The 65,138-nt window shown below is 35.1% G+C and overlaps 1 protein-coding gene across 1 annotated transcript; it reads left to right on the forward strand.

The window, feature by feature from the left end:
* The first annotated feature begins 13,673 nt into the window (after positions 1-13,673).
* Tdrd15 (tudor domain containing 15) lies at positions 13,674-54,412 on the forward strand. Its single transcript, XM_013522573.1, has 6 exons — positions 13,674-13,759; positions 24,817-24,993; positions 38,346-38,526; positions 39,421-39,538; positions 41,079-41,145; positions 53,963-54,412. Exons 2-6 carry the CDS (start codon positions 24,928-24,930, stop codon positions 54,029-54,031), a joined length of 501 nt encoding a protein of 166 aa, XP_013378027.1. The 5' UTR covers positions 13,674-13,759; positions 24,817-24,927; the 3' UTR covers positions 54,032-54,412.
* Positions 54,413-65,138: the final 10,726 nt, after the last annotated feature.

Below are 65,138 nucleotides of genomic sequence, written 5' to 3' on the forward strand. Positions count from 1 at the left end.
CGCTGCCCTCAGGGAGTAGCTGGGAAATACCTGGCTCTCTCCACGGGTTTCAGCTGGGAACCGTGGCAGTGTGGGCAAGCACAGACTCGAGCCCAGGTGTCTAGCCACTCCTGGAACCCTATTTTTCATTTATGGTCCAAAAACTAACATTCTGTCTTTATTTTTCTAGTGGTTACATCAAATCTTTGTCTTTGAAGGCTGAGTTTATGTTTGTCTCCTTTTCACTAGATTTAGAATGCTTTTAGTTCCATAAATCATCAGCAATCCTCCCTCCTCAGCCTACCAAATGCTGGGATTATAGGTGTGTGCCACCATGCCCAGCTCTTGCAGGGTTCCTTTGCTACCTTATTCATTTGTTTGAGGGAAGGATCAGGAAACACTTTCCAATCATAACCCATGAAAAGCCATGTCCTTATGTGATGGGTTGGGATGTCCAACATGCAAGGTTATTAGACTATGAGGGGAAAATAGAAATTGCATGGGATTTGGGGTCATCTCCCTGGGGAGGAATTGCATGTGCAAAGGTTTCATGTCAGTCATGGCAAGGAGAGAAGCTGATAGGGCAGAGGGCCAGAATGACCGTCCTCTTCTCCCCTTGTGCACACAGCAAGGGTCCACCTTTTGGTTCTCTCATAGCCCTGTGCAATTCCTTTTCAGTGTGGACAGCACAAGAAGGCCCTGGTGGTAAGCACATGCCAAGCCTGCACTTGTGTGCCTCCCTCCTTTTGGAGCTCAATGCAGCTGATAAAGTTCCAGGGAATGGTTCCTGACATGTAAAGGATGGTAGTTACTTGAAAGACTGTGCAGAGCAGCTTCCTGCTAACCGGAAACAATCACCCTGAGCTAGCATCTAAGCAAGAAATAATCTTCTTTGGTATTTGCCCTAAGTGAGACAGGAGCAAAGTCTAAGTTTGCTTTAGGTTTGAAGTTGTTATACTAACGGAGTTAAGGAAGTTTACTTCCATTCCTAACTTGGCAAGAAGCTTTGTTGTTAATTGTTTTAATAAGAAATGAGTGTTACATTGATTTAAAAATCTGACATCTTTCAAGTATATCACATAGACCTTCCCTTTTGATCACTCAGTGTAATAAATTACAATTATTACAGAAATCAAGTCCTTAGAGTAGAATTATATTTCATAAATAAGACCATGACATTGTATTGAAAGTAATGCTGCATTTTACTCAGTTTATAGGTTTTGTAAATATACTCAAATATTTTATTGGCTTATAGTTTTTCTTTTATCCTGTCTTTGTCCATTTTTGACACTGAGCTTATGCCAAATATAAACAGAAGTTTCTCAGCCTTCTCTTTGGTCTTATATAATTTAATTTATATATCATAAATCATGGGAGCTTAGTGTTTTCTGAGGGATATAGTTTCTACTTTCCTTCTAATTTCTTCAACTGTTCTTGACATAATCATGTTCTCCATACCTTGTTCAATCTTAGTAATTTCTACTTTCTCATTAATTTATCCTTTTTATTTAGATTGTAAGATTTGTACTATGTCCTTCCTTTCTAAGAATATTTTCCATATAAACAGTTACTTCTCCTTTTACTTTTTATTTATGTATTTTTTTACTTCCCCTTTTAAATACCTGCTGTGAACTCTGCTTTTTAATTGAATATTCTAAGGGTTTATTTATGAACATAGAATGTGAGTTTTGACTTAACAAATTTTTGCTTGTCTAATTTATTTTTGCTTTTATTTTTATTAATTCTTCTACATTTCTTGATTTTATTTTTCTAATACTATATTTTGAGTGCTATTCACTTTGTTTGTTTAACTAGAAGACATCTGAAGCTAGGGAATTTCCTATATTCCACAAGCATTCCTTCATAGTATTCTTATTCTAATATTTTAAAGTTATTCTGCTGATTCATAAAATTCATCATGAAAAATCTGCCAGAACTGACATGTTGTGCACCATTTCTTAATCACTACCCAACAGAAGATCTTTGCATTTCTCCATGGATTTTGGAGGTGTGTCTGGCTGTACCTCTTACTTCTCATAAATCATTTTATATAAATGAGGAAGGAACCCGACCAACACCACATTCCTCTCCATTGAGCTTGGAATTCTTGAGGTACAGCTGTATTCACACACATCACTTTTACTATGACAGTTCTAGTATAAAAAATGAGTCTAAATTTTTTTAGGTAATCTATTTCTTTTGCATTGTTAATTGGAAAAATATGCATATCAAACTATCTACATTCAAACATTTGAATTCTAAAATTATCAAAATATAAGACCTTTAAGCTATAAAGATTGGTATACTTCATTTTAAATGTGTAATTTGCTATATGTGTAAAATGAAATGTTTTATTAATTTGGCATGGCGATATATGTTTATTATCTTTATCTATAGAATTAGTTCTGGCTGGAAATTTAATATGACTATTACAAACCTTTAATAACTTGGTTTAGGTATTTTATTTTATTTTGGTGCTGGGATTGAAATTAAGTCCTCATTTGTGTGAAGTAGACACCCTACTCTTAAACCATATCTCCAGTGCAGTTACAAGGATTTAAAAATACAGTTTTTTTCTCCTTTAATGTTTTCATTTATTAGAACTAAAGTTGCTACATTTCTTCTCTACATTATCACAGTTTACAATATAAATTCCAGCAACAATAGCTATACGCTTTGTGATATTTGGCAAATATCTTAACTTTTCTGTGCTTCAGTTTCTTCGAATATAGAGTGGGTATAATCATAATAACCAGGATTTTCCCAAGAGTTAAGAGTTCATAGTGCAAAGAATTTAGATTACTCCTGGGCATAATGTTAGTGCTGGGTAGGTTAGCTATTTTTATTACAATATAACAGCAATTGTAGAGGGCTCCATTGAAAACTTTATTGCTAATTTTATTCTCATTATTATAGTGTCCTTTCTGCAGGAGGGACATTATATATAAATTGTCATCATCTTATCCCAAATTTACCGATATAGAAATTACTACTGTCCATGTAAAAAGCTAAGAAAAGGAAAATCATTGTTCAATTCACAAGGTGGTGATAAAATGGGGATTTGAATGCTCATCTGTCTGTCACTAATGTGGTTTTTCCATTGTACCATTCAGCCACAACTCCTCATAAAATCTACCTCCATGATCTCTTTCTACCATGGCTAAACGGTAACGTCCATATTTTTTTTGTTTTACATCTGAATTCCCCATGTCCTCTCCTGAGTGGGAACATGTAATGGACATTATCTTTTTGCTACTGAGAGAAGTTGGATCCTGTTTTAACTCTCAGAGTGTAATAAAATATACTTTTTTTTTTTTTACCATTTTAATTATTTGTAAGTGTAGCGTTCAGTGACATTAAGTGCATTGACATCATTGTCTTACCATTGCTGCTGTTCACATCTAGGTTTTTCAGCAACCTAAACTGAAGCTCTGTCCACTAAATCCCCACTCCCCATCTCCTAGACCCTGGGAACCACCATTGTGCTGTCTCTATGAATTTGACTACTCTAGGTACCTCAAATAAATGGGATCATACGGTTTTTATCTTTTTGTGTCTGATTTACTTCACTCAGCATAATATCTTCAAGTTTCCCCACATCATAGCATGTCAGAATTTTACTCCTTTTCAAGGTTGTATTATACATATCATACACATGCATACAACCGTATTTATTTTTCTATCAGTGGACACTGGGTTTTTAAAACCTGTTTGTGCTATAAATAATGGTGTCACAAACACTGGTGTAGACATTTCTGCTTGAGTTCTTGCTCTCCATTCTTTGGGTATACATGCAGAAGTGGAATTACTCAATGTTATGGAAATTATTTGTTTAATTTTTTGAGAAACTTTTATAGAGTTCTCCACAACTATTGCACCATTTTATGGTCCCACTAACATAAGAATCTCAATTTCTCTGTAACATCCAATACTTTATAATAATTGTCTTAAGTGTTATGTCTGTATTACAAAAAGATAAATTGAAGTTTATGAATGTTAGATCATTTGTCCAAGGTCACAGAGCTAATATGTGGAAAAGTCAAAACTATAACTTGATCCCTGATTCTTTTACATTTTTAAAAGAATGAAACCATCTGTTGCTTTTGAAAGTTTTCCCCACGTACTCTGTTCACTCTGAGTCACAGAAAAAGGCAACACATATCACGAAAGGGTTTCAGAAAAGGAGACCTTTCTCTTCTACCATATTTCTCAAGGTGTCAGAGAAAATAAATGGCTAAATAAGTAGTAGAAAAAAATTTAGGTTAGATATTAACTGTGTGGCTGTTATGAGGGAGATATTGGAAAGTGTTATTGCAGGATACTTTGAAATAATTCAAGTCCTAAAAATGCTGTGGGTTGTATTTCATCCTTGTAAATGTCTGAAGGCACAGGAAATCACTCAGTGAATCCTTGTTAGTTATTAAAAGCAAGGAGTAAACTGGGTGTTGTCATATAGGTTTTTTCAAATTCTCCAGTTCTACATAGATTCTACCAAATGGATTTGTACCACTGAGGAAAGGATAGGGGGCAGGGTAGGTCTTGTTTTCCTAACCCCTTCATTTTTGATGTGTAATGAATACATGGTCCCACATTTAATTTTATTTCATATTTTCAGAGTTCACCAAGGCCTCCAGCAAGAGGTCCAAAATGATTTCTCTGTTCTGGGTTCCTGGACCTCTCCTTGAGAAACTGACTTTCTGTAACACTGTTCGGTTGGTTTCACTATATTTCCTTGGGGCAGAGAAATGTAAATGAATTACAATTCTGGCTGGAGATTAAAGTGGACAGCTCCAGTGCCCCATCTTTATGGGTGTCATTGAAGAAGCATAAAGTGGGGACAAGGTGACTGTTTAATATAGCAAATCTAGAAGAAAGACAAGTAGTGCAGAGTTATCTCATACTTATCTAGATTCTGTCACTAATTAAATATCTGCTTAGAGCAATCTAAAAGGAGCTTAGGTGTCTATGTACCTGACTCATGTTGGGCAGTCCTCCTCTCTTTTGCAGAACTATAATGGTGCACTATTTAGTGACCTTGTAAGACCAATTCTACTTCCTTTATATGTTTAATATTTGTGTCTTTTACTTTCTTCATTTTTTAAAGGAAGATTCTATACTTCCTATCTCACAATATTTAAGCAGAAAAATAATAAACCATTTTGTAAAGTTAATACTCATTCCAAGTACTTTACAGATATATCCAAGATGATGGTGAAATTAAGGATTTTTATTCTAGATATCATTCAAGGAATTGTCTTAGTTACTTTTCTCATTGCTGAGACAAAGTACTTGACACCCAAAGTTAAAGGAGGAAAGGTTTATTTAGCTCATAGTACAGCTTTCAGTCCATAATTGGCTGGCTTGAAGGCAGGATGGCATGGCAGATAGGCATCATATCACAGAAGAAAGAAAGTTCATGGCAGGGAGAAAGTGGCAAAGCAAGTGAGGGGCAACTACAGCTCTTTCTAGCCCTTATATTTTGTTCAGGCTACTTAGGGTGGGTAGCACTCACACCTTTAATCCTAATGGCCTTGAGTCGAGTATTGCACAATGAATCAATCCAAGCATCAAGCATGCTAGATCCAGCCACCTCTGAAAAGCCTGCTCCCACCTATGACTGTATGAGGCATTGGTGGGGGGGCATCTAGACAGAAGACATAGCATTCTGCCCCTGGTCCTCCAAAGACTCATGAACATCCTTTTATGCAAAAGGCATTTAATACATCTCCAAGAGTTGTCAAAGTTGTAACAGTTTCAGCATTACAACTGAAAAGTCCAAGTCCAAAGTTTCCTGTGAGATTTAAGGCAAACTCTTAGCTGTGAGCCACTATACAAATGAAAAGGAAGTTAAACATTGCCAGTATTCAATGGAACAAGATAGATATTTCCATTCAAAATTTACAAACAGGGAGATAGTAAAGAATAGGAACAAAGCAAGTCCAAACTCCATCAGGGGAAACATTCAATCCTATGGTCCCACGTCCAGCATCCTGTACCATCTGTGGCAAGTTGTGAACTCCAAAGGCATTGAGTGGTTCTTCCCCTATGGCATTGCTGGTGGTTGTAGTTCTCATGGGCTCTCTTTTGGGATGGTTGTGCTCCATCCTTGCATTTTTCCTCAAATGATCTATGTTCCTGGATTCTCCAAACTTCTTTGGTGTTCACTTCACTTTTGGCTTAAGATTCACAGCCTCACACATTGCCTTCTGAAGGGTACACTGCCTGGCCTCCCAGGCCTTCTTTTGCAATCTGGGTGAAGCCTTCCTGACCACACAACTCTTGCATTTTGCATGCACCTAAAACCAGCACCATGTGGATAATGCCAAGGTCTGTTGCCAGCTGGAGCAGTAGCCAGGCTTCCTTTTCTCTGGGCTTTGGGGTTGAATGCCTATGAACCAAATCCAGAAACACCTTCCTTAGGCTTCTGGCATTCTGGAACATGGTGCTCTGGGACTCCCTTCTCAAAGCCGTCTTTTACTATTGAAACTGTGAGGCTTCAGAGGCTGAAGTCCTGTTGGTTCTTGTGATTTCCTTTGTCTCATTTTCTGTTGTCTTCTGAAACATTTAGCTTTTTCTTGCTAATCTTTTCAGTGACCAATTTCTCCTCTGTCCACCTTTGCAGAACTCTATAACTTTAGTGGAACTTCCTTTCTGGCCAAACTTACAACAGTTTAAATCATTCTGCTGGGATCTTTGCTCCATGAATCAATCCAAGTGTCGTATACTCCAGATCCAGCTACCTCTGAAAAAAACCTCACCTATGACTGCATGAGGCCTTGGGGGGCCATATACACACAAGCCATAACAGAAAGGCCTTCTGAGAAATTAAAAATACAATATGCTGTGTAAATAAGAGTGGTAATCAGTTAGCAATGTGTGTCTGAAACTAAAAAAATTAAACCAGTTATTGAAAAAACTACTGAAAGTATTATTTCCCACCCACATCCTTTTTTTTCCCCCCTTTTATTCTTTTAAGCTACTTGTCAGGGCCCTAATATCTGACACAGAAAATAACTAGTGAAGAACTGGGCTTAGAGAGCAATCACTAAAGCAACAGTTAGTAAATATTCCAGCCTTTAGGATAGGTAAGCACTGTGGACCTGGAATACAGATCATGCTTTTTCTTCCTGCTAGAATTTGAATGTGTAATGTCCCCCTATGTGTTAATGGCAGGGTGGGAAGTGGTGGAATATTAAGAGGAATAGCCTACCAGGCAGTCCTTAGGACTGTGGGGTTGTGTGCCCAAAGGTGATTGTGGGAACTCGGCCTTTTGGTTGCTCTCTTTTGCTTCCTGGCAACAAGAAGAGTGTTTTTGCTATGTCATGTGCTCTTTCTATGATGTGCTGCCTTATTTCAGGTCCTAAGCAATGGAGCCAACTGGCGGGAACTTCCAAAATGGAGACAAAATAGCTCTTTCGATCTCAAGTGTTTGTAGTGGTGATGGAAAGCTGACGACCATACTGCCTAATACAGGATACTTGGTTTTTAGATCCATACAGCATAGAGGGCAGAGTTGGGGAGAGAACTTAGTGGTGATTCCATCTAGCCCATCATTATGCAGATGACAAAAATGAAGCTAGGGGAGGCATTCATTTTTTTTTCTCATTTAAAGCTCAGAGTTGGAAATTGAAGAATGCAATATAAAGCTACATAAAAAGGCAGAGGTGTGCACATTAATCTCAGACTCAAGGAGCCAATAGCCAATATTTGTAAGAACACATGCCTTCAGATGGCCATTTGGGTCTTGCAGAACTTATAGAACAACTTAAGATCACTCCAAACCAGTATCATTTCAATGCATACAAGCAGTTAAGGGCAACAGAACCTGGCTTAGCATTTAACTCACCATCTTTCTTACCCAAATTTCCTTTTAACTCCAGATAATGTCACATATTATTAGAAAATACTGCTATAGATACACCTCTTTCCTTCTGCAAGGGAGCTGGAGTCTGTTGGCAGACCAAGATGGTATATGATCAACAAAATCCACAGACTTCTGTTATTCTTACTTTCACTCAATTTTAATTGCCTGAATTTTAGTGTCTGTGATAAGATCTCTGGAGTAATGCTATATACCTCTGGTATCTCTCCACTGACTGTAGGCTGTATACTCCCAGCGATGATAGCTGCTTGGAAAATGAGGAGGACAGGCTCTTCCTGGCTCAGCCACAACCTCACAAGACTGCTGTGCTGTGTAAACTTCCAAGCGGCTGGCTTGACTTCAGAATTTTCATATCCATTTCATTTACCATGCTGGCCTTCTCCAAAAAAGTCTCTGCTCAGTATACTTTGATGTTCTATGTGATCAGTTGTAAAACAGGATTTAAAAATCTGAAGTTAAAAAGTGCAATTTTCTTTTTCGTATTCTAGTACTTAAGTGTTATAGGACTTCATTTTACCTTTAATCACAAAAGAACATGGTAAACAAAAGGTATTGTGGTAGAATTATGAAAAAATTTAAATTCTTTTATATACATTAAAATGTTCTACAATGAAAATGCATTATATTTGTGAATTAGAAACAAGGTTTTAAAGCATCTCACGAGGTGCAATGGGGATTGATGGGCATTGTGACCTTGAATCTTTATCAATCCGTCACCTCTACAATGAAGTCAGCACTGACTTAGAAGTTGTTGACTACTTCGAAGTTTTATTACTCCATGAAAAATCTGCACTCCTCACTGTTAGAAGTGGATTTAAAAAGGATTTGAAAGGAGAACAATGACAAAGATAGAGCTTTTGCAAATGGGAAGGGGACCAAGATTTGGAGGAAGCAGAGAGAGAGGAGTTGGAGTAGGGATAAAAAACTAGAAGAATTAAGATGTGTTTTGTACAGGTATCAACTCCCCACAATAAATGTTACTGCAAATATGAACTAATGAAAAGGAGAAGGAGATTTCTATACTAATTTTATCATCTGGAGATGATTTCCAGACTAATTTTATCATTTACAAGCCCAGATTTGGAGCTAGAGCTTTCTATGGAACCTTGATCTGAGGAGTGAAGGAGGCCTTCGGGACAGGAGTGGATAGCATCAACAGTTCGTCTTTCTTTTTCTCTGGTATTTTGTTCAGTGTGACTAAGTGAAATGCTCTTTGTTCTGTGTTCCAGAGTCAGAGACATCTGTGCCACGCGGCACATAGATTTATAACTCTGGACAAAGGTTTCAACAGATACAGATTTTTTCAATCCAAAGTCCATGTGTGTGTGTGCTTTCAGAAATTAAAACAGTACATTTCTGTCTGTTTCTCTCTTACCCCAGGAATCTGGGGAACAGCAGCAGTCCTGAAGGACTTCTTACAGCTCTGGTGATAATGACTGGCTCCAACAGGCTGGTGCTGCCTTGGGGACATACGTGGGCTTTACTTACCATTGTCGTTTTTCAAACTGAGGATGTGTCTGCACTGAGATAGGCAGTCTAAGAAACAAAGAAACTATGTCTGTTATGATATTTCCTAAGTTGGTGTAAGTGGAAATATAATCTAAAGATTTCTTGTCCAGAAAATCCATTATAATGTTGCAATTCAAAGATCTACTTCAAAAAAGTTTGAGTTAAAAAAAAGCACAAGTGCTAGGATTAGGTCTAGAGATCTGGAATATGCAAAGAACATCATACAGTTTCTCATTTAATACCCAGCATCTAGGTACATGACCTGAGATATAAATCACAATCTTCAATGGCTCAGTTACCCTGCCCCCGACTCCTCCCATGCAGAGAGACAACAGCTAAGGTACATGAGTTCTTCCACACCCTGTGTGTGTCACCCAACAATTGGTTTCTTTTTTAGCATCTCACATAAACACGACTGGAATAACACAGAAGTCTTCCTGGAGTACCCAAAAAGGGGAACACGGTTCAGATGTCTGAAGTCTACTAAACAACACTACTTTGAACAAATTTCACTTAAAGCCATAATCTAAAGTTTAGATTAGTATCTAATCTAAATCTAATACTAAATTTTATTATTATTTATCATTATTTATTATTTAGTATTTAGAATCTAATTTTAGATTTAGTATCTAATGATACTAAAACCACTGTAGTGAGCAAGTATGTGTAAGAAATCCATTTTGAGTCCAGCCCCCAAACTAGTGAAACTCAGTACTACAACACAGCATGATTTTCCACAAGGTTTTGAGGCAGACTCCAGGCCTGCAGTTAACCTTTGAATTCCCTAATCTGGGAAGGTGCCAGTTGACCTAAGAAACACCTGAAAATGAAACGCTACCCACCAGAGATGGAAAAGTATGCCTTCTCACATTTTGATAAGAAATCCTTGAAAATGAAAGTGACACAAATGACAATTAGTCTCAGTTTTTTTTTTCTTGAGAAGTTTACTGTCTAGTAGGAAAGCAAACAAAAAGTAGCAATCTTTAAAATATAATTTTAGTGCTATCTAAGTGTATGTCAGGGAGCTCTTAGAACTCAATCCAGACAGAAGGTGAGAGTCAGAGAAGGCTACCACCCTATCTAGTTATAAGAAATTCAGAGCACAGTTGATACACTTTGTTTTTAATATGACATTTGCTTTCTACACACATCATACTCTTCCCAGAACCACTCTAAAAGACATTTCTCTTTTCATAAACACTGCATGTGGCTATTCACATCCATCATGAATGGAAGAAGGAGTAAGAAAGACTTAATGCTTGATGTCATTATTTTATTGTTTTCTAAAGTTGTACATACTTGTGGGGTACAGTGTGATAACCCAGTACCTGTGGACAATATATAATGATCAAATCATGGTAACATTTCAATTTTCTTAAACACTTATCATTTCTTTGTGTTGGGAAATGTCAAAGCTTTCCAAATTATAGTTTTTTAAATAAAATATATAAGAAATTGTTGTAATCTATAGTGTTGCTGTTTCTAAGTGATCTCAATACCTTTCTGCTGAATTAATACTCCTCCCTACATGTTTTTTTTAACAGTCCATTTCTTTCCTGTCTTCCAAACCATGCCTCTGTTCATCTTCATATAATTCTGTCATGAATCTCTTTCTAACCACCCAAACTATTTAAATTCTTGAGACATTATTTCCTCTGGAAGATAAAGGCATAATGGCTTTTAATACACATTTTTTTCTTTTTGGTTGACTTTACTTCACTGGACATCTACTGTTTTCCCCTCCCTGCCTCCTATACATTTCAGGGTCTCTTGAATAGTCAGTGCTCATGCAGTTTGAGCCTGACCATTATTTTCAGTGTGTGATCCCACTTTATAACTAAAACCTAGAAATGTATTGATTTCCTATAAAGTTATCTGGGTTGAGTGAGATTAAAGTGGGAGAATGGGCTCTATCTGGGACTTCATGGAGTAAGTGAATGTCATTTTCTAATGCTCTGACAAAGCTGTTTCTCTTTCATGGCTTAGGATGGTTTTATCCTAAGGGTCTGACCAGGGCCTGACCAGTCTGACTCATGACAAAATGCAGCTGGATATTGGAAAACTCTTTTCCTTCTATCATTTTTCATCGGCAGTGTTGATGTGTCTGTTATTTCTCTAGACAGCAGATGCTGAAAGGATTCAGGAATTACAAAGATAGACATCTTGATTTTCAGGCTGGGGTTATCCCAGGAGTGTCTTCCACGATCTACAACATCCTATACCCCCTAGAGAGGGTGATTTTGTTGAATAAGGGCCATTCTTAAAGATTTTAGTCCAAGTTTGGATAAAATATAGCATTATTTCATTTATCTTGGTAATGAGGGTGGTGGTAGGTAGTACAGAGACTATTTTGGAAGAATACTTACAAAAGCTACTTCCAGTTTAAGAATAAGTACTTTGCACCAACTGATATGATTGGGCAGATTTTCTTGTTGGATCTGTTAATGTGATGGATTATACTAACAGATTTTTCAAACACCTTTATTGAGATATAATTTACTTACTATAAAACTTATCTAATTAGGTATACAATTAAATGGTGTTTAGTATAATCACAGAATTGTGCAACTATTACCAGAATTTAATTTTACAATGCCTTTACCACTTCCAAATGGAACACTATATCAAGAAGCTCTGTATCACACTAAATCTGTTCATTCAGTCCAGCCATAGCGAGTCATAAATCTACTTTCTCTCTCTATAGAATTTCTTGCTTTGGACATGTCACGTAAATGGAATCATGTAATACGTGATGTTTTGTGACTGACTTTTTTGCTTAGTATGCCATTTTTAAGGTTGCCCTGTGTTCTAGCATTGTATCAGTAGTTTATTCTCGTTTATTGCCAAATAATTGCCCATTATATAGAGATATCCAAGCTTTGATGTATATTTGGATTATTCCCACTTTCTGCTTATTATTAATAATGCTACTCTTAACGTTGTGTACAAATGCTTGTGTGGACCTAAATTTTTGTTTCTCTTGGGTGGATGGCTAGCAGTGAAATTTCTGGGTCATATGGTAATTATTTATTTAACCAATTAAGAAATGAGAGTAAATAGACAAAAGTGAGAACTTTTTCAAGAAAATATTAAGGATTAGCTGTAAAAGGAGATCATGATTGGGAGTGAATGGGCAGTCTCCAGTTAGGCTGATTTAACTCTGATGCTCTGGATATCAAGGATGATAACAAAATATTTTCTAGACAACCCTTAGAAAACAAAAACTTTAGTCATAACATCATAGAATTTTTTTTGTGATTCAGACAGGAAAGTAGGTATGTATTCTTGTTGGTTAGTTCTATATGATGGGTCTCAAAAACACTTAGGAGGAATTCCACTGCCTACAGTCAGATCTGGATCTTTTAAAGCCATGCTGCCCAATATAATGATCACTAGTCACATGTAGTTTGTGAAATTAAATTAATTAAAATAAAATTTAAAATTTCATTCCTAGTCACATCAGGCATATTTAGATGGCTCAGTAGCCATATGCTGCTTGTGGCACCATCCCTTATTGCAGCAAGTTCAATTAGACAGCATTTTTTTGAACCCCAGAGCAGTAATTCTCAACTGGTGATGATTTCATCCCCAAGAGGCATCTGGAAACGTCTAGAGATATTTTGCTTTACAACACAAAGAAAGTAGGTGCGGCTGGTCCGGGATAGAGAGTTACCTCTGGTCGGGGATACAGAGGTTTACCAACGGTGTTGCTAAACATCCTACAGTGTATGGGACACTCTCTACAACTGGACATCTCAAAGTGCCAATATCGCCAAGCTCAAGAAACCCTGTTCTACAACAATAATGCTTAAACTTGATCAGCTTTTATCAAAAGACCAAAAAAAATCAGAGGGCAAGCTTTTAAAAATCCTTAACCCTCTGTCCCACCTTGAAGAGTCTCATTATGGAATATGATGTTTATAGGATCTGCATTGTTCCAAGAGGTTCCTATGATTGATTAGATTCAAGAATGTCTGTGTTAAAGCAGATTGATTCTCCACTCTCAATCCAGAAGAGAATCACCTGGTAAACATTAGCAGTACTCCCAGAGTAAGTTAATGACTCCAAGGCCATTACTTCTTCTGTTTAATTTCTCCAATTACCTATCTCTCAATTAATGGGGTCATTAAGCACTTACGATTGTGTTAATTTTTCCGTTTTTCAGTTCTTTCATTCTGCATAAATCTAGTTTGCAAATGATTATATCTTGTTAAATATTGTACACTTTTGTTTACAAACAGAACAAACAACCTAGAAAATGTTTGGCATGTGTCTTTGTTCCTTGTTCTTTAATAGGAAATAGCTGAGCAAACAGGAATGCTAACCCTGAAGGTAGCACCGCAAGGCATATTATAGTCCAATCACTTGCTACCAAATAACTTAAGACAGGTAAGTGGAATTCATTTTAAATGGTTGAAGCTGCATACTTCTTTAATATCAATGTAATTCTGCTGAACTTAAAAATGTTTCAATGAGTTAATTTTAGCTTTAATTTTTTCTTTTCACTTTAAGGAATAAACCTTGCTCTCGAGATTTAAAAGGTACTATGTGGTAGTAACAGAAATGAGGCATAAATACAAATAACTGAAAGAAAAGATTTTTAATGTTCTTACAGGAAATAACTATTTGAGAGGAAGAAATATTTTCTCATAGAGGCCTGGGAAATTTCCATTAGAAGTCAAAGCCTCTTTAGCTTTCTCTTCATTTATCTAATAAATACTAGCTGGCCCCTACTTTAGGCCAGGTTTTATTGTCAGCTTTCCCATTGCTGGGTCAAATACCTGACATCTGTAACTTATAGCATATGTTTACTTGGTTTGTAGTGTCACAGGGTTTAGTCCATGGCTGCTGGCTGGCTCCACGAAAGAAATATCATGGTGGAAGGATAGAGTGGAGGAAAGCTGTTAAGTTCATAGTGGCCAGGAAACAAAGCAGGGGAACAGTGCCAGAGAGGAAGGGGCCAAGGGCCAATTATAGACCCTAAACTCAAGCTTCCACGGTCCATCCAGACGCATGGAGAAGTGTGCTTTCCTAATGCTTGAGGTGACTCTCAAGTCAAGCAAGTTGACAAATTTAATCATTACTCAGGTCTACCATACTGGGGGCTGAGGCTAAGTAGATACATTCCCTGTATTCCCAGAATATAGCTTCCTGGAGGCTGGCCAGTCAGTTAACAACTATTTATTGTGTATCTTCTAAGTGTTAAGATATGGGAAGGACATTGTGCAATTAATTCCTGGCTGTGTTCTTAATCACATTGACTCTTCTAAACACAGACATTTCATTTGCAAAGACACGATCATAGGGCACTCAGTCAATCTTACCAATAATTTATCATGCTACAGAATTTAAGAGAAGGTATTCAATGACATGCTGCAATTGTCTAGTGGGCAATAGTCTTACCTCTAATCTCCTCCAGAAATCAGCAAAGAATTGTAATTGAGAATTTACTGACATAATTCTTAGTTTATTAATACGTGTGAGAAAACTTTCTGCTAAAACTCACATGGGTTGATTCTTATCTATAAAACTAGTAGCTATCTGAATTGTGGGATTATTCAGGAATATGATTACTATAGAGTATATTTTGTTGTGTGAAGTTTATATTAATTGGTGGCTTTAATTAACACATATTATTTTAAATTATGAAAAATTTAAACATATAAAAGTTCAGAAAATAGATGCCTACAGATAATTGTATATAACATTTGTTCAACATGCCTAAAATTGTTTGCTTTTCTGTCTTCAGTTCTCTTTGTCATTTTCAAATGAAATAGGATATTAAAGATATAGTTAAAGTCACCCTTTATAGCACCAAGTTCTGTTTCTCAGAGGAAATTAGCATCTTGAACCTGGTAAACTGACACTCCAATTCTCCCCCACAACTCCAGTTTCCCACAGAACTTCTGTGATCTGATTTCAACAGCCCTTAAACTTCTACAGTTCTATCATTAGTTCTGGGATAAAGAGCAAACTCCAGAAGAGTTCATGTTTGACACTCAGTAATCTGGTGTTCGGTACTTTTCAGCCATATCACTGAGTTGTTCAATTAATCTTTATGCACAACTGACCTGATTTTAGTTCTTTATTTATTTCATGTTATTTCTTTCTTCCCTGCTTTGGGACATTTCTCTATGTCCTCTATCTCAGTGTGGCCAATTATTCTTCATCCTTAACTTAATGTCATTGCCTCTAGAAAGCCATCTCCATGCCTTGCCTCTAATAGAATTTTTTTTTTTTTTTTTTTTTTTAAAAAAATTTTTTTTTTTTTTTTTTTTTTTTTTTTTTTTTTTTTTTTTTTTTTTTTTTTTTTCTCCGGTACCAGGAACCAAACTCACGACCTTGCGCTTGCCAGGCAGGCGCTTTTGCCGCTGAGCTAAATCCCCAGCCCCAAGTCTGTTTGAATATCTGTATTTTTCACTAGGCAGAACTTCTCCAACTGCTGTTCATTTTATATTCCCCTAGAACCCTGTATGTTTTTGGGCACCCATATAATTTGCTAAAGGTATAAATGAACCAAGTTGGAAGGCAGATTTTGAGAATTCTGAAGGGTCTGAGATTTCACCATTCTACAAGCTTACCAAGTTATCTTGCCATTATGTTAGGGATCCTGCCAGAAACCATGAGGCTTCTGGAATCAATGTTGAAAACTCCTGTTCTCACCAAACCCGGTAACTGGACTGTCAGCAGGGCTGCACTGGTCCCTGGAACTCTAGTCCTGTGGGTGGCACAGGTGGTGAGCACACGCATGCTGTACACATATGAATTTCCTAGAGGGAGATGGACACTGCTCCTGGGTAGCATGCTTCCTTACAGCAATCTCAGTCTGGGAGGAAAGGTTATTTTAAGTACACATAAGGTGTACTTAGTGTCTTGCATTCTTGGCATGGCCAGCAAAACATCTAGGAGCTTGAGAGCCCCATGCAGTGGTGTTTCACAGCAGTAGAGAAAGCAGGGAGTTGCAGACATGATATTTTTCACTGCTGGAACAAGCGAACAATAACAAGCTGAGAAGAACTTTAACATTTTAATTAGCTCAGGTCATTTTACAGGTGCTAAGAGTCCCTTCCTTGGGCTCTGCTCTACCATGGTAGAAATTCATAATGAAGGCAAGTATCTAGTAAAGGGTGTAATATTTAAGAAGGCAGGAAATGGCAAGAAGCAAAACGTTCTACAGAAATTCTAACTAAAAAATCTGACTAAAGATTTGCTTCTTAAATGACTTAGAAAATTAGAAAGTTAAGTAAAATGCAAATATTCAATACTTGTCAATGGTAGATAAAAATGTTTAGAATCATTTGACATTTACAATAAGGTTCTTTTTCCAAAGATGATAAGCATTTATATTACTAAAAACTTTATTTTCATACACTTGTCAGATACTTAGGTCTATCTCTTTGGCTATTTATTGTTATACTTCAGAGAAGTTTTACATTTTATCCAATTTACTTTGACATATTTAGAAGGTGTTGGAAATACCATTTAAGGTACCTGCTGTTCTGTTTCATTATCAGTAATGGGACCCATAGGCCTTGTGTACTACATCTTTCTTGTCTTCTTAAGTGTTTTAACTTTTACAGGATATTTCAAGGTCTTCCTTGTAAGTTTCTGGATCCCTTTATTGCATAGATCACATATTAATGACTGTTTTGTACTTAAAAGTAATCTTTAACAAGACAACATGTATTATCACAACATTGTACCAACAACATGTATTATCACAGTTGAATTTCCAACTATTAAAAAATTTTTTCACAAAGACCACAAGGGCTTTCAAGTGAGATTTTAGGTCCTGATTTAAAATAATTTTTAAATATCTTTAATTTCATTTTGTTTTATTTCTTCTCTGTTTCCTCACAGCTCTCTAAATCATATAACTCATGGGATATTAACTACTTTTTAATTGCTACACACAAATTCACCAGTTTTATAAGTCCTGATCTATGAATTAAGTTAACTTACTTTGTTACCAATTTTTGATCCCAAACTAGGTTCTTTCTCCCTCTCAGAATTGTGGAATCAACAACATGACCAAGTGCTGACTGAGGAGTAAAGAAAGTTCTATTCTCGGCTAAGCATAGAAGTGGGATAGAAACTAGTGAATCCACTTCTCAAGCCAACCTATTAGAGACTGGAAGTTTATAGATGAAAGCAGCAAGGAGAGGAGTAGGCTGATGAAGAGAATGGTAGAAAGTGAGCTTTGTCATCTCTGCAGTATAAGGTGAAGATGCGATAACAACCCTCTATACATTTTCAGCAGGAAATTTCCTGTCCATGTTTGGGACTACTGTTCTATGGAGATGAACACTTTTGTTGGGGAGGAATGTGCCTGGATGATATTTATAAATGCTTCTTAAAAATCAAACAAGATATGTGAAGAAGTCTCCCTTTGCAAGACAAACTACATGAGAAGGACCCTTCAGTCAGAAGTGAGGAGGACAAAAAGAGCAGAAAGAGATGGGCTTAACATAAAGGCCAGCAAAAAAGAATGTTCCAGGAAGAGGATTTGGGTATCTGTGGGTTTGAATGCAGAAGCTAAGCAACTGCAAGTGATGGCTGGGGGAAGGTAATCGAGACATCCAGAGACAAAGAAACCAGGGGCCCTGGTGAGGCCCACATAGGGTAGACTTTTCCGGGGGAATGTGCTAGAAAATGACAGGTGGGGAAGGCAGAGCGGCAGAGTTGGAGTTGCAGGGAATGAGGGTGGGTCTGGCTGCAGACTGGTGTGTGTGTGTGTGTGTGTGTGTGTGTGTGTGTGTGTGTGTGTGTGTGTGTGCATGCTGGTGAATGGGCAGCACCTGTGTGGGAAGGAACAGGGGCTGGAGCTGTGAGAAAAAGGAAGAAGCCTGGGCCCTGGGGAGAGGACAAGTCTGGGCTCCAGGAGGAGCACAGGGAGAAGAAGAATCTGAGTGTTTATGGGTAGCCTGAGCCTCTGGCTGTCTCGGAGGGAGGACAAACTGAGGGAAGATGGTGATTGGAGGGGGCAGGAAAGAGGTTAGAAAAATGGAAACAAATGCCTCCCTTCCATGCAGCACAGAAAATTGTCCTGTGTGTCACATCTGGTGATATGAATACTATGTTTTGGAAAAACACTTCAATAATTTAATTTTAAACAGCCACACAAAAGTTCTTTATGTGATCCTTTTTGTGGGACCTTTACAGGTTTCTACTTTATGTTACTGTAAACGTGGTAACTGAAGCTGAATCTGGCTATAAACAATGTGAATACTTCAGAGAGACACTCTCCAAGTTGCCCCAGTTAACACTGGATCACAGTGTATGATGGTAACTGCTTCCCCGCATCTGCATTAACACTAGGTATTGTTTGAAAGAAAAATGGTGAAGCTTAACTGTGTCACTGATGGAAAAGACGTCTAAAGGACGGGTTGACCCGGGCAAGAGTAAGAATAATGATTACTAATCAAGTTAGTGCTGCCCCCTGGTGGCACTGAAATAATTGACAAGACAGAAAATCAAGTCCTGAGGACGCTCTGAACATGTCAATGTTAATTTATTTAGGGTGGAAATTCTAGAGTTGGGTGGAAAAAACACAAGAAAAGTTGACTGGCCCTAAGGATAACGGAGACTATGAGAACAAAAGGAAAAACATTCTTACCTATGACTAGAGAATGGGGCACAATGTGCATGGCACTCTTAGAGAAGATTTCTTAAGCTAACAAAACTAGCGTTGTGACAGCCAGCTCTGAGGAGAGGTGCCTAGCTATGAGACTGACCGCACCTTAGGCACCTGACATCTGCTGCTCCAGCAAGACAAGGAAGACAACAAGGCCTAGAGATTCAGCAACCTGCCGGCCCCACAGTACTGTCTCTTAAGGTGACTGTTTTACCAAAGAGAGCACATGAACAGTAGAAGCATGCTTTGTGTCTTGGACATGGTTTGGCAAAGCATGGTCTGCTTATCTTGACTTTTGTAAAATATTATGCTCCCTGGGGACTGAGAGGAAAGGGAAGAGCTGAAAAGGCAAATAGTAATTTTTCTCTTTAAAAGTATGTTGGTTTTTTGCTGTTTTCCAGAGTTCCATTCCTGCTCTATTGCTCTGTTCTGGGGTAAACAGGAATGCTCAGGACTGCAGACACCAGGACCTGCACAGGAATCCATTCCTCATCTGAGTCCTCACCCAGATTCACCTAGGATAAACTATATGCTTAGCATTGTTTCTCTGAGACTTGATGCTGGAGAAACAGATATAAAATAATCATATTAATCAATATATATTGATTAATTATATATATATTTCCAAATTATGATAAGACAAACAGTTCAGGTTACTATGAAAAAGTACTATACAATTTAATTTAACTTTTTTGTTCTCATACCTTTTCTCATATAACTCTAATAATTGATTGATAAATTGAAGACTTGCCTAGATTCTTAAATCTTTGTTTAAGTACTAAATGATTTCCTCTCCTGCCATTAGAATCATCTACCTTTTTAATTTCTGGAAAGCTTAACAAAAACAAAAAAGGCTTCAGAAAAAAGTCAAGTTATATACATTATTCTTTCAATAAATGTCCCTCAGTTAACAGACATACTCAGAAAATATACCATTAACTTCAATATACTTCCTGAAAACTTTTTTTCAATGAGCTATACCATGTATATGTTATAGTGCATTCATATTTAGCATACAGGTCAATGAACTTTACTGTAGACACTGGTAGCAGTGAGATCTTGGTTTTACAATGTGTTTATAACATTTTTATTTAAAAATGTGTTCATTTCTACAATTGGAGTTAGGTTCATATTGTAGATAAAGTACTTCAGTTTTAAAACTTCCTGCTTGCATTTTTAGGTGTGCTAACAAGATTCTCTCTCAGAGACAAAGTATTATTTGGTAATGTCAAAGAGATAGAAGAAAAAATCCTTAATTTTTGTTGGGTTGCCAGATAAAAAAGAAAATGCCCAGGTAAATGTGAAACTCAGAAACCTATGACATTTCAGTTTTTAATAAGTTTGGAGTACAACTACACTAGAAATTATTTATCTGAAATTCAAATTTAATCGTTTCTGTATTTTTTGTTGTTAGACCTGGCATCTTTATTTTTGACTCCATGGCATGTCAAGTATTGTTCCAGCACTATTCTGTTTATAATATGATGTTTGCCTTTTATAGGATATGGATAATATAGGGAAAGAAAAAGGATTCACAAGAGCCCTCATTGATACTAATGTTTTGAACAATTGACTATTTGGTATTTAAGAGAAAATTTCCCTCTGGGAAATAAATAACAAATACAGGAAACATTATATATTAATTTTATAAATCAGTTCTTAGATCACTTTTACGAAAGTGTACACACAAAAGCTGAGAATCTTGGAAATGATTCCTTTAAAACTGTTATGCCTGGAGTCCCTTGGGAAGTCTTTGGCCTTGCAAGTATACAGTTTGAGGACTATGCATCTAGACTCAGAAGTCTTCTCAGGAGAAGTGGCATTTACACCAACAACTGAAGCATAGATCTGAGTAAGTCAAATGGAGATGAACACTTTTGTTGGGGAGGAATGTGCCTGGATGATATCTATAAATGCTTCTTAAAAATCAAACAAGATACATGAAGAAGTCTCCCTTGCAAGACAAACTACTTGAGAAGGACCCTTCAGTCAGAAGTGAGGAGGACAAAAAGAGCAGAAAGAGATGGGCTTAACATAAAGGCCAGCAGAAAAGAATGTTCCAGGAAGAGGATATATAGTTGATCACATGTTAATAGAGACTTTTGGCAGCAGATCTCAATTGAAAAATGCATATTAAAGTGGAGAGGAGTGTCTTTGTGGAGGTAACTGAATGTCCCAATACCCTTGCATTGTTTTAGAAGGGGCTAAGATACTGATTAACTTCAGAATTTGTTCAGCTAAATAAATTAAAAATTGTAGGGTAAGCACCAAATGTAGTACCACAGTGAAAAACTTCCCAAGTGATAAAGAAAAAAAAATTTTATGTGGGTTAGGGAGTTAGGTAGGGAAACGTAGATAAAGAAAAAATTCTGTAATTCCAAGAGAAAGTTTTAATGGAGAAGCCTAGAAAAGCTAGCAACAATATATAAAATGGTAAAAATGATTTACATGACAGGAATGATAGTAAATTGTCAATGGACTATAAGAAAATACAAGCTCCCAAGACTGAATAAACGAGTAAATAAGCTACACTGAGTTATACGCTATTTATAAGAGACACACTGAAGCACAAGGACACAGAAGATTAGCAGATAAGGGAGAGAAATGGATATACCAAGGCAAGTACCACTAAATGAAAATCGGCGTGGCTATGTCATCAAGAAAACAAGTGTCATGGCTTATATCTAGATGTCTCCCCAAATCCTCATGCACTTTTTGGGTTGACAGCATCATGGATGTGTGATACTGGATTAGTCCACTGATAGTTTTATAGCTGGGGGTGCGGAGGGGAGGTGAAGCCTGGTGGCTTCACTCTAGGCATAACCTGGAAAGGTGTATAAATATATCCCTTCTTCTCCCCTGATGGCTCTGCTTCTTTCCTGCCATGCAATGAACTGCTGCCTCTCCTCCTCCATGCCCCTCTGCCATGCCACCTTGCCTTTGAGCCAGTATGGATTGAAACCTTTACAAATTGTGAGCCAAAATAAATCTTCCCTCCTTTAACCTGTGGGTATTTTATCTCAACAATGAGAAAGTAGCTAAGACAATAAGTAAAAATTTTTTGGACATGAAGTTTATTACAAAGCAATACAATGTAAATTTATTGGGATGAAATTTTAAATCTTTATGTACTTTTTAAAATGATTCAAACTATAGAAAAGAGAAATTGGAAGAGTTATACAAGTTGATAAAAATCACTTTCTGTAACTCATAAACTGATGAGAACATTAGCAAGGTTACAGAATAGACACAAACTTGATCTAACATATTAGAAATATTAGATTTTAAATACAAATGACTAGGTACTAGTTAATGAGGCAAATATAGAAATTTAGGTAACTGCAGCTTTATAGACCATACTGTCATGCTACATACAGTTCTATTAGTGCAAGTAAGTTGGCAGTGAATATAAAAAAACTAATAATATGTGCTTACATATTTGGAAGGTAAGAAAAATGATCTTTGACCCATAGAAAAGAAAATAAATCTTAATAGGAATTAGAAACATTTAAAACTAAATGATGCTATAAAAACTATAAAAGAAATTATGCTATAAAAACTTAAAGAATACAAATAAAGTAGTACCTAAAGGGAAATTTACAAGCACATTTTTTTCAGGAAAGAAGAAAGATTAAAAGTAAAGACAGTAAAAGGAAGAAGCTGTAATAAGTCACAGAACAAACTCAAATAAATAAAAAGAAGGGAAAATACAGTTATGGAAAGAAACAGGACATGGGGACTGATGTAGCTCAGTGGTGGAGTGCACGTGTGTGCTGGGTTCAATTTCCATTACTGATAAAAAAAAAAACAACAAAACAAACCCAAACAAATAAAGAAGAAAACAAAACAGAAGGGAACATGAAATGGGAAACAAGAATTACAACAGAAACACCAACAGAGCTGATTAACAAGGCTTTTCAGGAAAAAATAGAAGATACAAATAAAATACAGAATAAAGTAGGGAAGAGTCACATATGTTGATTTAAAAATACATTATTGAAATTATGTCAATAAATTTAAAAATTTAGGAGAAATTGAAACGGTGATAGAAAATATCAAGAGACAAAACTCATGCAAGAATTACTATGAAGGCAAGAAGGCAAAGATTTTGCTTGCCTCAAAACACCAGGAACAATTAATTTTTATGCGAAATAAATTGGTGCAGGATTCTGTACAGAAAAAAATAGAGTCATATGGCTAATTTTATGAAACGAGGGTAATTTTAAAAATGACTTTCTTTTTAAAATAACTTCAACTTTATGGGAAAATTACAGAAAAGTAGAATATGTTCACCTGTAGCCCCATGATGAAATAATTTCAACTTTATGGAAAAGTTCCAGAAGAATAGGAAGAATATGTTTTACTTGGCCCCATAATTTGAGAGTAAACTGCTAACATCATGCCCAATCACCTCCAATAGTTTGTCTATTTTCTACAAACAAGGACTTTCCTCAACATAGCCGTGATACACCACTGGGATCAGAAAATTAATACACATGCTAATATGATCTAATGTATAGACACAATAAAGATGTTTCAAACTGGAGACACAAAATTACTTGTAATAACATCTACAAATATCTGATTAAGGGTGCTGGGTAATTAGCCCTTCCTCAAACTGATCTGCAAATTCATTGGGAAAGCCTGGATTTCTACGCTGGGTAGTCACAGGTAGGTCCGTCTTCTTGATCACCAACCTTTCCACAGCTGGAGAGGTGGGTTGACCATCCTCGTGGACTACCGGGCTGTGCCACACTCCTAATACAAGCTATATCCTCCTTGTGTCCCCAAGCTCAGTTGAGCCTCCACAGGTCTATAACCCATTAGTCTCTGAAAGACAAGGATGTAGGGCAGCCCACCTGGCGTTCGGAGAGATCACAGTTGGCACTGTGCTTCCGGGTCCAGGGGCAGTAAGACTAGGTCTCGTTGATGCGAATTTCTACCTTGCAGGCTGCCCCTGGGCTCAGCGCATGCGCCCAGAGGCCTGGCCAGGGTGCGAAGGTGCGCATGCGCCAGAGCGATGCCCCCATTTTGGGTCTGAGATGTTCTAGGACCCTTTACGGGTGGCTCTTGGTAGAGCCCAGAGATGTCCTAGGGCCCTTTACGGGTGGCTCTTGGTAGAGCCTAGAGATGTCCTAGGACCCTTTACGGGTGGCTCTTGGTTGTGCTTATTAAGGCAGTACTGATGTCCATGGTGCCTCCTTGCTTCTCCACTTTTCCCTTTTGATTTTAGTAGCTTGCCCCACCCCGGTAGTCAGTGAGGAGGAGCCCCCAGCTCCTCCTATTGGGCCTGTCTTCCCCTGTAACTGCGACCTCCGGGTCGGCCTGTCGGTGCTGGCCCTCAGGGCGAGCACTCTTTTGACATAGTGGGGAAATCAGGACATAAAGAGTAGGAGGTGTTGCTCAGAAGAAATTTATTTTTTATGAGCAAATTGTACCTACACATAAATATTTTTCCCTTTTAGAATAAGGGGGAAAGGCCTTTTGCAGCATGGTCGCTAAATGGGAAGGTAAAATGAAAACATGTTTTTCCAGTTCCATCTCTTAAATTGTCTGATAGGTTCCTTTCACACCCTCCTCCATTTGCACACAAACGTTTCATACGTAGGAACAGAGTTTGTTATTTGATATGTTACTCTGACAGACCTGTGCCCCCTTCACTTATTTTCTAAGGCTTATTCATCGATTAAAATAGATTAAACTTAAATGATTTTTAAATTAATAATTACAAGTAATAAAATAGATGCACCTTAATTCTGTCCCACCGTTAATAACTCAAGTTATATTGTGTGTACATCTCTGTATTTTATAGCTTTACTGAGACATGATTGCGGCACAACAAATTGCATGTATTTGAAGTGTGGAATTTCATGACACCTGAAACATACATGTATCCATGAAACTACCATAAAATCAAGATAATATGTCCATCACGCCCAAAAGTTTCTTTTGGTCCTACCAATCCCATTCCACTCTCTGCACCTGTCAGGTAACCACTAATCTGATTTCCTTCACTCTAAATTGTTTTTCATTTTCTAGAAAATGGTTCTATAGGTAGATTATATAGATTACACTGCATTTTCAGTATGCTGCTGCTTTCATTCAGCATAATTATTTTGAGATTCATATATGTTACAGTGTGTATAAATATTTCCTTTTTATTTTTGAATAGTTGTCATTTTATGTTGTACAATTATTGTATGGTTCAGCAATTCATTGTGTTGAAGGAAGTTGAGTTGTTTCCAGGTTTTGACTATTACAAATCTGCTATAGTCCTGCTCATCTTCTGCCAGATTTTTCATGGATGTTTACTTTTATTTCTCTTGAGTAAGTACCTAGTAATGGATTCATTTGGTCCTGTAGAAGGTATATATTTAACTTTTTATGAAACTACTACTCTGTTTTTTTCCCAGTGGTTATACTATTTTACATCTCTATCTACAGTATGTGACATTTCCAGTGCTATCACATACTTACCAGTGGCTGGTGTAGTTACCTTTTAATTTTAACCATTTTAGTGAGTAGGTTGTATTATTTTGGTGTGGCTCAATTTGCATTCCTGTAAGCAAAGTGATGTTGAGCATCTTTTTCATATGTTTATTTCCTACCTTCTCTGATGAAGGGACTGCTAAACCTCTTACCCATTCTAAATTGTCTTATTATATATTGAGTTGTAAAAGTTCTTTATTATAGACCCAGGTTTTAGGTTAGTTGTGTTTTGCAAATATTTTTTTCACTCTCAGCTTGTCTTAATTCTTAAAAGAGTGTTATGTTTTATATCTATATGTCCCCACAAAGCCTCATGTGCTGATAAAGTGGGGTTTTGGGGAGGTGATTGGATCCTGGGGGAATGATACTCATCAGCGGTTTAGTTCCCTGTTGAGTTTATAGCGAAATGTGGTGTTGGGAGGTAAAGCCTGGTGGGAGGAGGTTGGTTACTGGGGGAGTGGTCTGCAAGGGAATATCTTGCTCCGAATTTCCTTAATCTCTTTTTCCTGCTTGTCATGGCATGAGCTGTTTCTCCTCTACCATGTGACCTTGCCTTGGAGCCAGCTGACTGAAACCTCTACAAACTATGAGTCAAAATAAAGCCTTCCTGTTTTAAGTTGTGTGTATTAGTTATTGTTTCTCAATATGGAGAAAGTGAGACAAAAAGTATCTTTTGAAGAGTATTGATTTTTTTGTGAATAGTTTGATTTTTTTGTCCTAGTTTAAGAAATCTTTGCCAAATCAAAGACTTTTCTCCTTTTTTTCTAGAAGTTTAACATATTTAGTTTCTATTTGTAAGTTTATGATTCCCCTTTAGAACTGTTTGTAAATGATAGCAGGTAAAGGATTTTTTTTTTTTTTTTTGTATATGGCTATTCCCATACAAATAGAGTAGCCAGGATATGACTACCATGTTATAGCATCATTTAAAATTCCTTGGCACCTTGTTGGAAAATCACTTCATTATTTGACTGTGATAGCTTTCTATTACTACAGGTTGAATATCTGAAAAAAATCAACTTAAAGGAGGAAAATTTATTTTGACTGATGATAAGACTTCAGTTCATGATCAGCTCTCTCCATTGCTATGGTTTATAGTCAGATTGATCGTCATCCTAGTGGAAGCATGTGTCAGAGCAGGCTGTTTGCCTTCTAGCAGCCAGGAATCACAGAGAGACCAAACCAGAGAACTCTGCTGGGACTAAAGTAGTGTCCCCAAGGGCATGCCCTGGTGACCCACTTTTAAGTAGGCAGCTCCTCCTACCAGTCCATTTAGCTATGGATGCATCAGTGGAGTAACTCATTGATGAGGTTAGTGACCTCATAAGCTTAACTGTTTCAAGAATCTTCATATTTAAACTGTAACATTGGCCTTGATATATGTGGATCTTATTTCTGGGTTCTCTGTTCCAGTGAATTATGTATTTTGTGCTCAAACCACAGTGTCTTGAGTATTGTACCTTTATAAAATTAGTCTTAAAGTCTGGTAGTGCGATTCCACTGTTTTTGTTTTTGAAAAGCTTCATTTACTTGTATATCTGTTCAGGCTCTTCAAAAGATACTTTTAAAAAAATTAAAAGCCAAGCCATATTCTTGTGTATTAACTTACAAGATTTGGAATCATTTCAATTTTTGCCAAAAATCACCCCAGTGTTTTGATTGGGATTGTATCACTTCTGTAGATGAAGTTTTGCATTGATTATTAGCTGCTTATTGTATCTATGCATAAATTACTCATCCATTCAGGAATACTTATTGGTTGCCTACCATATAAAAGGGATCATTCTAGAAACTATATAGTAAGAAAATATATCAGACAAAAATTGTCATTGTCATAGAGAATTCATTTAAGTAAGTGGGAAGAAAAATAGACCATAGATAGGTTAAATAGTAAATTTTGTAGTTTATTATAGAGGCTGTCAATTATGGTTCATAAGCTTTTAGGGTTGTTTGATCTCTTTTAAGGGGCTCTGTAAAGTCAAACTCTTTCCATAATAATCCCAAAAGATTATTTACCTTTAAAAAAACTTTATTGATATATAATGCACATACAATAGACATCAACCTTTTAAATTGAAAAATCCAGTGGTTTTTAATGTATTCACAAAGTTGTGCTGTGTTGCCAATGTCTAATTTAGAGTATTTGTATCATTCCCAGGAGAAACAATGTACCCATTAGCAGCCACTCTCATTCCACTCACCTTTTGGTAATAGTAACGTACTTTTTACCTTTAAAATTTTACCAATTCTGGACATTTCATATAAATTAAGTTATAAATCATACATGGAGCTGTTTTATATCTGTTTTATTTCACGTAGCACTGTGTTTTCAAGGTTTGTTCATATTGTAGCATTTATGGGTACAGCATTTTTTAAGGCTAAATAATATTCCATTTTATGGATATCCCACATTGTGTTTGTCTGTTCAATAATTTGTGGACTTTAGGATAGTTTTCACTTTGCAGTATTATAAATAGCACTTCTATGAACATTCTAAAGCAAGTTTTTGGTGGATGTATGTTTTCAGTTTTCATGGGTACGTTTCTAGGATGAGAGTTGCTATTTAACTTTTTGAGGAGTTGCCAAATTGTTTTCTACAGTGGAAGTATCTTTCTGTAATCCCTCCAACTATGTAGCAGTGTTCTGGTTTCTTCACATTCTTACTAATATTATCCATTTTTAAAAATAGGGACATCTTAGTGGATATGGAATGCTACCTCATTATAGTTGTAATTTGCCTTTACCTAGGACTAACGATATTGAACAATATGTTTAGATGCTTACTGGCTATTCATATATCTTTTTAAAAGAAATACCTAATCAATTTATTTGCTCATTTTACTTATATTTTATTAGTATGCATTTGCAGTACATAATATTTACATTTGTCTTGAGGTACTGGTATCTATCCATTTATCTGTCTTTTTATTTTTTATTTTTTTGGTTTTTTTTCCGGTACTGGGAATCTAACTCACGACTTCACACTTGCCAGGCAGGCGCTGTGCCGCTGAGCTAAATCCCTAGTCTCTATTTATCTGTCTATTGATCACTTTTAATCTGTTTCCCCTTTCCTTTCCCTCATTCCCTGATCCCCTTTCCCACCTCCAAAAGTCTGTCTTTATTTTACCACTGCTTTTTCCCATTTAAAAATTGTATTATGAGACTTAGTTTTTAGTTTAAGAAGTATTTATACATATGGTAGATCAAGTCCCTTACCCAGTATATGATTTTGAAATATTTTCCCCAATTTGTCTTTTCACTTACGGCTTTCTCTGAAACATAAAAGCTTTTAATTCTTAACTCTTAAATTACCTCTTTTTTTGTTTTTGTGCTTTTGGAATCCCGACTATAAAGCCAAGCTGTGGTTAATTACATCAGAGAGGTTTGTTCCTAAAAGATTTATAGTTCTAGTTCTTACAGGTAGGTGATGGATCAAGTTGAAGTTAATTTATATGTGTTATTTGAGGTGTTGGGGTCCAATTTTGTTCTTTTTGCATGTGAATATTCAGTTGTTCTAGGACCATTTACTGAAAATAGTACTCTTTCCCCATGAATTATCTTGCCATCTGGTCAGTGTTTATCCTTTTTCATTGTGTTAGTAATGGCACTGATACAGAAACTACGGTTGTTTGAACTACTGGTGTGAATCAAAGCAGGGGCAGCAAACTACTGCTAATCATTGTACTCTTTCACCACCAAGTACTTGTAGTGAGAAAAGGTACTAGCTACACTTTAGTGTCCCTTATAAAGCAATAAAAATGTTACTCTATGTTGCTACTTGAGGATATGTCTTTTTAATATTTAACATAACGAAATGGGAAGTATTCATAAAAACAATGCTATTGATAACTGAACTATGCTGATTGATTTGAGGAAAAGGACTTGATGTACTTTTTTCATATGGTACTGTGAAGCAGAATATTAACAGATAAACTGTCCTTACTCAGATTTGAATATTTTTTAAACTGAAGCAAACTTGTCACTTCAACAACTAATAGTATTTGTCAGTGATAAATTGAAGTTTTAAAGTAAGATTTAGGTGGCAAACTTATACCTGCCACTTTGAGCCTGATAGCCTCCTAATATTTGATGACTTTTCTGATGAGATTGCTGGTAATGTTAATTAGATTTAGGACTGTTTGGTAATATAATATATCAGTATATGTAAGATCTGCATAGCTCAGTGAATGTTTTTCTGTGAATCAATTTTGTTTAGACTCATGCATGTTTAAAAATTATGTTCAACATACATCATAGACCAATGAATTTTATGGTAGCAGCATAGAAAAAGTTCACTTACGTGGTTTTGTATTCCACATTGTTACTAACTTATAAGAAACTACCACTCATTGATTTTTTTATGAGTGTGTACCTATCAAAGAATATCCTTGCTTGTATGAAAATGCTATTAAATTCTCCTTTCTGTGACTGCTATTTATGTATAGCCACATTTTCTTCACATACTTCTCCCAAGCTACCTGTTACAATGTATTAAATGTAAAGCAGATATGAGAATCCAGCTATTTTTGAATTAAGCATTAAACATTAATTTTATAAAAATTATAAAACTATATCACTTCTCACTTAAAACTTTGATTTTTAAAACAATCTTTCTTGAAAATACTTATGTTAATATTTAGTAGGTTTATTGTTATTTTTAAAGGAATTGCTAAAATAATTTTAAAAGTTCGATCTTTAGTTTTACTCTGGTAAATGTTGATTGATATAAACCACGTAAATGGAAGCAATTTGAGATTTTTCAGAGTCTAGAAAGGTCCTGAGATCAAAAGTTTAGTAGCAGCAAGTTTCATAAACTTGTTTTATGTTTTTGAGGAGGAGGTTAGGGAGGAGAGAAGCCCAGGTATTACACAATTATGCGGAGGTGGTTCTTGTGAGTTGTCAGGGAATGTTTCACCAAGAAGGAAACGTTCTGACAAAAGTTTAGAGGAGGTAAAGGAGTAAGATATGTTTTGAGAGGCAACAGGAGTCACAGAAAGCTAAGGAGATCATTGTAGCTTTGGTTGTGTAATAAGTGAGGGGAGTATAATAGGAAGTAAGGTAAAAGAAAATACGTGTGTGTGGAGGGGGTTGCAGTGGTGGTGATGTTTAGATTTTTGGACTTCATAAGCCATTTGATAGCTTTAGTTTTCAGTTGGTGAAATTAGGAGCCACTGAATTGTTTTCACTTTAGCAGATGCTGTATCTTACATTTTTAAAAAGGTAACTGATTACAATGTGGAGAATTGTCACCAATCAGTGTAGTGTTAAGATAGAAGCAGGAAAACGTCTACCATTAGATGAATGAATTACATTCATCTTGGGCAATTGGTGCATATGCATAGCACATTTTAATCATTGTTACTTCCTCCGCTCCTTGCCTTCCTGTCTCCCTCACCCGCAGATTTTCTTTGCTTGTAGTAAAAAACTGTATATTTCTTTTATGAATAATAGTTTTTTTCTCTTGAAAGCCTTTCTTAATGTAAGACTAAGAAAAATTTTTATGTTTTCTCTTGATTCTTTTAGGTAGTTTTACAAAAATTATTTCCTTTTATTTTTACGTGGTATTTACTTTTGCTTTTACTAAAGTAGTTTCTCAGTCTCAGTATAATTGACATTTTGGCCAGGATAATTTTGGGAGGCAGGGTGGGGGTTTTTGCATTTTCTAGCATCATTAGTAGCATGTCTGTTCTCTGTCCACTAGATGCCAGTAGCATCTCCTCACACCCAGTTTAACAACTAAATGAATTCTTCTGATACATTGCCAGATGTTTCTTTGGGAACAAAATTGCCCCTAGTTGAGAACTTCTTCAATAAAGAATGCTAAAAAGTTGATGCCCTAATTTTGAATATACAGTTTGAAAAACACTTATTTCCACCACATCAAAGCCATCTAGAAATCACTCTGAACATGTAGAGAAGATGGGAGAAAGAAAACTAGGGCCTAATCTTGAATCAGTCATTTGGAATGTGGTGACTTTGCCGGAGAATTGGCTAGAATCTCAACAGAATAGTGAAAATGAAAGGATTAGTAAGTTGATTCTATCTCAGAAGGGTGCTTTTGTGCATTTTTGTCTTGTATTTGTACAGTATTTATACATTTTAATTTTTATCTTAGCTCCTGTCCGTGATTGTGTGGTTTATTTGAACAGTGGGAAACATGGTCTGTACATGGGAATAGGACTGATCTGGTCTTCATTACAAATTCTTCATAAGAAATTCTTAGTTTTGTGACCTAAAAACAAAAAAAATATTTATTTTTTTTAATTTTTGAGACAGGGTCTTGCTATGTAGTCCAGGCTGTACTCAAACTCACTGTGATCCTCCTGCCTCAGGCTTCCAAGTGCTGGGATTATAGGTATGTGCCACCATGCCCGGCTGATATCTATTGTTAAAATCAGTTAAACTAATGTATTGAAAAACCTCTTAAACATTTAAAGCTTTATGAGGAGTGATTAATATAAGGAGATATTATTCTGTCTGCCTTAAAAATTTAAAAGTATCAGTCTGTGATACTTAAAATTGGAACATAGTTCTAACCTGAACTCTTAATGCCATAGCCACTAGCTATATATGTCAGCTATGGAGCACTTGAAATGTGGTTAGTCTGGATTGAGAAGCAAGGTAAGTATAAAATGTCATAGTTTAAAGGCTTTGTATTAAAGAAATCATACTACTAATTTTATGATTATGTATTAGAATGATATATGTGGATATAGGAAGTAGATTTTCAAAATTAATTTCATCTTTTTAAAACTTTTAGAAGTTGCTACTAGAGAATTAAAAATTAGATATATGCCTCAATTATATTTCTATTGAAACCCACTGGCAGGCTTATGAGATGTTAATTCATAGAAAACAATGAGTGACATCATCTATAATATATATTCTATAGAATCAGGGAATTTTATTTTAGGGAGAACTTTTAGTAGTGTTTACAGATTGTATTTTCTTCAAACTATGGAACCTCTGATGCTGTGAATTTTTCATTTCAATTTAATTAAGAAATTTGCAAAGTTTGAATTTCAGTTTAATTTTTAAAAATGTGTAGTTTTTTTTAAAACAACAAAACATTCAAATGTAATATAGTAAATTTTAAGACAAAGAGGAGCACAGTTAATTCCCTGAGATGAATTGATTATTTAAGTTGTGGTTCTCCTATATTTTTATTTGCATATGTTGTGTTGTCATTCTACAGTTGTGGAAATAGGTGAACTATTATTTGTGTCAGAACCTACTTTTACAATACTGTACTATCAGACACAATAATAGAGCAGATTATAAGATGAAACTGCTGTCTGTTTCATTAGAATAGCTTATTGTTCCCTGTATACTTAAGGAATGACCAGAACACAAATGAATCCACTTCATAGATGTGTTCTAGTTTTGTATATGATATTAGTTTCAGCATTTATGCTGCATAAAAGATTTGAAAACTCCTAATTTTAATTCAGCCTTTCATTTTATAGATTTATACCTGATTCTAAGGAAAAATAGTTTGTCAAATTTCACTTAATAGCCTCTCAAGTAAAATGCAAGTTTTCTGATGTCTCTCATGTGCATAGAGTGAGTACCGTTATGATATACTGATGTTTTAAGGAATATAATACTAAGTAGGAATTGTATCCAGAACATCTTTTTTTTTTTCTTTTTGTTTTTTTCTCCAGTACTGGGAACCGAACTCACGAGCTTGCACTTGCCAGGCAGGCGCTTTGCCGCTGAGCTAAATCCCCAGCCCCTCAGAACATCTTTTTATGTCTTTAAAATGGTACAATTGTTGTATGTAGTGATTGGCTTGGTTTTTAAGTTCTGTGTTTATTTTTTTCTGATTTTTAAAATGAATTGTAGTTGGTGTTTTGATGCACAATGGTAGGACATTTAGAGGCAGGTGAAGGAGACTGATGACATCTACAGAATTAGAATAAAGCAAAAGCTTAGGACACAAATAGCATTCTTAATCCTTCAATATTTAAAGTCACAGGGCTTCACCCAATTCCCAGGCTTTAGTTTACATGTGCATAACTTCCTATATGAAGGAAAGATAGGTGCTCTTAACTCCCCACGAGCAATGTAAAGGATACCCAGAAGTTTAATTCTCTTGATTAAGAGTTAATTCTCTTGATTAAGAAGGTTAATTCTCTTGATTAAGAATTTTTTCCATCATAGGCCTATTTGATGAATATCATATGGGACCTAAAATTTTCTTTCTATGTGTAATTCTTAGAGGCTCATCCACAAACCATTTCTTTACATTTCTTTGTTATACATCTCCAGTCTTGATCCTCAAAAGTCCTATTGTTCTATAGAAATGATTAGCCATTGCCTATTAGTAGGCATAAATTCTTAACAATTTCTCCTTCAGGCAAAGTAGGCAAATACTAGGTTTTTCATTTGTGAAGATTTCTGTTCATTCCTCCCTTGAGTTGTACTGTGATTACTCAGCAGTCTATTTCTAGATATTAATGGCATTAGATAAGAGCCATGTATTAACCAGGTTCAGAGTTTATTTCCCCTCTGATGTGAAACTCCTTCTAAGGCCATTTGTATTATTTGAGGAAGGGATGGTGGTACGGAGGAGTAGGCTTTTGATAGTTTGGGTAACCTGGTCATATAATTACCTGTGCTTTGCGCTTTCATTGACTTACACTGTTTAATACAGGTATCTTCTTGGTACATTTACTTTTTACACTAAAAAATGGTGGCATGGTTCCTGAAAACTTTGTCTTTTTCTTTTTTTATTTACCCAAGTGAGTAGTTGTGGGAGTTTTTAGGTGAATATCAGAAAGAAACTTCTGGGTATCCTTTACATTGATCATGGGGAGTTAAGAGCACCTATCTTTCCTTCATATAGGAAGTTATACACATGTAAGCTAAAGCCTGGGAATTGTGTGAAGCCCTGCGACTTTAAATATTGAAGGCTTAAGAATGCCATTTGTGTCCTAAGCTTTTGCTTTATTCTAATTTAAATCTTCAGTGTATTACGTATTGATTTTCTTCTTAAAGATTCTAGAGTCAAGTAAGCATAGCCTGGAATTACTATAGATCAGACAATGCTGATTATGACACCACATAAATTACCTAGAAAGAGATAAATGCTATAGTAAGTATCCAGGTTTCTATAAAACTTATGTCTTTTTCTAGGTTTCCAGTGTTCTATTTAAATTTATAAAGTTGGGTATTGAAAGAGCTTCTGTTCTGTTGCTTGTTCTTTTTCTGAGATAACATTTATACTTTGATAAGATTTTACATTCTTGTCCTACATGTTCTGTTTTAAACTGTTTTTCATTTTCCTCTAAATTTTTATGTATTCTGTCAAATTTTTCTCCTATTTATTTTGGGTTCACTTTCCCCATCATAGTTTTAAATTTTTCGAGCCTGTACATTTTTGTAATCTTAGTTGCTTCATGAAGATTTGGTTGTATAAAAATGGCATTATCCTCATTTTACATTTTGACACTAGAAATCAGAGCTTTGGAAAAAAATTCTTTGCTGTTTCTCCTAATACATTTATTCTGGGAGTAGCACTTCCTGGTTTATTTGAAGTGTCTCCCCTAACTTTTAAAGGTCCAGTTTTTCTTTTGCATTCTGATAGAAGGAAATTGATTCCTGTCAACTGTTAATTTTGTCAAGAAAGGGTTGAGCTGTGTTCTGTCACAGTAGGTGTTGGTTTTTGCCTAAGCTTAGGGAATGTCTTACTGTTCTTGGATATTCGCTTCACCTTTATTTTTTTTCTGACTTTTTAAAAAAAATTATTTTAAAGAAAATAGTACCAAAAAAAGAACAGTAGCAAAATACAAACAACACAAAGCAAGGACATTAAAAATGATACAGGATTTCAAACCAAATGATAGAAATTAACAGTGATTGTTATATTACATATTGTTATCCTCAACGAAGTTGCTCAGATTACCAGATGTAAGAATACAAGATTAATCAAATCATTAAAGGAAATAAGAAAATAATAATTTAAAAGAACATTAGAGACAATACACAGTGTCACTAGGCAGGATTGTAGGAATTCACTAATGGATATTATATTGCAAATTGTTGTCGTCACATACGTTGCTCAGATTACCAGATACAAGCATGCAAAATTGGTAAAAATATTGAACTTAAAAAAAACTTTTAATCATTAACTGTTCCCCTCAACAAACCATCAGACATCAACAATACAGTTATGCCACTGATCCATATATATATATAACATATGTATATGTGTATATATATATATATATATATATGCCTTAGTACTTTCCTTTTCTTCTTTCCCTCATCCCAGTTTTTCCTTCCTTTGAGCAATTTCTTCCCCTTTCTTATTATCTATTGTACATTTTGGGTTTTATTTACTCTTTCGTGTTCTTACACCAGGGAGATAATATGATGTTTACACATATGGGTCTGATTTATTTCACTTATGAATATGGTCTCTAGTTGCATCCATTTACCTATAAAAGCCTCAAGTTTATCTTTTTTTATAGCTGAGTAATACTCCATTGTATAGAAATACTACAACTTTTTTATCCATTCCTCAGTTGATGGACATTTGGGTTGTTTCTAAGGTTTAGCTATGACAAATTGTGCTGCTATAAACATGGGTGCACATACATTGCTATGGTATGATGTTTTTAGAATGTCTCAAATCCAAAGGTTAGCTAAGGTAGAAAACTCTGCTTCTATGCTGATGATCCCCCCTCTTTTTTCCTTTCTATAACTAGCCATGCCAGTGTCAAGATCTGGACATACTCAATTTGCTTCATTGTGATTCTGTGCTTACCAGGCCTCAGCCTATTTATCTCAATAATATAACAATCCTGGGGGTGCGTACTGGTGCTGACAGGGTTCAACTATTGTTAATTGACAAAGTGTAGGGAGTGTATCTTATTTGTTTACCATCTGTTCTTGCTTCTCTCTCTCACTGCTTTGAATTATGGGTTATTGGAAGGAGTCTGAATTAGAGAACGTGGTTTTCTCACAAGAGGAGGATGAACTCTCCAGAGAACCTTATTTGGCTAACTTCTATTATGCCATGTCTAATATTAGTAGAAATTTGTTAAAAGTTTCTGGAAAATAAAGATGTCTCTTCTATGTTTTCCAGGGATGCTACATAGTCTTCCTATGTTTTGCTTTATTTACTTGTTATTTCAGTGAAGTTTTTAAAAAGTACATAAGGCAATGAGCAGTTAGATTTTTATCTCACCAACATTCTGTCCAGTGCATAAAGTTTTTCAGTATGTTTACTTTGGTAAAAATACAGGTGTAGAATTATTTCTAAGGTTATGTTTACATACCAAATTTATATAAGAATAATTGTATTTAATTTGACAGCTATCCAGATGCTGATTAGTACTTGTTTGCTTTTTAGATAATGGATTCAGCATCTCTGTTACCCGCATTTCTAGATGTAGATTTGACAGTATCATGTATTGAATGTTGTTCCAATGATATTCTTGTGAAATTTCAAGGCTGAAATAATGGTGAATGTGAGTTTGACTATTACATATTGCAGAGAGAGATACAACCTGTTCCAAAAATAAAAAATAATTTGGACATCTTTGAGTTTTGTCTGGTAGAAGAAGGAGTAATTGGATGGCAGAGAGAAAGAATCATGGAAAAGAAAAATGAGCTCTATACAGTGCTCGTTATAGATCAAGGAGAAGAATTAACAGTTGCTAGTTCCCAGGTTGCTTCAGCCTGTGATACTGTATTTGATCTACCACCATGGGTACTTTTTGATATTTCTGCCAACATTCTTCCAGTTGGAGAAAAATGGTCTTGTAAGGCTTTAAATTATTCAAGTCTTTAGTAGGAATACAACTGAAAGGTCACGTTCAGGCTATTTTGCCTCTGTAAATGATTCTTCCCAAAGCACCACAAGTTATATCCTGGACTCTTGAATTACAATTAGGAAGATTTATTGATGGAGATTCATTTTGTCTTATTGTGGAACTGTTAAAAGAATTCTGTCAACAAATGCCAGATTTATTACAACATAAAATAACTGAATTGTCATTAAGTGATTATGACAATTTACTTGACATTCAACATATTTTGGATAATTTGCAGCCATCTTTACCAGTAGGAAGTTTTGAAAGTGTAAGGATATCATCTGCATTGAGCCCAAGTAAATTTTATTGTCAGTTGGTTAAATGGATTCCAGAACTAGAAAACCTGACAATATGTATGAATTTACATTATGATATTATTAGTCAAGAAACTAATCCCAACTGTGATAATTATAGACTACCTTGTGTTACTAAAAGCAGAAATGGAGAGTGGCATAGAGGAATTCCTCAGCAACTCTTGCCCGGTAATCAAGTAAAAATTTGGTTTATGGATTATGGCAGTAGTGAGTCTATCCCCGCAATTCCTGTAAAGAAACTGAAACAGGATTTTAGTTTAGTACCATTATTTTCATTTCCATGTTCCCTGACATATTTACATAGTTCGGACAGAAATGCAAGGAAACTTCAACTGAGTGTATTTAAACAGGTCTTGTTAGGACAAATAGTATATTCACACATCAATAGGTTCAATAAGGATGAACATTTGTATTATGTGACATTACAGACTCAAGAGTCTATAGTTAATTCTGAATGTCTGCTAAAGACTGTAAGCACACAAATATTTTGTCCAGTGTCTGGTTCAAAAATCTCCAACATCTTGAGTGAGCCAGGTGCTTATGATGTAAACAACTTCGCAGTTGAGAGTTTTGTTGAAAATATTAAACAATCAGTAGACAGTCTAAATAAGAATGATATTTTAAAAGTAGGGTGTTCTGTTAAAACTGTGGAAATGGAGGTAAAGACTGCCTATATAGCTTTTGTATCATATGTATTAAATCTATCAAATTTCCAGGTATGTACTAATGACCATGAGAATGAATTTCAAGATATAATGAAAAATATAAACAAATGTTATGATTCATGTAAAAATGATGAACTGATTCTAAGAAATCCTAAACCTGGAATGTTATGTTGTGCTAGATACAGCAAGGACAGGTACTTTTACAGAGCTCTCATCACTGAAATTAATGATGGTAAGATTAATGTTTATTTTTTAGATTATGGAAATACTGATTCCATACCTTTCTTTGATGTGAAAATTTTGCTTCCAGGATTTTGTGAATTGCCTGCTTTAGCCATGTGCTGTTCGCTTGCACATATAATTCCTATTAAAGATGTACGGGTAAAGGCAGCAGTGGATTATTTTAAAAAAATTGTTTTGAAGAAAGAAATTCTGCTTCAAGTTTTAAGAAAAAAGAATACAAGTATATTGTAAATATTCAGAATATTGAAGCCTCAGACAATATTGATATTGTGTCTCTTATGTCAGAAGCTGGATATGCAGAATATTGGGAAATAGAGCCAGAACATTTTGCAGAATCTGTAACTGAATATTCAGTGTTAAATTTAAAGTCTAAGAGGAAAGTCACTGTTAAGAATGTCACATCTGCCCTTCTTGAAAGACCTAAACCTGAAAAGTATCTTTCAAGTAAGTTGGAAGAAGATAACTTATCTTTGTGTAAGTCCCAAACTGTTAATTTCTTAGATTTAAAAAAATCTTTTCATTTTGTCTTTGGGTCATGATTCATCAAGGCCTTATAAAGAACCTATATTTAAACCAGGAACAGTTGTTTAAGTTAAATGTTCTCATTACTACTGTGCAGGTGACTTTTCATGCCAGCTCCAGTGTAAGTCAGAAGACCTAAAATTAATAATGGAACAAATACAGAGTTATTATAGCATTCATTCTGATTCTTACCAGTTTGGGCAGATTGCTTGCATAGCTAAATCTTCCAAAGATGGGAAGTGGTATAGAGCTGCCGTTTTGACTCAAGTATCAAAAAAAGAAGTTGACATAATATTTGTGGACTATGGTTACCCAAGAACGAGTTTTAATTAAAGATCTTTGTGCTATTTTCTTTTTTTAGATGGCCAAGCCTTCAGATGTTGTCTTAAGCATTTATTTGAACCAGTTAGTTGTAAATTATTTTGTTGGACAAGAGAAGCATCCAGAGACTTTGGAGGTTTTATTTCTTCATCTAGAGGGTTAGTAACTTGCATAATATATGCCCTAGTTTTTATACAGCCAAACTGTTTGTATAATTTAGTGGATTTTCAATCTTCATTTACTAGTGCAGAAGAGTTCCTTATCAGTTATGGGTCTGTGCAGTGTAGCACATTATCAAATCTATTGTCATCTTCAATTAGTCTGTACAGTTACTACTACTCTTCCTTTAATATAAAAATTGTAAGTGAAGAAATAGTATATATATATATCTCACATATGTAGTCCCCAAAAGTTTTATTGTGAGCTTAGTAGAAATAATACAGATCTGGAGATGCTAAAAACAAGAATCATAGACATGATTAGCCTAAAAAATCACCCAAAATATGATTCTAGTAAAATGAGATTGTGCATATCTAAGTATGTAGAGGATGGTCTGTCATACAGAGTATTAGCAAAACCAACAGGTTCATCATCTGAATTTCTAGTGTATTTTGTGGACTTTGGAAATCAACAATTAGTGAAAGAAAATATATTGATGGCTATTTCAGATCAGTTTCCAGAGTTGCTAGTTACACCTATGCAAGCTGTTAAGTGTTTCTTGTCAGATCTTAGAGATATAGAGACTCCAGAAGAAATCAATAACTGGTTCAAAAACCAGTTTTTTGGAAAATCACTAAAGGCAGTGATACTGTCCAGGGAGTCAGATGACCAGCTTGGTATTGAGTTATATGATGGATGTCAACATGTAAATCAGAAAATTAAAATGTTGCTTTATGAAAAAACCATTTTGACCAAGGATAGTATGTAGAAAAGAGTCATAAATAAGAATAAGAGGCATGCTGATTCTCAGAAAGGCAAAATAGAATACAACTATACCCATAATATGATAAATAAAACTAGTCTAGTAATGTATTCTGAAAACAAAATAGGCCAATTAATGCATCCCAGAAGTGCACATGCCAAGCTTCTGCAACCACTGGTTTGTTATAAAATTGAACCAGTGTCTAAAACCAAAGTGAAGTCGTTAAATGATGGACTTAAAAATAAAGGTCTAAAAATTATTCATGGATCTGAACATATTCTTAATGAAAATGATATGGGGCAAAAACCAGTAAAGGTTGTATCACAGTCATTTCTCAGAGAGTTAAATCAAGCAGTATCACAGAATCTACATAACATAATTAGACCACAGATCAAAGATCTTTCTAAACTCAAAATTTACTCGAATGCCCAGATAAAAGGGTATGTATCCAATATCAGTAATCCAGCAAGTTTTCATATTCAGCTTCTTGAGAATGGAAAGGTTATCTTCAGACTTGCAGATGCTCTCAATGGAAGAGCAAATAGAGTGAAAGAACAAAGCTCGGGTAAAGTTTTGGTGAGAGATCTTGTAGTTGCAGAGCACTCTGGTGATAGTGCCATTTACAGAGCAGTTTTTAAGAAAATTTTGCCAGAAAATACTTTTGAAGTGGAATTTATTGACTATGGTAATACTGCAATAGTGAACAGATCTAAAATTTATCAACTTAAGACAGAATTCTTAACTATTCCTCACCTGGGCATCCATTCTTTTCTCAGTGGAGTAAAATGGAATGAGCCTGCTGAAATATGGGACAGCAAAACTGTGGGTTATTTTGCCTCAATAGTAAGTAAAAAAATAGTATCTTATGAGTTTTTGAAAAACCATGACCAGAAATGGGGAGTTAGCCTAATTTGTGATGAAAAATATGTCATCAATGAACTTGGTAAATAGACAGCATATTGGAAAACACAGAAGACAGTATTGCGAATGCTTTGGGTTGTCTCTGAAAGTGTGAGCCTTGATGAAGATAATGAAATGATAAAAGGAAGATCAAATGCATGTGAAGAGTCTTCGATCATTCAACCCTCCTACCAACAGCTGGTTAAAATTCCCTTTGAAGAGTTAAAACCTGGACAATTTGAAAAAGCTGAAGTACTTCGTGTTTCAAAGAGTGGAAGATTCTATGTGAAGTTATTAAAAATAAAAAAATCTTATCAGATTTAACTGTATTTCTTACTAAAGAAGAAAGATCTTCATCAGTTTAAAATATTGAAGAAGACAGAATGTTTGGCAAAATCTAGCAAAACTTTGAAGTGGTATTGAACAAAAGTAGAAAAAAAGTGTGTTGGTGAAAATGTGCTTTTTTTTTAGTAGATCATGGTAAGTATGAAACAGTGTCTCTAACTAATGCCAAGGTACTTTGTAATGAAATCGCAAGCTGTGCCTTGTAAATGGATTTGGTTTGAAAATTCTAAGAGCATGCCTTTTGAGTCCATGGTGTATTTACTTGCTCATTTGAAGTAAGCATCCTTTCCCTGAAATATGTAGACTGTGCTTGGGAAGTAGATATTTTGATAGATGGTATGCTACTTTTGGAATATTTCAGTCCAAATACAGTTCAGATTGAAGAGAGCAAAATTCAGTCTTCAGAAATTATTTTCAGTATGGAATCTCAGGCTTTTATGTCATCATGTGGAGTAAGATCATTTACTTGGACACAACTTCAAAATGGTGGGCAGTATAGTGGTACTGCCATGCTGTTTCTTTTTTCTTTTTTTTTTTTTTGCCACGCTGTTTCTGATCCATCAAATTTCTGTGTTCAGTTAGAAGATTTTTTTCAACACAATGAAGTATCTTTTTGTTTTGCTTTCTGACCTGCCAGAAACCTTACATGTTACCTCAAGAACTCATAATTCCTGTTTCTAGTTATTTGTTCAAATGTGAAATGGAAGATCAATGGAATAGAGTAGAAATTTGTGAAGTCTCTGCTAGATCTTTGCTTCTTATGTTGGTTGACTATGGGTTTTCTTTCTGTATACCTTATTCAGGTAGGAAAAAGTCTTAAAGTTGTTCCTGAGGAACTTTTGTATTTGCCAAGGTTAAGTTATCCATGTGTCTTACATGGCATTTTACCTGTTACAGGGAAACACTGGAATGAAAAAGTCAAAAGCTTTTAAAATGGTTTTTTAAGCGAACCAGGCTTAGTTTTTCAGTTTAGAGAATGTGGTTTCAAAACAAAACTGAAAGTAGATGTCATTCATGAGAAAAAGAATTTGGCAGATGTACTAGTTGCATCTGGACTTGCAGTGTATTCTAGAGATTCAGCTGATCTTGATGCAGTTACTGCTACTGGATGTACTAAAATCTGATGTAAGTTACAGAGTAAGACTATTTGCCCATTGTTAAATCAAAATTATGACAAAAAAGAAAATATGAATTGTACATGTATCGAGAAACAAAAGGTAAAAAAAGCTTTGAAGAAGAAAGAAGTCTTTCTGCTTTGAAGAAGAAAGAAGTCTATCAACTCCTCTTAAAGAAAAAACATTCTAGTAACAAATGGCATTCTAGAAATTTGAAACTGAAAAATAAAGTTTGTAGTGGAAAACATAATACTCAAAGTACCATTACATTTGATATATGTGGAGCAGCTTTGTTTTGGGAACTGCCTGATTGCTTGAAAAATAATACCAATTGGTTCAAAAACATTTTTGAAAAACTACCAGCTGAAGAAATGCAGGAAAAGAACACAGTGGACTTGATAACAGGAGTAAAAGCATTGTATGTTAATGAAAAAACTGTATTGGAAAACTTAAAAGGTAAGCAGTCATTTTTAAATTTTTCTGTAGATTCTATTTTTGATATTTCATTGCTAAAATTATCCAAATTAAATATACCATGTTGCAAGAAAACAAGAAAAACTCTTAATAAGATCCATGGTATTTATAGCACACTCATTTTTGTTGTTCAGTGGAGGGAGATGAAACTTCAGATTGTTTATGCGTTAGTTTGACAACAAAGGATACATGGAATACTCAGTAATTACCTTGTTTTAGGTGTTTCAGATGTTCCAGAGTAAAATTGGTAAGCATAGGACAATAACTTCTAATATTAAACCATGTTAAAGGAATCTAGATGTTTTAGATTATTTTCCCAGGAGAGAGTGTATATTGAATATATTTTATTTGATAAACTATTCTAGTTTAAAAGCCATGGGTATTATTTTATCATTACTTTTTACATTTTTAGATGTCATTCCTACTAAAATTTGTTTCAGTTGCTACTTGTAGAGTCATAACTAGACCCATGGTTGTTACCATTTTCTCTAGAAAATATGGATGATTATAGGAAGGATATTTTTTATAAGTATATGAAGCAAGGTCAGATGTAATTGCATCTTTAAACCCATCTCTGGTGGCTTTTTTTCCCCCCCTTTTACATTTGTATGTATTTTGCTTGATTTTTATATTTATATTTGTTTGGTTTGGTTCCTGGTTTTCTAAATTTTAATTTTCATTAACATGCATTAATTGTACATATTAATGGGGTTTAATATATTTCCATACATACAGCAAACACAGCTCAAATTCAGCCTCCCTTTATTCTCCTTTCCCCCCATCACTCCCATACACTCTAGTAATCGTTATTCTATATGAACTTCAACTCCTTTTAGCTTGAAGTTATGGATATTCATGATAATGCAGGAACAGTAGTACTTCGTATGTGGGGGAATCCATATTTTGTCTTGCATTTACCTGTGCATTGGAATTTATTTTGCAAGTAAACACTTAGCAAGTACAGAGTATTGTTTTGATTCCAAAAATAGAACCATGAAAATATACAAGTGCTTTTAAGAGTCAGCATAAACCAAATAGTTCTGTGTAACTGTTTGGTAATTTAAGTTATTTAGGAAGCCTTGGACAATTCTTAACCGAGACAGGATAAATCAGTTGTATTATATTCTGCATATCTATGTTGAACATTTTGGTGTTGTTTTTGAAACTGGGAAATAATTTTCAGAAATACTGTATTTAATGAAGATAGGTGAACTTAAGTTTGGTATCTTCCAGAACTTTGGGAGGCTGAGGCATAGTACAAATTTGAACCCCATCTGGGCAATTTAGTGACTTTATGAAACCTTGTCTCAAAATTTAAAAAAAAGAATGCTGGGGATGTAGCTCAATGCAAAGGCTGTAAATTCAATCCCTAGTACCAGAAAAAAAAATTGAGCCCTTGAATTTTAAAATTATTCCAGACTGGAAACTTGGTATATGTCTAACTAACCAGTGTATAGCCTGAGCTATTTTACAACAGGGGATTTCACGCTTATTCTCTGTAATCACAAGTCTTTGACTACTATGTGTTGTTGTTCCCTTGGCTAGACTTTGGAGATTATTTTCTGCAGTTCTGAAGAGTGTTTCCATTGGGAAACTAATTCATTTTATACAACTTCAGTGGCTGTTGCATCACTAGGATGCTTTTGGTTACCATGGAATATGGCAACATTAATAATTTGGATTAATGGAAATGAATTGGAATATGTAATACCTCTTACATAAGATTATATAATAACTTTTTACCCACTTGGGCCAAGATTACAATTTAATCAGGAAGGACCTCACGGGCCTTTGGATTTTTAGAGTATTTTTAAATTTCATTTATGTGTCTTGATATTCTACATTTAGAAATGACAGCATTTTCTGGTGTGGTGGCGCATACCTGTAATCCCAGCTCTTGGGAGGCTGAGTCAGGAGGATCATTGCAAGGCCAGCCTGGGCTACAAAGTGAGCATCAAGGCCGGCCTGGGCTACAAAGTGAGCTCAAGACCAGCCTGAACTGCACAGGGAGACCCTGTCTCAAAAAGACAAAAAAAAAAAAAAAAAAAAAGAATTGACAAACTAGAAAATTTATTTGCAGTATTTAAGTTATTAAACACTATTGAAAATGATGTTTTTATAAAACTTCATTTCAGTTAATTTCTAATTGAGTTTTCCTATTTAGATAGAATTCCAGTAGAGAATGTATGTGAAAATATTTGTTTTAAAATGAATTACATTTAATTTAAAATTAACCTTTCTTATTTTGAAGGGACATTAATTTTTTAAATTACATTAGTTATTTTATTACGTTTTAATATTACTACAAAAAAGAAATATAATCTTCAGCATAATGTGTGGCTTAATTCAGCATATTTTAAATTAAAAACATAATAGTTTTTTTCTAGGATTTATAGTTTCTTACAATAGTGTTATAATAATGCATTATTCTCACTTTAAAACACATTAATTTGTTAGTAGGATATGTTACTTTATAAGTGTTGGAAACAGATTTTTGCTTAAAAATTGGGAGAGCAGAATATTTAAAGTATTAGGTAAAATATTAGAATTACTAAGTTTTACTTTGGAAATTTTCAAATTTTGCTCTATATCAGGTACATTGTTAAACTCATGTAAAAATGTCTTGTTAATATAATAAAAAGTATGATTCATTAGAGAAAAAGTTAAGACTTGATTTTTAAAAGAGTATTCACACATTGAACTTTTTCATGGCTCTATTGAAATAAAAGACATTTCAAACTGTAATAACTAAATTATGTAGCAATTTCCTAGTATAATTATTTCCATTCTGAATTCTTCTGTTTGAGATGCTAAATTAAATTTTATTATTTACTTTTTCTGATTGATTTTTGCTTTTTCATATGTGTCTTGGTATTAGTAGTTTTTTTCTGATATTTAAAAAGCATATTGAATTCTAATACTTTATTAGCTAGTTTACCTGTGGATGGAACAAAATACCCAAAAACCACAACTTAAATGATGAGTGGTTTATTTTGCCTCACAGTTTTAGTGGATTCATTCCATGGCTGGCTGGCTTCAAGGCAGGAACAACATGGCAGAATAGCATGGCATAGGAGGAAAACTCTGCACCACATGGTGACGAGGAAGTGGAGAGACAAACGGGGTTCTGGGGATGAGAATACAGCCTTTCAAGTCACACCTCTAGTGACCCACCCATTCTGATCAGGCCCCACCTCCAAATGTGAAAGTTTTGGGGGCATTGTAGCTCTAACCCATAATATCCTACCCTTTGTTCTCTAAAAGGCTCATGTCCATATCATCACGCAAAATGCATTTAGTCCATCTGAAAGAGTTGCCAGTGTTTTATGACAGCATTGCTAAAAAGTCTAAGTTGAAAGTGTGCTCTGAGACTTAGAGTAAACTCATAGTTGTGAGCCCCTATAAAAATCAGAACATTGACTATCTCTAATATACATTGGCATAGGGTAAACATTCCCTTTCCCACTCCCATTATGAGGGATAGAGGAATAGAAAGAAATCAAACCAAAGCAAGACCCAAACCCAGCAGGACAAACATTAAATTGTGTAGCTCCATGTCAAGCACCTAGAGTAGATTGTGGTAAGATGTGCACGCCAAAGGACTTGAGCAGCCTTAGCCCTGTGGCCTTCCTGGTTTCCATCCACAATAGTCTTGTCTCTTGGGCTGCCAATCTTTTCAGCCTCCATTCTCTTCCTAACCTTAACTCGATAGGAAGTTTCTATCTGGTGAAACTGGAAGCTTTGCAAATAATTTAGCTGTTTTCTTCTCCCAGTTCTTACTGTAGGTCTGGCTGAAAGCAGAGAGATATACCTGTGCTACAGACTAAGCATTGTGCTACCTTGAAATTTCCTTGGGCAAATAAATTAGTCCACCATCTTTAAAGTCAGGTTTACACAATCTCTGTATATAGCATTTTAAATCTTTCTGGAATCTCTAAACTTTTCCAAACTCCTCCTGCAAATCAATTTCAAAGACTTCTGAACTGCATGGTCAAGTACAGTCATAGCAGTGGCCCCACTCCTGGTTACCAACATTCTTTATCAATTAACTTTCCTGTTACTTGGACAAAATACCCAACACCCACAACATAATGGAAGAGAGCTTACTTTTGCTCACAGTTTCAGTGGATTTAGTCTGTGGCTAACTGGCTCCAAGGTAGAAACAGCATGCATGGCTGAGGAAAGCTTTTCACCGCATCAGGCAGGAAGCAGAAAGGAATGGGATCTGGGGACAAGAATGTACCTTTTCATTTAACTCCCCTAAGTGACCACTCCTTTTGATGAAGCCCACCTCCAAATTTGAGTTTTGAAGACCACTTTAGATATAAACCATACCAAGAATCATCTTTAGAGAATGAGTTTAGAGATATTGTTACTTTAGTGTATATTCAAGGGAAATTATTTTTGATTCATGAATGTTTTGAGTTAAAATTTTTTCACAATCAGATATTTTACATGTTTCCCTAATGTCTGAAATTTGGTGACTCTCTCTCTCTCTCTCTTTTTTTTTTGATTTTCCCTGGTACTGGGAATCGAACTCATGACCTTGCACTTGCCAGGCAGGCTCTGTGCCGCTGAGCTAAATCTCCAGCCTCTTGGTGACTCTTTTAAAAGGGTAACATGACATTTAAATAATCATAGCATGAAATGACTGTGATGACATACTGGATGCATATTGGGTCCACTTTTTCTCTTCCCCTTCCCTACTCTCCTCTCCTCCATCTTTTTGGCTCTCTCTCTGAGACTGAACTCAGGGCCTTTGTAATGAACTACATGCTCAGCCATTTTCTAAAACTTTGAGCCACCTTTTTGTTAAATTGCTTAGTTTGGGCTTGAACTTGTAATCCTTCTATCTCAGCCTGTCCCAAGTGTGTGGACTGCAGGCATGCTCCACCATGCCTGGCTAAAGATTCCCTTAGCTAAACATTTTTCTTACTCAGAGAGTGATTGTGCATTTGTTCTTAAGTTTAAAGTATTTCTGAGCTGGGCAAAGTGGTGCATTCCTGTAATTCCAGCACCAAGAGAGGGTGAGGCAAGAGGATTATAAATTTTAAAATCCTGTCTTTAAAAGAGTTTGGAATGTAGCTCAATGCAGAGGTCTTGGGCTCAATTCTTAGTACTTAAAAATAAATAACCTAATGATGTATCTGAAGGTCCTGGAAAGAAAAGAACAGTTTAAATCTGAAACGAATACAAAGGAAGAAATTACAAAGATCAGAGCAGAAATTAATGAAATTGAAATAAAATTACAAAGGATCAGTGAATCAATGAGTTGGTTCCTTGAAAGAATGGGAAGGGGATCCTGAGGATGGGAGAGGGGAGGGAAAGGAGAAGTTAGAAAGGATCAAGATGCGGTATGTATATGTCTCGATTCCCCACAACCAATATGTTTACTGTGTATTGCAAACTTCTATCACACTTTAAGCAGTTCTTTAAGAAAATTTTCCTTTATCCTTTCACAGTTAAATTCTTGCTAGATTTTTAAAAATTACAGATATCTTTAATTTTCTTATTCATTCTATAGTTTAGATATTAGTCTAAGCCTGTTCAAACATCTTCAGTATTAATTTTTTCCTATATACGACTTTTAGAATCATTTTCATACTATGTTTTTTATAATATAACCTTAAAACAGTGGTGGCAAACCTGTGGCATGCATGTTATTTTGTTTTTCTTTTAAGAAAAAAGATGTTAATGTATGAGTTATTTTTCCTAAACTAAAACCTCAGTATTCAGGTTTAATTGCGATGTTGACACTTTGTGCTAAATAAGTGGGTTTTGGATTGTATTTGGGCACTTGGTCTCTAAAAGGTTTGCCATCCTGCTTTAGCATGTATATCTAAGATCCATATGCTCCCTTTTGACTTAGTTCAGTAACAACTTAGTGTGCACTCTTAAGTAATGTTTTTAATTTTTTTCTTGGTTTTTAATAATTTCCTATTAATGATAAAGTGATCTAGTATTGACGAGAGATATTTTTATCATATTACTTTTCCATAGCAAGCTATTCTTCATTTCTGTCTTTGTGGCTTTGATCATATTGATATATCTGCATATTTTCTCCTTTCTATTAAATTATCCTCCCTTATAATCTTGTCACATTCTCTTCTATAGTTCCTTTAGTTATCAAACATTTTATAAATTATTATATTAGTATTCAAGATAAAAAATGATTGTCAAACAAACTATTATTAAGAGTGGTATATGGCATAGGTATATATAATGCACATATAGGAGAGGACAGTGTGCCTGACTTTTTGAGGTTGAGGAACTAGTTGAAAAATACTTACAAAAATGTGAGCTGTGGCTGACTCTTCAAAACAATAGGAAAATATGAGGCAGTTTCTAGGGAGCCTGTGCAAATATATAAGAAAGAAGTTATAGAAAGTAGAGTACAGTCAACACACTACTTTTGTTGAAACTGTCATTACTTTTAAGGTAAATGTGTTTGCAGAATTTTTCTGGAATTTTTCTGAAATTCAGTTTTATGGTAGACAGTTCTTTGTACTAGTATGTCAAACTGTGACTTCATGAGTCAAGTAGTCATTTTATGATGAGTGGCTCAAGTTTTGTGGTAACTTGGGAGTCCACAGGCACCTCTTTGGGGTACTTTTCCCCCAGTGTGTAGACATCCTGATAAATAAATATCATTAAGCCTCTTTGAAAGAGGCCAGGAAGAGCAGTTTCTATAGAAACTTTCAGTAGTATGGCAGTGCCACTTTTTATTTTGTGTTTTTTGTTTGGTACTGGGAATCAAACTCAGGACCTTGTGCTTGCCAGGCAGGAACTGTGCCACTGAGCTATATCCCTAGCCCTTGCAGTGCCTCTTTTTAAAAGATTCAGTGCTACCTTCATTCAGAATGTTCTGAGTTTTTGAAGGAATTCAGTTCTGGGGACTGGATGAGGGCCAGTGACTCTTATAATGATTAAGTAAGGTCTCCATTTGCCAGAGTTTTTGTCTTATGTAAATCAAACTTTAGAAGACTGTCCTCTATTTCAGCTGTAGCAATACTGTAATCGATTAATCACTCATACAAATTTCTGTGGGTTAAACCATTTTAATTGTTGTTCTCATCTTACATTCCATTATAGTAGTCACTTATAACTCATCACTGGTGGTTAAGTGCCTCCTTTTGCCACTTTGGAATTTCATCATTCTTAAAGATCCCAGTGAGCCCACGCCAGGAACGTCATTTTCCAGTGTTATTCTTGATATGCAGATAATAGTCACCACAGAGCCTTTACTGGTATATTTCTCAAATCAGTGATGCAAAGAGTGTATTCTGGATCTTGCTGGTCCATAGAGAAAGGTAGGTCGCATGTAATAAATATACTTATATCCTATTTCCCCATAGCTTTGCATTTCTTCTCATTAAGGGGCTTTCAAACTTTAACATGTATCAGATCTCCTGGAGGTTCTGTTAAAACAGACTTTTGGGTCACACTGCCAGTTTCTGATTTCGTAACTCTGGAGTAAGCCCAAGAATTTCAATTTTTATCAGTGAGTAAGGGACATTGGTGGCATTGGCCTGGGAACCACATCTTGAACCCTATTTTTTATATTATACCAGGGAAATTGTGGGTATCTTGATTTTAATGTAGGATACCATTATGTTCACATTTTTTCAACTAACTGAGCAAGGTTTTAGAACTCTTTCTTGAGTACTCCAGGTTAGCAGTTACTCAGGAGCACATAACTGAAAGTGTTTACTGTGTTAGAAAATAAAGCTGATGACTTAAATATTTATTAATATACATTATTGTATTATACAATAGCAGTAGTAATCTAGTTACATTTTAATATGATTAACATTGATTTATTAAACAAAATAGAAGAATGGCATTGTTTTAAACTTTTAAGTCTTAACATGTTGGTTTAGTAGAAGATAGCTGGATTGTCACATGTGCTTCTACATGCAGTCTGTTCCTACATTACCTGTCATGTAGCATCTGAAAACACCACTACATTCCTGAGAGAATGAAGATGGAAGAGGAAAAAAGATTTAATATCATTATTAAATGTTTTTATGTTGCAGATTTCCTAGAAGTATTCAGGGATCCACTACTATACTCAGGTAATGGTATTAGAACCACTGCTGAACAGAATAAACTTCCTATCTTTAACTGAGTAGTGGAGAAGTAATTACTAGGCATTTGCAGCCAGACCAGGGGTTAATTTCTGTCTATACAGAATAACAATAAGTCCTGGTATTTTTTCTTGAACTACTTACCTCTTCCTTTATAAAAATAAAACCTCACGATATGGTAGGCTGTAGGAAATGCTACAGTATTTCATACTTAAGGTGATTGGCTCTTACCCTTCACCAAGATTCTATTTTCAAAGAGGTTGGGCTTATCTTACTAAAAGAGGAAGCAAAAACAGAAGAAAAGAGAAAGTGTGTTGGCAGGAAACCTCTTAGAAGGAGTAGGAGAGAATATATCCCCACTTCCACAGTATTCTTCCAGAAGAATCTGCCCATATTGGATGATTGGAATAAGAATCATCTAATTTGCTATCATTACAGTGCTATTCTTTTTGTGTCCTTTTGGGTATTATTTTTGAGTATTTGTTTTGCGTTATTTTGGTAAGTTTTCAAGCAGTAGCAAGGATAAACATTGCACCATTTCTTCTTTTGTTATTATACATGTTGACAGCAGGACTTTCATCTTCACAATGTTTATTTTCCTCAAAGAATGAAAACACTATCTAGCCTCCCAATCTTTAGAGGATACAGAGAAGTGGCACCGTGTTATTTCTCAGGCTGGGTCATATAAGCCTAAGCACCTCTGTCTTGTTCAGTGAAAAACTTGGACTTGGTGCTGAGCCCCCAAGTAAGAAAACTAATTCTTCTGAGGTGGCCGTGCTGTGGGGAAACCCATGCCAAATGGAGGGGACAGGATTAAGACATTTTTAACTACAAATAAATCTAGTCTTTGATAATTGTAGTGTCCCTAAATGAGGCTCAGACATTCTAGAGCTAAGAAAAGCCAAAAATTTCAGATCATTATGCTAAGAAAAGTATCAGAAACTTCAATGTCATGTAGTTTTTCTTTCATGGGAAATCTAAAATATAAAAGATGAATAAAATATGGACACTTAATAGGAAACTAGAGGGCAGACTCCTGGAGAAAGAGACCAGAGGAATGAGGGGGGTATGGAATAAAGGGTAAAGGGATTGAAAGTGATCAGAATGTGTCATATGCGTATACCATTCCCTAAAATGATCATCATTATACTGCAAACATAACACTAATGTAAGAAAGAAAAACCAACCTTGCTATGTCCTGTGTGAATTTCTGCCTCATCAAATCTGTGACATAGCAGTATCATTTTTACCATAAAGTTGTTATGTATAAATAATAACTAGAACAGGATTGAGTACTGGAAGTGAAATACTGCCATAAGTTTTAGACTGAGCGTGGGTACAAATTGGAAGGGGCTTGAAGAAGAAACTTGGCAGGTGTCAAGTTAACTGTTTTAGCAAGGGCTTTAAGGAAGTTGAAAGTTTTATTGGAAAGTGGGGAATGGGATGCCTTCATTACATATAGTAAAAGACAGTAAAATTAATACTGCCATAATATGTGTATTGGTTACTTTTCTCTCATTGCTGAGACCAAATATCCAACACCCAAAGTTAAAGGAGGAAAGGTTTATTTGGCTTATAGTTTGTAGAGGTTTCAGTTCATAATTGGCTGGCTCCAAGGCAGTGTGGCACATGGCAGAGGCCCATCAGACAGCAGAACAGTTCATGCCACCCACAAGGTAGCAAAAGCAAGAGACCTTCCAGTGTTTTTCTGCCCCTTTTATCTTATCCAGATTAATGGGATTAGGGCAGTGCCAAACCCATCAGTGGGCTGATGCAACAATCACCCATTCTTAATCCCAGCACTCTTAATCCTTGTATTGCACCATTAGTCAGTCACACACTCTACATGCAGCCACCTCCAAAAAAGCCTTGTGACCACATGAGGCTTTGGGAGGACATCTAGATACAACATAACAATATGGAGAACTGAGCATGTACAAATGAACTAAGGGAGAAGACTTAAGTGATTTCCAAGCAAAATGTTGCAAGTGCCAACTGATAGTTTTTAATGATAAAGAAAATTAAGCTTTAAATTTAATTTTTTATTTTGTAAGAAAAGTTTAAAAAAAATATATAAAATTGCTTTTCATTCCTAGCATTTCCAGTTGGGAAAATGTCCTCATTTTGAAAGGGGCCCAAGGCAAAGATCAGTCCCATGGTGCTGATAAGAAAACACCTCCTGGTAAAAATGAAATCTGGGTGTGAGTGAAATCCTTTGTTAACTTTAAAACTATCTCAGGTGGTTTCTCATAGACCTTTTAAAGGGCCTGCATCTTTTAATGGTGTGATAAAGAAGGACTAATTTCAGAGGTGTGTGTGTTTGTGTGTGTGTATGAATTTTATCTAACTGAGTAGATTGAAAATTGATCCATAGGAAGCTCATCAGGTTTTAAAATCAATTTTATCAAATTTCATGAAAAAGAGTAAAAACGAGGAAAGGCTTTTAAGTGCCCGAAGTCTTATGATGACCATGAAGCAGCTGAAGAATATTACTCAGATGTAAACGTCGCGAAGTAGGATGACTCAAAGGGTAAAAATGAAGGCTTATAAAATGGAGCCAAGAGACACAGAGAACAATTTCCAGGGAGCAGAACTAAAAAATTCAGAAACTACTAATATAATGTCATGGTTAAGCTTAGTTTTTCATTTTTTTGTGACAATGCTTTAGAAATTATTCAGTGCTTGTGCCACAGTTGTATGTTAAATGTTTGTGGGCTGACTTACCACTTTGTTCCATAGGCCTTCAGATCAAGAGGAAATGTAGCTGGGGAACAACTTCTGGGGAGCCTGATCTGCAACTCCACATGATTCAGTTGATGTGATCTGAGACTTTGTCTAGATGTTGCAATGAAATGAGACCTTGGAGGTCTTAGGGGAGGAGGTAGAATATTCTGCATGGGAAGGATGTGACTTTGTGGTTAAGGGAGAGACTGTCAGATTGCATTTTTAAATTGTCACAGTATTTTCCATTTTCATGTTCTTATCTGATATGATGTTGGCACTGCCATCAAAAGGTAGAATATGGTTACCCTTCTCTTGATCTGGGAAGGCTTGTGACCAATATCGTATAGTAGAAGTAATGTCATGTGACCTTCAAGGCTGGATCGTAAAAGATGATGCATATTTCACCTCTTTTCACCTTATTGGCCTTTCAAAGCATTTTGTCTTTTTCCCCCATTTAGTTGCTTTTGAAAGTTTTTTCTTTTTTTTTTTTTGTTTTTGTTTTTTGTTTTCCAGTACTGGGAATCGAACTCACGACGTTGCGCTTGTCAGGCAGGCGCTGTGCCGCTGAGCTAAATCCCCAGCCCCTGAAAGTTTTTTCTTTATCTTTGCTTTTAGAAGTTTTTCTGTGATATGCATGTGTATATTTATGGTTTGTAATTGCTCAGTTTAGGAATTACACTTGCATCTGGTGGTATGGACTATTACACAAAAAAGTCCAACTAATAAAATGAAGGTCGAGAAACACAACCTATAAGGGAAAGCTAGGGTGTATGGACTCTTGTCACCTGTATCAGGCCCTAGCCAGTTGCTTTGTTCTTACTGAGGCCATGAACATTGTGTAAACAAGCCAACCCCATCACACCTTGTCCAAATTCCTAAGTTTACAGGATGTGTGAACTTAATAATAAAATGATTGTTGTATGTGTTAATCTTTGAGGTAGTAACGAACAGGTGGGTGACTTAAAAATCACACTATAAGATTCAATAGATCTGTTGGGACAGTAAGAGTAAAGATAATGATTAAAGTATGATTTTCATTGAAAAAGTTTGTGACACACTTCAGATGCCTGGTGGCTTGTTTATTTGGTTTTGAGGTGCTAAGTCATGTGATGGTGTGTCTGAGTTCTGGATTATTGATTTGTCACTGTACATTGGTTTGGACTAGTTTATTTGTAACATTTAATTTGATCTACAGCTTGTTTTACTTGCTTAAAAAACTCAATAAATATGATTATTTCAACTTGTACCCATATTTTATACATAATAAATATGAGATAAAGGTATATTAAGTGAATATTACTTTTTTCATACTTTGGAGAGCATATTCATATGTGTTAAGAAGTGTGACAGTTCTACAAATATTTTAGTAAATAGGGATTACATAAACAAATGGTAACCTCTGTATTAATAAAACATATAGCCTGTTTTTTAAGGAACTTTATTCACCTTCTGTATGTGTTTCAAATACTGCACAAGTCAAAAATACTGTGAGATAACTATTGTAGATAAAAGAACACATTTTCCCGGCAGTTAAGAATAATTTTTTTGCAATTTTTGAGGGTGTTTTACTGACATCTAGTGGCATTCAGTTCTATATGTTAAAAATTCCTTTTGGCTTTCTTCATATCCATTACTCTTTCATAGGTTGTTTTCTTTAAATTTTTTAAAACATTTTAGAGGAAATAGGACATTTCAGGTGTTTAAAGTGAAGATAATATTTTTTGAGGATGCATATTATTCAAATATTTTGTGTATGATCTGAAATAAATTAATAAATATGATCATGCCATTCATTCAAGTGTAGGTTTTTCTCTCATGTTTCCTTTGTTTTGATTTTCTCTTCCCTTCCTTTATCCATTCATGTAATCGCTCCACCCTTACCCTTCTTCTTGTGTATATAACTCAGTGCAACTTTTAGAAAATGAAGATTACATGTTTTTCTGAATCCTACTTTTCTGACTTAGCATACCTCTTGTAAATCTGAGTGAGGTAAGTAACAGAGTTCTAGTTATTGTAAAGTATATGCATACCATTTGAAACAGAATGTTTTTTTTTCGGCTGGTTTTTTACTGTAACCATTAATTTTTTTTCAGTTTTTGCCATCCTGCATATAGCTATGCCTCTATGCGTATATATCATCACTTAGAGTAACTTTACTTTGCTAAGATTACTTTTTATTAATGAAATTGCTGGGTGAAATAATGCATTAATTTTAATAGATATTCTATGATCAGTGTACAAAAAACTTTTTCCTATATCACCATTAGATTTTATATCACTTAAAACATTTCCCCTCTATGTGAGTTATAAAATTATTATTTTGAGTGTCTTGGTTACAGAATTTGAATAACTTTTTGTGTGTTTGTTGACTCTGAATTTATATTTGTATGGGTTTTCTAATTTTTAACTTGTGAATCTGGTATATTATAAGATGTTGAACCTTTGTAGTGGCAAATATTATAATAAAGATTTAACTCATCATGTCTTTGTGTCCATCTTCTGTTTTAGTGACTGATCATGGAATTAGGAAAATCTCGCTCATATGTAGATTATATTCTGCCAAGTTTTTTCTCCCTCTGGAAAATTTTTTATCATTTGAGTTTTTAAAAAAATAAGTTTATGGTATATTTTAAATATACATAATGCTCACATTCATTATAGGGAATTTGTACCTGTACATGATATATTTTGATTTCTCTTTTTTCCCAGTCCCCTCTTCTTCCTTCAACCCCTCTTTGTTTCCCTTTTATCTTTTTCTAAAATCTTTTTTCCCTTTTCCTTTCTTTGCTTTCCTCCTTTCCCCACCCTTGTTCCTCTTTCTTTTTGAACAGTTTCTTCCCATTTCACAATATCTAGTGTACATTTTGGTCCTTATTTAAAAGTTTGTCACATGGGGAGACAATGTGATATTTACACATATGAGTCCGATTTATTTCATTTATGAATATGGTCTCAAGTTGTATCCATTTACCTAGAAATGTCTCAAGTTTATCCTTTGTGGCAGAGTAGTACTCGTTTTATAAAATACCCCACATCTTTATCCATTCCTTCGTGTTATGGTTGATACACTGTGTCAACTTGAGGAGTCAAGAGATTTGGCTAAGTGATTCAGCAGGGAGCCAGAGTGCTTTGTATACATCCTGAGCCTGTGGAAGAGGAAGGCATGGAGATTATGTGAGTGCTACATACCCCCTGGGTGGGGGTACCCTGTTTACAATGTAAGGGAGGAAAAGAGGCTGCTTGCTGCCATTCTTCCCTTTTGCTGTTGTTGTTTTTGCTGTGTTCTGCTGCCATGAATGTTTGCCCTCTGCCGTGTGCCACTCTGCCGTGGAGCCAGCCAAATATGGACTGAAACCTCCACAAACTGTACACTAAATAAACCTTTCCTTCCTTAATTTTGAGCATTGGATATTTTGTCTCAGCAACGAGAGAAAAGTAACTAAGATGCTTGGTTGATAGGCATTTGTGTTGTTTCCAAGATTTAGCTATTACAAACTCTGCTGCTACAAACATGGGTACACATATATTACTGTGGTATGATGTTTTTAATTTTCCAAGGAAGATACCCAGAGGAGAATATCTCCATCAAATTGGAACTCTAATCCTAGTTTTTTCAGGAATTTCCATACTGATTTCTACAGTGGTTGCACTAGTCTAAACTCCAACCAACACTGGAAATTTTTCTTTATCCCCACAGCCACTCCAGCATTTGTTACTGATGGATTTTTTGATGATAGCCATTTTTTTCTGGAGTGAGATGGAATCTCAGCATTGTCTTAATTTGCATCTCTCAAATGACTAGTGATGTTAATTTTTTATATATATTTGCTAGTTGTGTTTCTTCATCTGAGAAGTGTGTATTTATCTCAGATGCCCATTTTTGGATTGGGTCTTTAAATTTGGTGAGTTGGATATTTTTCAATTCTTTATATGTTCTAGATATAAGTCCTTTGTCTGAAAGACAACTGGCTAAATTTTTTTCCCACTCAGAATTGTCTTTTCACTGTTTTGGTGATTTCTTTTGCTGTGCAGAAGCTTTGCAGTAGAATGAGATCTCAGTTATTGATTCTTTGTATTATTTCCTATGCAGTTCGGGTTTTGTTCATGAAATCTTGTTCATGAAGCATGTGGAAAGCCAGTTTTTTCCAGCACCATTATTAAAGAGTGTGTCTTTTCTCCAGTGAGAGTGGCTCCTTTGTCAAAGATAAGGTGGCTGAGTGTGTTGGAGTTGTTTCAACATTGTGTTTTAATCTGTTCCATTGATCCTCAGGTCTGGTTTTTTTTTGTTTTGTTTTGTTTTTTTGCTAGTACCATGCCATTTTTTATCACAGTAGATTTGTAGTATAATTTCAAGTTAGGAATTGTTATGCCCACTGTGTTGCCTTTATTGCTGAGAATGGTTTTTGCTATTCTAGGTTCCTTCTGCTTCCAAATGAACTTTAGGAATGTTTTCTATAGTACTGTGTGGTATGCTAATGGTATTTTGATTGAGATTGCATTAAAACTGCATACTAATTTTGGGATTATGACTATTTTTACTGTTTTTGTTCTTTCTATCCATGAAAATGACAAGGGATATCTTTCCATTTTCTGATGTCCTGCTACAGTACTGTAATTTTCAATGTATAGATCTTTTACTTTATTAGATTGATTCTTAAGAATTTCAGTTTTTTGGATGCCATTGTGAAGGGTGTGGTTTACCTAATTTCTCTCTCAGTGAGTTTGTTGTTTCTGTAAAGTAATGCTCTTTTTTTGAGTGTTGATTTTGTGTCCAGCTGCACCACTGAATTAATTTGGTTATTAAATCTAGAAGTCTTTTTGTGAAGTTTTTGGGTTTTCTAAGTGTAGTATCTTGTCATCTGAAAATAATGATAATTTAACTTCTTCCTTTCCTATCCATATTCCTTTTATTTCTTTCTCTTGTCTAATTACTTTGGCTAATGTTTTGAACTATGTTGAATAGGAGTGGTGATCATGGCTATTCTTGCCTTGTTCCTGATTGTAGAGTGAAAGATTTTTTTTTAACCATTCAGTATGGTTAAACCATTCAGTTTGGCTGTTGGTTTGTCATAGATGGCTTTTATCAGATTGAGATAAAAACCATCTATTCCAATTTTCTGTAGGATTTTTTTCATGAATTTGTGTTGGACTTTGTCAAATGCTTTTTCTGCATCTATTGAGATGATCATGTGATTTTGCCTTTGGCTCTGTTAGTATGGTGTATTACATTTATTGACTTGTATATTTCAACCATCCCTGCATCCTTGGGGTGAATCCTATTTGGTCATGGTATATAGTCTTCTTGGTGAATTGCTCCATTCTCTTTGCCAGTATCTTACTCAGGATTTTTGTATCTGTGCTCATTAGGGAGATTGGCCTGTAGTTTTCTTTTTTGGTTGGGTCCTTCTCTCATTTTGGTGTCAGGGTAATAGTTGCTTCCAGAATTGATTTTGGAAGTACTGCTTCCCTTTTAATTTCAACAAAGAGTTTGAGAAGTAGCAGTATTAGCTCTTCTCTAAATTTCTTGTATAATTCAGCAGTGACTCTGTCAGGGCCTGGAGTTTTTTTTTTGTTGGTAGGTTTTTAATTACATTTTCAATTGACTGATCAGGTTATTTAGAATTTTTATATCTCCTTGATTCAGTTTTGACAATTCACATATGGCTAGGAATCTGTCCATTTCTTCTGTATTCCATCTTAGACTATAGGTTCTTGACATAGGTATTGATGATCTTCTAGATTTTTGTTGGATCTGTTGTGATCTTACCCTTTTCATTTCTGATTGCTTGAATTTGAGTCTTTCCTTTCTTCTTTTTGATAAGGTTGGTTAGGGGTTTATCAATTTTATTTAATCTTTAAGAGAATCAACTCTCTCGGTTGCTTTAATTTCTGTTCTGCTCTTTATAATTTCCTCTCTCATACGAGCTTTGGATTTTATTTGTTCTTCCTTAACTAGGAGTTTGAGGTTCAATATTAAGTTGTTCATTTGAGATTGTTCTGTTTTTCTGATGTGAGAGTTTACTGCTATAAATTTCCCTCATAGTACTGCTTTCATTGTGTCCCATAAGTTCCAGTATGTTATATCAGCATTATTGTTTAAGTATAGATATTATTTAAGTTCTTCTTTAATTTCTTTCTGGCCCATTGGTTGTTCAAGAGGATGCTGTTTAAGTTCTGGGTGTTTATGAAGTTTTTGTAGTTTATTTTTCCATTGATTTTTAGTTTCATTACATTATGGTTAGATACTCTGCATGGGATAATTTCAATTCCTCTCCATTTACTTAAGCAGGTTCTATGGGCTAATATATTGTCTGTTTTGGAGAATGTCCCATGTGCAACTGAGAAAAATATGTATTCTGATACGGTGATATGGAACCACGTATAGATATCTAGGAAATCCATTTATTCATGGGTTTGGCTTAATTCTGATATTTGTGGATGTTTTTGTCTACTTGATCTATCTTATTGTGAAAATGGGGTACTAAGGTCCCTCATTACAACTGTGTTAGTGCTCATTTGATTTTTTATGTCTGTTAATATTTATGTAGTTGGGTACACTGGTATTTGGTTCATACATATTTATGATATCTCTTCTTCTTGAATTCTTCCCTTAATAAGTATGCAGTGACCTTCTTTTTCTCTGTTGACCAGTCTTTGCTTGAAATTCCCATTGTCTGCAAATAGAATAGTTATCCCTGCTTTTTTTCTGGGATCCTGTTCCATGGAATATTGTTTTCTATCCTTTGATTTTTGGTGTATGAATTTCTTTTTGAGGTAATTGTAGTTCTTGAATGCAGCATATTGTTGGATCTTGCTTCTTGACCCATTCTCCCAGTCTGTTTGTTTTGATTGGTGAATTGAGATCATTTATATTGATGGTTATCACAGGTATGTACTGGCATATCTTTCTCATATTATTTTCCTATTGTTGGTTCTCTGTCTTTCCCCTCTGTCTAATTGCTTGCCTTGCCTTGTGGCTTGTTTCTATTGATGTTCTTGTGCTTATGGTCTTCATTTTCTCTTTCTAATATATCCTTCAGAACTTTCTGAGAAGACTGTTTTGTGATCATGAATTTCTTCAGTTCTTCGTCAATAAAGTATCTTATTTCTCCATTGATTTTGTGACATAGTTTTGTGGGGTACATCAACCTGGGTTGGATGTTGTTTTCTTTTTGGTCTTAAAATACCTCATTCCAAGCACTCTTTGATTTGGGGGTTTGTTTGCTATCAGTCTGATGGGCTTTCCTTTATAGCTGATTTGTTTCTTCACTCTCACTTACTTTAGTCTATTTTATTTTAGTCTATTTTAGCCTAGTCTAGTCTAGTCCTACTCCTAGTCCTAGTTTAGTCTGTTTTGAGATAGGTCTCACTGTATAGTTCAGTAGTTCAGGCCAGCCTTGAACTTATTATGTAGCCCAGGCCAGCTTCATACTTTCCACAGTCCTACTGCCTCAGCCTTCTAAATACTGGATTCTAACTGCTTTCAATATTCTGTCCTGTTGCTGAGTTTCTGGAATCTTGATTATTATATTCTTTGCTATAGATTTATTTTGATCCTGGCTGTTTGGACTTCTACATGCTTCATTTATGTGTATGTGAAATTCTTTATCCATGTTTGGGAAGTTTTCTGCCGTTATTTCTGTGAAGAGGTTTTTTATGGCATCTGTGCTGTTTCCAGCTTTCTCATTGACTCCAGTCAATCTTACATTTTTCTTCTTTGCCTCTTCTTGCTGCTTTTGGATTGATTTTTCATAGCCTATTGATTTTTTTAAAAGATACCTTTCTTTTCATGGTCACTAGCTGCAATCCTGTCTTCTGGATCTGATATTCTATCCTCACCTTTGTTCAATCTGTTATGCATACTTTCAATGAAGATTTTAATCTCTTGGATTTCTGTTTGAATCTGTTTCATGGATTCCATTTCTTTCCTATGTTGGGCATTCATGGTTTCCATCATTTTCCTAAGCTCTTCTGTTTGTTTTAAAAATCTTTCTAGGTTATCTCTTTTTCTATTGATCCTGATTAGTTACAAGTATCTTCTAGATTAATTATCTTGAATCTGTGAGCTGTTGTCATTCGTAAGTCTGGACAATTCTTGAAAAATCTCTTCCAATATTTCCTTTGTTCTATTCACTCTTTGGTGAACTTCATTGTACATTACATTGATTGTACATTAGATTCCCTCATTCTTTCTTTTAAATTGATTTTATATATTTTATTTCTTTGTTTCTGTGTTTGGTTCTGCATAATTCTGATGAAATCTTTGTTCCTGCTCACAAGGTTTTTTCTTCAAATGTTAAATCATTTAGTTTTTATGTACCATTTAAGAAATACTTGATTTTTTTCATGAAGATAATAGAAGCTTTTTTTAAAAAAAAGCTTTGTATTAGTTTCTAATTTAGATCTGAAATAAATTTTTTAGTATCTTTTGGTATAGGGGTCAAGATGCATATTATTGTATGTACATAGCTAGTGGGCTGGTACAGTTTGTCAAAGAGCACATCCAATGCATAAGGGACCCTAGCATAGGTAAGTCACACAACTTTTCAATCTACATAGTGATGATAAGTCTAGAGAGTCAACTGAGAGTACATCTCATACACTATGCTATCTATAGTGTGCTTTCCTGAACTACCAGATGGATCACACTCACATAGGTTCTGTAGAGAAAGGAGATCACTTAGGTTCCAACACAGTACACACAGAGTGAAAACCCACAACTCATAGTGTAAGAAGACACAGAAACTACAATATGAAGCTCATTTGGAGTTAAATACTACCCAATAAATCAGTATGGCAGGGGGTGCTTACTGAGAAGACCCACACATAAAAGTAGAAGACATCTATCCTAGCAGATGCCCTTTCAACATAGAAACAAGAAATATGAACAACCCAGCAATGCGACTTGGAAAATTTCTTAACTGCCTGGAAACTGAATCCAGAGATATTGAAGTGGATGAAGTTCTAAACAAATAATTCAAAAGATTGAGTTTTAATCAGTGAATTAACGGAAGATAAAAGTGAGGAAGATATTAAGAAAGACATTCCACATTACGATAAAGCATCTGAATAGAGATTTTGAAAATGCAACAAATCTTGGAAATGAGAAGGTCATTAAGGCAAAAAACAAAATAACAGTAACAACCCTACCCAAACTGAGTTTAAATGCTTTTCAAGAGACTGGGTCAAGCAGAAAAAAGACTATCAGGGCTTAAAAATGAAGTGGATGAAAAACAGTTGGATAGTAAAAATTAATTATGGCAAAGCATATTGAAAACTTTGGGACAACATTAAAAGACCAAACATTTGAATAATAGGCATAGATGGAGTAGCTGATCTACAAGCTAATGAAATAGAATACTATTTCAGTGAAATAATAGAAAACTCCCCAAATCTTGAGAATAATATCACCTTCCAGTCCTGGAGGCATTTAATATTCTAAGTTAACATGACCAGAAAAAAACCTTCCCATTATGTGTTAAACCAGCACAAGTACAGAATTTTGAAGAATATTAAAAGATGCAGAAGAAAAGTGCCATATCACTTATAAAGGCGATCTCATCAGTGTAGTGGTAGATTTCTCAGCAGAAACTGTACAGGCCAGGAGGGCATGTAATATTTCCTTTTAAATAGAAAGAGAAATAAAAACTTCTCAATATAACCATAAACTGAAATAATTCATGACCCCTAAACTTTTTACAGCAGATACTGAAAAAATCCTATACCCAGACAAGAAAGCCAGATAAGCAACCACTGGAACATGGGAAAGAATTTTACTAGAAAAGTAAGATAACAAAAATAAAATTAAGAAAGAATCAAATGTAATGCAATTTAATTCAGTTATCAAACCTCTAAAATGAACAAAGGAGAAAGCAATGAACTTAGATCATTTAAAATAACCAGAAAAAAAATCTGGAACTAGTGTATACCTTTCAATAACTTTGAATGTAAATGGTCTTAAGGTCACTGCAAATTGCTGAAAAAAAATTCCACCAAGAAAAAAACTTATATCTCCTCTCTCTGCCTCAGTCTCTGTCTCTGTCTTTGTCTCTCTCTGTCTCTATATCTCTCATGTCATAGCTCGCAATTTTATAAAACAACAGATGTAAAGGAAAGATAGATCCTAGTATAGTAATAGCACATGACTTCAATACCCTCTTGCCAATAGATCATCAAAAAATCCACGAAGAAATAACAGAATTAAGTTACACTATAGGTCAAATGTACTTAACAGACATGTACAAAATATTTTATCTAATAGCTGAATGCATATTTCAGTACTTGGAACTTTAGATCATATTTCAGCCCATAAATAGTAACATTTATAAAACACTTGAAATAATTTCTTGCATCATCTCAGACCATGAAATTAGAAATCAACAGCAAAAGAAACTGCAAAAATTACACAAACACATGGAGATTGAGAAATATCCTCTTGAATGAACAGTGGATCATTGAAGAAATCAAGTAGGAAATTTAAATTTTCTAGAATTCAATGATAAAGGAACATAACCTCCCTGAATCTATGGGACAGAGCAAAAAGAGTTATGAGAGAGATGTTTATAGCTATAAGTCCCATATTAGAAAAACATCTCAAATAACCTAATGATGTACCTTAAGGGCTTAGAAAAACAAAAACAGACCAAATAAAAAATTAATGAAAGGGAAGAAATAATAACCAGAGCAGAAAGAGATAAAATAGTGATGAAAAGAACTACGAAAAGTGCGAATGAAACAAAGGGTTGGTTCTTTGAAAAGATAAACAAAATTGATAAACTATTAGCTAGACTAAAGATACAAATAAAACTACAGATGAAAAATGGGCTATTTCAACAGATACCACTGACCATTAGGAAATATTTTGAAAAATTATATGCCATTAGGAAAATCTTGAAGAAATGAACAAATTCTAAATACACATTACTTACCAGGTTTAACCAATAAGATATAAAATCCTAAATAGTTAAGTAACAAGCAATGAGATTGACGTAATTCATTGCCAGCAAAGGAAAGTTCAGAACTGGAAAGTATTTCCTGTGGAACTTTACTGGGCTTAAAACATACCAGTATTCCTCAAACTAGTCTGTAGAACTTTAGAAAGGGAAGAATTCTTTCAAATTCATTAAGCAAAGCCAGTATTATCCTGCTACAAAATTCTGATAAAGATACAAGGAAAAGAAAACTATATATA

This window comes from Chinchilla lanigera, unplaced genomic scaffold, assembly GCF_000276665.1.
Source record: "Chinchilla lanigera isolate Chin_1 unplaced genomic scaffold, ChiLan1.0 scaffold00068, whole genome shotgun sequence".
In the NCBI taxonomy this organism is placed as follows: Eukaryota; Metazoa; Chordata; class Mammalia; order Rodentia; family Chinchillidae; genus Chinchilla; species Chinchilla lanigera.

Coding starts and splice junctions, on each gene's coding strand:
- Tdrd15 (XM_013522573.1), top strand. CDS start 24,928: ATGTCCATCACGCCCAAAAGTTTCTTTTGGTCCTACCAATCCCATTCC. Junction 38,527..39,420: donor CATCACTGAAATTAATGATG/GTAAGATTAATG, acceptor TTCTTTTTTTAG/ATGGCCAAGCCTTCAGATGT. Junction 39,539..41,078: donor TTTATTTCTTCATCTAGAGG/GTTAGTAACTTG, acceptor TTCTTTTCTCAG/TGGAGTAAAATGGAATGAGC.